Source organism: Dermacentor andersoni, chromosome 10 (assembly GCF_023375885.2).
Source record: "Dermacentor andersoni chromosome 10, qqDerAnde1_hic_scaffold, whole genome shotgun sequence".
In the NCBI taxonomy this organism is placed as follows: domain Eukaryota; kingdom Metazoa; phylum Arthropoda; class Arachnida; order Ixodida; family Ixodidae; genus Dermacentor; species Dermacentor andersoni.
In genome coordinates this window covers 62,699,031-62,771,119 of record NC_092823.1, presented here as the reverse complement: position 1 = coordinate 62,771,119, position 72,089 = coordinate 62,699,031, and the positions used below count along the sequence as shown (strand labels likewise).

The 72,089-nt window shown below is 44.6% G+C and overlaps 1 protein-coding gene across 2 annotated transcripts; it reads right to left on the bottom strand.

Annotated features, from left to right (window-relative positions):
* Window positions 1-40,006: 40,006 nt before the first annotated feature.
* On the bottom strand, window positions 40,007-61,296 carry LOC126543461 (uncharacterized). 2 transcript variants are annotated; one of them, XR_011890345.1, is made up of 5 exons: window positions 54,412-54,628; window positions 50,673-50,875; window positions 46,504-46,610; window positions 43,248-43,349; window positions 40,007-40,228 (listed from the first exon to the last, which is right to left on the bottom strand). XR_011890345.1 is itself a non-coding variant. In XM_072284762.1 (5 exons), exons 1-5 carry the CDS (start codon window positions 61,068-61,070, stop codon window positions 40,035-40,037), a joined length of 636 nt encoding a protein of 211 aa, XP_072140863.1. In that variant the 5' UTR covers window positions 61,071-61,296; the 3' UTR covers window positions 40,007-40,034. The 2 variants fall into 2 exon arrangements, 1 of the variants encoding a protein (XP_072140863.1); XM_072284762.1 differs by lacking the exon at window positions 54,412-54,628 and adding an exon at window positions 61,041-61,296.
* Between the last annotated feature and the right edge of the window lie 10,793 nt (window positions 61,297-72,089).

Below are 72,089 nucleotides of genomic sequence, written 5' to 3'. Positions count from 1 at the left end.
GAAATAAAAAGGGACAGCATTGATTTGAAGCAATGGCAATGTTAGACGCTGAAAGCATCTCAGAACTATGACGTTAGGCGAAACGCCGCCAGATATTTTGCTTGCTGACATCGACATATCAAAATTACTAGCCATTTTGGTAACGGTGTGAAATACCTAATGATTTAAACGTGAGGTATATGTATACGAGAACGTTATATAAAAGGCCTTACGAGATGTTGTTAATGCGGCATTTACTTCGCCCGACTTTTTCATGTGAGCACATCGGTTTCGGGACAGAGAAAATTTTTTTTATACGATATTTTATTATCGCTGCTGTTTCGCTGTAGATTAATTATGTTACACGCGTGTGGTACTTGATTGTTTGAACGAGGCGGGCGGGCGTCGAAGCCTTGGCGTTTGAATCAGCTGGCCTCGACAAAGCAACCATTTCGTTGACCTGCAGTGGTGTTTGGCAGAGTATCGGGTTGTTTCAGGTGTCTCACTAACCTTATTTTAGTTCCTGGTTGATTGGCATTGCTTGCATCAGCCGTCTTTGGCTGATGTCAACCAGTTTTCCTGGGCAGGCGCGATCCGCCTGGTCAACATCCCTGCCACCTAATGAATTTCCTCTAGATTTATTTTTTCGCAGTGGCGTCAGCACCATTCCTGTTGCGCTTGTGCTTACCACTGGAGGTTCCTTCAGGATCACGAATCGACAAGCTGCCCAGAAGGCTCTTAAGACCACGTCCAACCACTTCCAGACGATGACAGACGTGTGGGTATAGTGTGCCGTTCACCCGACTAGACCTGCGTTGAAGATCTCTTAAAATGCACTTTATTCGCTTCGACCCCGGTGAGTGGTTTTATTCAGCCTCACCTTGCGTGCACCAAGGGTCTTGTACTGGGCGTAGACTCCCGATTAGGCCAACGGCAACTCTGGACAAGCTCTCCGCAGCAGGCGTGATTACTACCTACTGTTTCAATGGACTGGCAAATAACGAGAGGGTTCCGACGGAATCTGTAATTGCAACGTCTGTGGGCACATCCTGTCCATCTGAAATAAAGGCGCGACCTCTTTTCTTCCGTGTGGAACCACTCGCGTCACGTCCAATCCAATGTCAAAATTCTTAGATATTCGAGCACAGCGCAGGAGGATGTAAGTCTAGCTTGCGTGGCCGCACCTGGGGAGATGGTCATTCTTCAAGTGAATGCTCTGCTCAACCTCAAAAGTGCTGCCTCTGTGGGGGAGCATACCCAACAGACTGGTCGAACTGCTAAGCATGCGCTCAAGCTACACACATTCTTGAAATAACCGACCATCGTTGCTGCTCCCGAAGAGATGCGATTGCAGTTATTAAAGATAGGGCCTTCGGATACTCTGATGTTACAGCGCGCAGCACTCCAAGCGTGGATCTTAATCCCTCAGAAGCAATTGACTCTGCTGTGGAAAAAACAATGGCTAAAGCTATCGATAAATTGATATCCAGTCTCTCTGATTGCTTAGCGCAAATCGTTTGCAGTCAGATGTTGCAAATACGCAGACCCCTAAGACACCAATGCAGTCCCCAGTATCTAAGGCAACACCTCGAATGCCTAGCAGCGAGGTAGAGACGCCTTCTACATTTGCGGAACATTTCACAGAAACTACTCCGCTAGTCCAACCAGGCGAGTATGAGCCCTTTTATTCAGACACTATTAGTGTCACAGATATGAAACTTGACACTCTAGCTCCCGAACGTATGGGATCCCCAATTTCCAAAATTATGAAACCACAATCAAAAAAGAGTAAACCACCTCCTATGATTGCAAAAAGTATTCTAAAGGCGGCAGTTGCCGGTACTGTGCGTTCAACACCATTGGACAGTTGAAAGTACTGCAGTGGAACTGTCGCACTATATTTCTGACTTTAAAAGATTTATCTTGCCTATCCATTCAATACAATCCAGATATCTTACTTCTTCAAGAAACTTGGCTTTCACCAGCAAAAAATTTTCATTTAAAAGGTTTTCGGTCTTTCCGATAAGTTAGACGCTCGCGAGGTGGAGGATTACTGATACTTGTTTCCAGTAAAATTTGTCACAAGGAAAAACTTTCTTTTCCAATCATGGATCCCGACTTTGAAATTTCGGCTATTGATTTATGTCTCCCAGGGTACCCATCCATTTTCAATTATGCATGCTTACTGCCCCCAACGGTGTGCGAAGTACATGCCAACTTTAGGGCTGTGGCTGCCTGTAGAAAGAAATTTTTGTTTGTAGGGGATTTTAATTCGCATCAATGTGTCGTGGGGACTAAAAACAAATTTTTGTGGTAAGCGATGTGGAAGTGGACTATTGATAGTCACCTTTCATGTCAGAACACAGGACAAGTAACGTTTGCTAGAGGTCCCCTTCAATCGGTGTTAGATTTAAGATTTTGTAGCGCTGGAATCAAAGTTTTGTCGTGGGTAGCGGTTGACTCAGCAACCAACAGTGGTCATCTTCCTGTGTCATTTGAAATCATGTGTCCAATAACATCTTTAGAATACCAGGCCTGCACATTTGTGAACCACACGAAAGACTTTCTACCGTTCAGCCGTTTTGAAACTTGCCATTGCCAATGATAAGGAAATAGCTTCAACCATTTGCTAAAATCTAGAGGATTCCGGAAACAAGCTGAATTGGTCATCCCTTCGATGAAAGGCACCGCCTGTCGTTGGTGGAATAATGAGTGTACGCGGTACTATAGAAAAAAAAGCCGCTAGGAAAATGCTCCTGCATAATTAGTGCCTGACAATTTGGAAAAATTGTCAGTTTCCCGCTGGTGTATTTAAGGGTACTGTTAATTGAGCCAAAGACGAATACGATATTAGGCGTTACGATTATCTATCAAATTCAAAATATAGGCGGGCTTTATTTGCATTTCTTCGTGCTACGAAGGTGCTAGCAACACTCTTAACATTGGATTCAATTGTTTGGACCCCGCAAGAAAAACGCCTCCCTAGAAGAGATTACCAAAGGCTTAGAAAATCAATTTACGGCCCGCCTTCCGGCTACTTATTCTACATTAGATCCTTTGGATGGGTTTACTCCAATTTCTATATCTGAACTAAATGAAACTGAACTACGCTTGCCGAATTCAGCCCCTTGCCCTGACGTTGTCACAAATGCAATGTTAAAAATATTGTTGCAGAAATCGTCTAACGTTCTTTTAGGCTTGGTGAATTATTCATTTAAATATGCTTGGATTCCGTTGCAATGGAAGCTCGCCAATGTAATATTGATGGTTAAGAAACAAGAAGGAAGGTATGTATATCGCAAAACATTACATCTAACGTAGTGAAATTCGTTAGGTGGCTTCTTCACCTTCGTATCATGAAATTTATTAATGATAATTTCATTCTTAGTCCCTGTCAAATTGGTTTCAGGGCTGGCTGCTCCATCTGGCATGCTCACGTCGACTTAGAAAGCCGAATACAACTACCTCGAAGTCATAAGCAATATACTGCCTTAGTGACGCAAGTTAAATCTCTTCAAAGAGATTTAACTTGCGTCCAGGACTGGTGTAACCAATGGCTCATGGAACTAAACCCAGAGAAATGCAAACTCATGTCATTTCATCGAAAACGTAATCCTTTCCTGTTCTCTTACACAATCTCGCACGTCGCGATAGCATTAACACAGTCTTACAAATACCTAGGCGTAACGTTGACTAACGATCTAACCTGGAACGCGCATGTCACTAGAGTGATATCATCTGCTAACAGAAGCCTTGGTTTCCTAAAACGTCGTCTACGTCTAGCGCCACCAAACCTAAGATTGCTTGCATACAAGTCACTCGTACGCTCTAAGCTGGAATATGCTTCTGCCATCTGGAGCCCTAAACAAAAATATCCAACAAACTGTCTAGAATCATTACAGAATCGTGCCACAAGATTCATCCATTCATGCTATTCATATAATGTCAGTATATCATCGTTAAAAGCAGAATCCGGCTTAACAACCCTGGCTTGTCGGCGTCGTATCGCTACTATGTACTTATTTCATAAGTTTTTCTACAGCTCACTTCATCATCCACCCTACATCAGTCCTCCTGCACGCATCTCACTCCGCATTGGTCATCACTTTCAAGTCGCCCGTCCACGTGCGCACACTACCACTTTTGCCTCATCATTCTTCCCACGTTCAACCTCGGACTGGAACGGCCTTCCACACGACATCGCCGCAATCACCTGCCCATCCACGTTTTTGAACTGTATAATTAACATATTTATCAGCGAGCAAACTTGTACCTAAACATGTTTCCCTTGTGTATATAATTTATTTTTAGCCCCCCACCCCTTATGTAATACCCCCAATCCTGGGGGCCTTTAAGGTAATAAAGTGAAGTGAAGTGAAGTGACGCTCGATACCCGCCGTGGTTGCTCAGTGGCTATGGTGTTGGGCTACTGAGCACGAGGTCGCGGGATCGAATCCCGGCCACGGCGGCGGCATTTCGATGGGGGCGAAATGCGAAAACACCCGTGTTCATAGATTTAGGTGCACGTTAAAGAACCCCAGGTGGTCGAAATTTCCGGAGTCCTCCACTACGGCGTGCCTCATAATCAGAAAGTGGTTTTGGCACGTAAAACCCCACAATTTATTTTTTTAAATTTTAGTGACGCTCGATATCGCTAAATTATACGACGCTGTTGAGCACACTGTATTGATCAATCGGTTAACATCCTGTGGTGTTCCTGGGTATATAGTAGCGTGTATTCAGTCATTCATAGGTGAAAGAGAAATATATTTCTTCGAAAGCGGCTTTTCTTCTAAGCACAAACAAACGAGAGGCGTACCGCAAAGCTCAGTCCTTTCTCCAGTGCTTTTTAATATTCTCATGAGCCAACTACCTTGTCATCAAGAAGTAACTACTTACGTTTATGCAGACGATATTGCGTTTTTTCGCATCTGCAAATGACATCCACAAGCTACACCACGACTGCAAACTTTCCTTTGTGCTTACACACGCTCATACCGAGTGCTTCGTACCGTGACTCCCGTCACCTACGAGATCGCCCCTGACGCCCCACTTGCTTCCCATTCCAGTGATATCATGCACGTTACACGACTGAAGCGCTATCTCCCTCCCAGTGATGACATTTAGACACTCCGGGACGTGTTGTATTTGATCGTTTGCACGATGCCAGTGGGTGCCATCACTCGAGAAAAGAGGACGAAGAACGAACTGGGCTCGGCGCTGTGAATCCAACCGGTCAGCGCTGCAACCGCTGTTGTGAATATAACCTGTAAATAGTTGCTCGTCTTGCTGGCTCGTCCTTCGCGTAACAATATATCCATTGTATATGTGGAATGAGCAATATACATTGCACATATGCAACGGTATTTTTGTAGCGCGTATGTAAACACATCGTTTTAGTCGAAGCCTCACCGGGCTCGGCGATGCTGACGCAACCACTGATCAGGCACATATTTCAAATCATGGCTCGGGCTGGGCTCAGACTTCAAACACGGGCTCATACGGAGCGCAGGCTCAGAAATTTGGACGCAGGTTGTGCTGCAAATAATAAATCTACGCTGAATATAATCTAGAACAGCTGCTCCAAAATATATTTCTATACTTTCAGGCATTTCATACTGGCCAAATTGTTAGCGTATAACGCCAATTTTCACTGCAACTATCACGAAAGTATGTTGTGAAAGCATTACTGCCGTATGACATTATTAGAAATTATCGAAAAATTTAGCTGAATTTCTCCTAGGGGTACGTGACAATACCGAAAAAAGTGTTGTGTCAGTCGCTTCACTTCTATGACTGACTAATAGCGTACTTACTCATGATCCTCGTTGAGTTAGCATAGTAGTACTTTTCTTTTCGTAATGAACTTTGCTGTGGGCTAGTATTTCCCTCATAAAATTGCATAAAAATTTGGCAACCGGCCTGGAAAAAATGGAATGAAAATATTTTTGTTCCCTTTTACTTACATGAATGTTTGAACGTGTTTCAAATTTTACCTTTTTCAGTTTAGAGCGCAAGAATAATAGGTACACAAACCTTATAAAATTCCTCACATTTCTTTACCAGGAAAATCGCAAATGTGAAGCGTATATGTCCTTGTTGTAGTATCAGCAGTGTAGCATGAATATTGCACTCCATTCTTATGGCTACATTTCGTTTCATCTTCGATCTGAATGATAACCTACGGCCATCGTAGTTTACGCTGTACGATATACAACATATCTTGTAGTTTATACTGAATAGAGCAATAGCTATGCCACCTCTTTGTGACGTACAAGCGTTTTCGCAACAATAAGCACAATTGTATATATAATGAGCTGATAACGGAATAACGAAAATTAACAAATACGTATTGCTACAGCCGCGATGACACAAATCTCCCGTTAAGATACAATTAACCTAAAGTCTCAAGAAAAATTCACAGGCGATGACCGGGTGAATTTCGCATTGCAGCATGTACCCACACGACAGTTATCTTGAACAGAAGCTGTAGCGTATTTCGAGCGGCAGACAAGATAACACACTGCAAATTCCCGTCTGTGTTCGGCATGACTGCACACTAGGATTCAGGCGCACATTATTAGCTTTCATTAGCAACGTGCGTGCAAGGACAACTCTATATTTTTAAAGTTAAAATAACGGGTTTTCTCCGTTTCCACATGCCTTGCATAAATTGCCTAAGCGGCCTCCGTACCGAAACCCAAATACGCAGCCTCACCGAAGTACTTTCTTTGCTTGTGGGCGCAATATGCAAAAATGGTATTTGTTTTACCGTATGGGACACGGGTGTGTTACAAGCGCACGAATGTGATGTCTTTTGCAGTTAAATAATAATTCTGCCAAACCTAACCTAGTGCCAGCTCCTTGAATACGCAATATCTATTATTGTATGTGTGTTTTTACGCCCTTTTAAATGTTCTTATGCCCTGTTTTATGCCTTGTTCTTTTCCCTTCTGAAAAGCGAGGAAAGAGATTTAAGCCAGCATTTATATATTATCATGCAGCGTCCCCTCGCTGGGTTCGTACAATTCAGGCATGTCCTCTAATAAATGGAATCAATGTGATTCGAACGAGTAAAATGCGCTGGTTTTTACTTATGTTGTTGACTTCTGTGTATGCAAGTACGGTAGAAGTAGCGTTAGTGTACAAATATTTTCATGGGAACTCTATTTAATTATATACAAGTGCAATAGATATTTTAATGAAAAACAAGTAAAAATGCACGCAACCAGTTGTCTGAGTAAGCAGAGGAGTACGTGGGACGTTCTGATATACCAACATAGCACAAGGTGTATGGACAGCGCAATTAGCTTGCAACGCTTTTATAACAATACGTATCAAATCCTCTCAAATGTGCATCAGTGTTCATTTTCTCCTACCAGTGTGATCATCATTAGCAGCCATTTTATGTCCACTGCATGGCGAACAATATGCCCATTGACCACAAATTTCCCCAGCCATGTCCCACCTGACACCGTCACATATCGGATAATTTCTAACTTTATCGAAGCACTGAGTGATGACCGTTTTTTTTACTGTGTTTTTCCTCTCTTGCCATTTGTTTGTTAACCCTAAATGACCACTGTTGCATGGCCTACGCTTTACACAGCCGGCCCAGTCGTTTTCTACCGGGTAATCGCTGGTAGAATAATATCACTTGTTGAAAGACATGATTTCATATGCAAGAATTTTCACGAATGTTGTCAGCAGCATTAGCGCAAACATTTTTATTCTTATGAGATTGTGCATACGAAGCGGATAGCGGCGTACCTCTTGGTAAGCACGCAAGGACCAGTGATTTACATGGAATGTACGAAGAGTCGTGCGTAAATACGCCTCGATATTTGATCCGTGGACCATATTTCTGCGGCGGACGAAATGTGATCACCGCTAACGTTCTACATTGAGTGGCCTTGAGTGGTAATGGTCTTCCGGGCAACAACTACGTACCATATAGAGCAAAATTCCGAACACACTTCTTCGGCAGTGTCCTTCACATCAGCGAAAGGAGCACGTAATGAAATGCTGTCACTGGATATGATGAATAAATAAATAAGGCCAACTGAGCAGATATGCGCTGAGCGCTTTTTGGGAAGCCAGCTGTTGTATCTGGAACTAGCAAACACCCCAAGTTTCTCTCGGCGCAGAAAGGTGCACAGCACGTGCAGCTCTGCGAAGCGTAAAAGGCGCGATGATCAAGCGTGCCATTAATGTTGAGCCACTTGCGCACGACCTCCACACGTATGCTTGGTTAGGCGGATAAGCATTGTAAATATTTTAGATGGGGCAAGCTGTTCGAAATCAACATTTAGAATTGCGTTCTAAAATGACTTGATAAATTAGTTTTTGGAATCCTTTTTGAGGAGATGTTGAACAAAGGATGTCAACCCAAAAGTACATTCTTGGTTTAGGGCTCACCGGTGTTCGTCTACGATTCCCTGTGCATTATTGTCTTGTCAGTTTTTGTGAACGTCATTAGGCAGAAGTAATTACGAACGTTTTAATGGCAGTACAAACCAATGAAAAAAATTCAGTGCCCTTCCAGTGTGTAAAGAAGGGTGACCAGCGAAGCTGTTTACGTGGGCCTCTTTATGGCGAAGTGACCTCCGCCGGGGGTCGGCCCGGCATTGAACTATCTTAGGGATCTGCCCACTTATGGAGAATGGTTACAGCCTGCTTCACCACCGCCGATGCTCGGCCCAGTGTTGCGTGATCTTCGTGATCGGTCCATGTATGCGGAGGGGTTAAAGGTGTTTCACCTCCGCCGCTGGTCGACTGTATAGTGGAATATCGTTTTGTGGTAGTAGCGGTTAACAAAACAGGAAAAATAGCCAAAGCGCGTTGGTGAACGCAGCAAGTCGGAATGTCCTTAACCAGACCGGGACGACAAATTGAAGTGCAGCCAGTCCGAACTACATTTGGAGTACATACGGGACGTGAATGTTTAAGATGGTGGCAGCGATATATTTCGACGTCAGCAAGCAGCTGTGTCGCTGAGGCAGCAGCGGCCGGCGCAATGTTGCGTAAGTAGCGGCGGCGGCCTCGTGCGCATTCTCGTGCTAGGTCCCGCTCGCGCTCGAGACGAGCGGATTCCATTGTTCCAAGCAGCGCGCCACACAGAAACACCTGCAGATCGCCTCTCCTTCCCGCGCCCCGCGCGGCATCTCATTTGTCGCCTCCTCCTCCTTTGTCATCGTTTTGCTTGTTCCGAAGAGAGAACATTCCTAGGTCTGGCCATCGTATCGGTTGACCGGACACTGATCACGCGGCCACATGCCGCGTCTCTCAACTAGGAGTGAACGTGCTCGTCAGAGCATAGGTCATCGTTAGGCGCAGCTATTCCCCCCCCCCCCCCCTCTGCGCGCCTCCTCACCCAAACACATGCGCCGCGACGCGCGCTCCTAGCTGTTGCCTTTCTATGTCTCGCCTAGCCTTTCCTCCTCTTCACTTTCCTTTGTATAGGTGCGCCGAGTTTTGATAAGTCGCCGGACACGGCTGGAACTCAAGCTTAAATGGCGCCGGTGTTAAAAACTTGGCGATTGTACTGAGAATATCCGGTTCAAGTTCATAACAAGGGAACACCAATAGCACCCGTTTTCCCCAATCCGGACACAAAATCCAAAGTAGAAGGAAACAACACTTGAGTTGAGTAATATACTCACCGTAACGGCTTATTCGAGTTCATGGCACTGTCAATATGGCCAATCGATCTGCAATGGCCCCGGAAGCAACTACATTGTTCGCGACGGCTTTTGTGGGAGAATATTAGGCTACACCACAATTCACTGGCTATTATAAAAAAACAAACTCTTCTGCGATTGTGATGCAGATACAATGTCGTCTAACTAGAGTTACACGAGCTAGAATGAACTAGTTGAATTACATGAGCTAACTCAACTAGAACTACATGCATGTGATCGACAAAACGTTTTCTTGAGCGATAACAATTTGGTGACAGGCTAGTCAGTGGTCAGGGACTACAGCAGCTTTGCTAACCAATGTAGTACTTTTTATTACGTGCACTTCTATTCTGCATCCATTGCCGATGGTTGTACAAAAATAAATGTGCTATCTGCCTGCTGAGTAGTAACCCGGAACTTTTGTGGGTACACTCCAAAACTGGTACAGCGCAACACAGAGAGGGTTAAATAAGCCGAGCCGGCCTATGGCGCATTACCAGTTTTAGGATGCAATACCAACTCGCCCACTCCTCAACCCGTGTGGGTACAGTATTCACATTTTATTAAGGTACAAGTAGCTAATTATAATCGTAAGCAATTTTTATGGTAACCATTAATAGAAAAGGCATGGCAGAACCAGAGTCACGGCTCGCCGGAAAAACATACAATAACCACGTGGGTCAACGGGATCAGAGCTTCTAGGCTCTACTACTAACACCTTGGTAATACTGTGCACCGGAGAGAAGTAAAGCACTTACTTAAAAGACATCTGAAATTGTGTTATTCATCTATGACTGGTTAAAATTAAACTCTCTCCTAAACATCTGAAGAAAACGCTTAACGCTCTCGAAAATTCCCGAGAGCATTTATAAGAAAGCTAAATTTCTTATAAGATAGCCACCGAAGTACCACAGGTAAAAATCTTTGCGTAACGGCATTACCAGATAGTAATGTTGCCGGGACGAGCATGATGCAGTTTGTGTGTGGAGCTTAGGTTCCGATAAGTGAAAGTCCTTTGTAACTCGTGCTTCTTGGTGTCCACCGTGACCCAAGGGGGCGACTTGACGCAAATAGAATCGTTGAGTGGTCCAGGTACCTTGTACGTCCTTATGACCATGTAGTAACTGATATGTCTTCGAAAAAACTGTAACGGTAACAAAACGTCTATGAGTTTGAAACAGGTTCTGCTAGGCTTACATAATAGGTTGAATTTCACTAAAATGGGATACCGTATCTCATTCTGCTTATGCACCTCTATTCCTTGTAGTCACTATCATTTCGAAAGTCGGTTGCTAAACTTATCATCTCATTGGTTTCCCAGAATTTCTTCTCCGTTCTGTGAGGTTTTTCGAAAGTATCATTACTATATGGAGTGTATTGCTTGTGTCTTTTGTTGGCAATAGCGTTAGAAAATTAATGTATAATTTTGACTACGGTAAACCTATGTGCCTTCGGTTGGCACTTTTTGCTGTCCTTTCTTAACCCATCATCATTTCTAAAAATTGAGCTTCTTTTTGCACACTTCTTGACTCCTCTCCAGCTCAAGCGTATTTCAGCTGCGTCAGCATATTGCCAAGGATGTGCTTACATATACAGGGAGTCTCAGCTAAATTTAACCAGGGTTTGAAAATGGGCTGATTCAGCCTGAGACAACGCGACCGAATGCTCATTGCTCAATTTTGTATGCAATGTATCACGCTGATTCTTTATGTTGCTTAATTTGGTGAGTAGTCAAGATTGTGAGTAGTCATATGATGTTAAGAAATAAAATTTGGAAGAATTTCCAATTAGAAAATTCCACAGCAGCTTGCAAAACGTTCGAATAGACAATTCCTAACTTTCAATCTATTATGTGTAGTGTTTTTCAGCTTACTACGGATTTCCGCGCAATAGAACAAAATACACGGCGTGACATGCCCACTTGCACGTCGTCATTGCACTGCTCGCAGGCGTTCCACGCAGAAACAAACATATCATTTAGCCGAGTGTGCTGCCGCTGCGTCTGCTTATAGCTGTCATGAACCGTCGCCTGGGAAGCGCATCGCTGGCGTAAATTGCACAGCCAATGCCTTTGTCACTGCCCTGTCACCTTTTAAGCGGCAGCACTTCCTGCTAGATGCTATGTTCGTTTGTACGCGGACAGTTTGGGACCGCTGCAATCAAAGCGCGAAAGCGGTTGTGTCACGCAGTATTTTTTTTTTTTTGCATTTTACCGGCATCGTCACTAAGCTGAAAACCACTAATACTTAATAGATTGAAAGTTAGAGACTGTCTAATCGGGCGTTTTGCAAAGGGCTCTACAACTTTGTAATTGGAAATGTTCGCCTAACTTCGCTCCTTCAGAAGTTGGTTAATTGACCTTGACTAATCGTGTAATTAAACAAAATACAAATAGTAATTTCACACACTTCATACAAAAGCGAGCAACATGTACTTAGTCGCGTCATCTTAGGGCATGGGTTCGCTGAAATACCATATATATATATATATATATATATATATATATATATATATACTCTCTTTGTGCTAGTCTAATTGAAGCTCGAGCAAGTATTTCTTTGTTACCGCTGTGTGTTCGAGAAATCGCAATCAATGATGGCCGGTCAGCACACCTGTATTTCGGGCAATTAAAATTAAACAAAATATACGATCTGCATCTACAACCTAGCTTATTAGGTACAGATAAAGAGGCCACACCTCTTAAAAAGATATCCCGTCCTAATCAGTTAATTCTCCAACCAACTTGATTTTATTTTACTTAACGGCTGGTTCGACTGTGTAGGTGTGCATTTTCGCCCTATCCCCACGAAGGAGAATGAGTATAAGCAAGTATCACACAAGAAGCGTGGAATTATTTCAGTGTATTTAAACATATATCGTACTTTTCTATGCAGACACCCGTCTTCATCATCATTTTTATCCCGCAAACGCCAAACGTCGCATTGGTCTTCGTCGCATCACTTCGCAGAAGTCTCACACGGCGCTTCGGCCCACTTTGTGCACGCCTGTCGGCATAGCGTGGGAATGGCATGGTTCATAATTATTAGGAACTGCCCGAATAATAATTTGTGGCTCAATGCGGCACGTAAACATGAGCAGTGTATATAGTGCATCGTAAATGAGACCAAAATAAGCACAGTTTAAGCATTATCGTTACTTGTACAGCATTTATGCAACCGGTTCGTCTCACATTTAGATTCAGACATACGCGTGGTGTCCCTAGCTTTATTTTTAGTTTCGTACTATTGGCACTGTTCCTTTCTTTCAAGCATCATCATAAGGCGGATCGGTTATTCGGGGCTATTCCGCAAAAGCAATGTAGTATTTTTAACAATATACATTGTTTACATATGAACTTTATATATAGACCAAAGGAAATGATATATGCGAAGACAATGTCTAGAAATACTTGATATTATTTATTGTAGCTATCTATAAGTTCTACCCTTTACTTGATGTATCAATGTAGCACTCATTTTGGGATAAGAAGGTATATAAACGAAGAAAACAGGGTTCCGTACATTCTTCGCACAAAATTGAATTTAGGCTCATCAAATGGATATAGCAACGCTACTGAGGATGTTTCACTTCTGCATTTGCTTGTGTGGCAGTACATTTTCCCATATATTAACCCCAAGCAGACTATAAATTGCCTCCTACCCCAAAGAAGTGTAACATAATCGAATCAGACAACGCAGAGACGTAAATGCGTGCATGTTACTGCGATCATTAGTTGGTGATGTTTGAAAGCAGGGATATGGAATTAGTAATACCGGAGTGCTCCAACTTACCTCCCATCCATCTATCATGCGTAAAGGACATTCTTTCTGTTTACAAGGTGAACCACTTTGAGCAAGAATTAAAGAAGGAAGCAGAATCAGGGGTAGCATCGTCAGCAGCGGCATACTTTACTTCGAGGAAGGGCACAGCACTTCGCACCGCCTATCTCTCTGTAATACTGAGTCACAGCGCTGAAGCATGAACTATGTTCTGTAAAAAAAAATCTCTTGACAGACTTTCCTGATTGTCCCCACGCAGGTGCTAGTTCCTTCAGCATTCCGCATAGTGAACAAAGAAGCAAATATCTACAGTTGTTTCGCATGTGGCTTGAGAAAGACGTTCGTGTATATATATATATATATATGGTTTGAACGACAGATTAGACTGATCACCGCATTGTGTTATTCGGTTGAATATTTCGGAAGAAGAAGATACTCGCTTTTCTCATTCCGGTCCGGCCCATGGGTAGTAGAAGAAACGAAGGAGAACACTTACAAAAATTGCATTTTTAATGCTTTAACGATTTACACGTGGCACAGATGCTAGTGCGCACCCCCTTTAATGTGCATGCGCACGTGTGCATAATCAGCAGTGCGTACGTGTGTACCCTTGCAAATAATAACTGAAAAAGTGCAGCAGTAAGTATAAGCTAAGCACGATAAATGATATGTATGAAATATCATTATGGTATCACGACGATTGTACATGAGGTTACAGAATGATATCGATTGCGACTTGAACATACGAGGTCATACACATCAAGATATGGCAGAAAGGCATGACATTTTTCCTACGCTCTCGTTGATACTGATTGACCCAGTGTTAAATTTATAAATGACAAAAGATTCTCGTACTACTCGATCATGGTGCAATTCGAAACCTGATTGTGTTACAGTTACTTTGACGTTGTCAAACGTATGACCTGGTAGTCGATCATGTTTAGATAATGCAAGGTGCGGCATGCTGTTAACATGTGCTTTTTTATTTATTTATTTGTACATACTGCAGCCCCATAGGAGGGCTATTGCAGGAGTGGGTAAAAACAGTGTTGAACAAAAATAAAGTGAAATCAACAATGACTCTTACAACATCGTTACAATCGTTTACAAAATCGTACAAATTGTTTTCATCGATTCATAAAAAGCAAAGACACAGCAATACGCACACATAAAGTATAAACTAAACCTGATTTAGGTAGTTACATATAGTGGTTTTCATAGACAGCACTTTCGGATTCGCTTATCGGGAGTGAACGAAGGCAGCCAGGCTAGGAATTCCATACTTCTATTGTGCGGGGAAAGAAGCTGTACTTGAAGGTATTTGTACGGGCATAGAGAGGGTTAAGATTAAGCTCGTGGAAATTACGCGTGCAAGGAGGCTTGGTGAAATATAAGTGTGGTATGACTTGTTAATTATGTTGTGCAAAAATTTTAATGATTCCACATCACGACGTACTGAAAGTAATGTTAGATTCAGCGTAGGGAGGGCAGACGAGGGTGAAAAATAGCGGTCATAACGATGTAAAAGGAAACGGACGGCGTTTTTCTGAACTGCTTCTAGTTTGATTATGTTGTTTTGGTTATGTGGTGACCAGACTGTTGCGGCATAATCGATAATGGGGCGAACAAGAGTTTTATACATTAAAAGTTTAGTTGCCTTCGGAGCCTTTTGCATAGTACGACGTAGGTATCCAAGCTGTTTTAAGGCCTTTGAACATGTTTGGTCAACGTGTGTATTCCATGAGAGATTGCGAGTAAATGTTACGCCAAGGTATTTGTATTGTCGAACTCTGGTTAAAGGTGACCCATTCAAGGAATATGTCGCAATTACAGGTGCTGCTCTTTTCGTGAAGGACAAAACAACCGCTTTTTTTTAAATTAAGGTTCATTTTCCATTTTTCACACCAAGCACTGAAAGAGACAAAGGAATCATTTAATCGCTGAAAACTATTCGGGGAATCGATCACGTCGTAGAAGACGCAATCGTCAGCATAAAGACGAATATTAGAGGAAACATGTTTTGGGAGGTCATTGACATAAATTAAAAACAATAAAGGACCCAGGACGGATCCTTGAGGAACCCCGGAGCCTACTTCAAGTATGGATGACCTCGCAGAACTAAAGTCGACGTATTGGGACCGGTTAGAAAGGAAACTAGTGATCCAATTGTCCAGATGGGAATTTTTTAGTATTGCATTTACCTTTTGCAAGGGGTGAGAATGAAGTAATGAATCGAAAGCTTTAGAAAAATCAATGAAGATAGCATCAATCTGTTTACCGAGATCCAACTGATAAGCGATGTCATGGGTGAAGTTGGTTAACTGCGTGATAGTACTCAAACCACGTCCAAAGCCGTGCTGAACATTACTTAGAATGGTGTTGGACTCCAGAAAATCTATTATGTGTTTGTAAATAATATGTTCCAGTATTCTGCACGATTGGGAAGTTAAAGAAATTGGTCTGTAATTCGTTATGTCTGTCTTCCTGCCTGTTTTATACAAGGGTATTACTCTTGCAAGCTTCCATGATGAAGGAACGATTCCTGTATCTAGAAACTTATTGAATATAATTTCAAGATAGCGTGATGTCCATTGTGAATAGCAAAGTAAAAACGAATTAGGAATACCGTCGGAGCCACTAGACTTTTTTGTGTCTAAATTTAAAATCAAATTATGAACGCCATTAACATCAACGGAAATGTCGGAAATAGAAAAATCTGAATCATTATCAAAGGCAGGGCAGACATGAGAATCGTTTGCGTACACCGAATGGAAATATTCATTGAATGCATTGGAGATGCGTTCAGGATCATTTATAGTTTCATCATTGATAGTCAATGAAGATGAAGATTCAGTAGTAGGCATGACAGAACGCCAGAACTTCCGAGGATTATTTCTTAGTAATCCTGGCAGCTCGATATGAAAGAAAGAATCTTTGGCCGTATTCATTTTCAAAGTTAGTTCCTCTTTGGCAGAGGTGAATCTAGCAATTGCATCAGGGTCATTACAGCGTTTTGAGCGTCTCAGTCTTCTAACGCGGCGTGATAACTGCAAGATTTCTCTAGTCATCCAAGGAAGGGCACGATTTTTTTTCTTACTTTTTAACGGAACAAAGCGTCGAATACACAGCTTTATAATGTTTTCAAGTTGGCGAACTAATGTATTCACGTCAGAATCTTTACTAAGTGTGCAAAACGATTCAAAACGTTCTGATAAGACATCAAGAATAGACGTGTCGTCAGAGCGATTAAAGTCGAAAAAAATTTGAATTTCGGCACGAGGTTTACAATTTGTGCAGTTTAGCGAAATAAACACTGCCCTGTGATCTGAAATTCCGTCAGTAATTTCACACTCAGACAGCTTATCAACAAGGTCTAAACTAATGCACACTAGGTCAAGAAGTGTGTTTTGTCTTGTTGCGCCATTGACTACTTGTGTTAGCCCAAAAGATAAAGAAAAGTTAATTAGTTCGCTACCTAAACAACTGTGATGCGATAGTGAGGGCCAGTGAATATCTGGCATGTTAAAGTCTCCCATTAGAATTAAGCTAGATGCATGAAAACTGTGCGTGTTGATGTAATCAGCTAGAAGAAAAGTGTTATCAGGTGAGGAGGCAGGTGGATGGTAGAAAACAGAGACTATGATTGTTTTTTTTTTGCCTAGGTACAATTTACACCAAACGGACTCAAGATCTGCTGGAGGACAGATAACTGAAAACTTTAAGCCCGATTTAAAAAAAAGGGCGACACCGCCTCCCCTGCCAGTTTTGCGGTCTGATCGGACAGCTACATAGCCGGGTGGAGTGATTGTTGTTGAATCTGATACGAAAATATGTTTCGCTCTTACCGATGTACTGCATATGACACACTGAACATTCAAGCAGATAGATAATGTTAGTACGGTCGCAAGTTAAGTCGCCGTTGACTTTAGCAGAAAAATTGGATGCTGTGCTTCTAGCAGTCTTTGATGTGGTCATAAGTCTAAAAACTTTACAACGGGACTTATTGCAGAGATGACAACCAGCAAGAGTAATCCCTTTAGTCTTGGAAGAGGTTACTAGGTCAAGCAGTTTCCTAGAGCGATGACTGACCACTCTTGGCGATTCCGTGAAAATGTTTTTAAAACGGTCGCGCTGTGTCAGTAAGTTATAGAGATTCCTGAGAATGTGCGACACGTTAGGAATAGATACAGTGTTTGTTAGGATAAGGTTAGTTCGTGAAATTGGCGCCGATCGCTTGTCCGTGCAGATCAGTTCTTTCCGGTCGAGACAGTCGGCCCGTTTAAGGCCATCGTCATTTATTTGTCAAGGGTATTTCGGCATGGTTAGTGCGCTACGATGCTTGTTAGAGTTGTGAGTGAATTCACTGTCGTCCGAACGAATTCTTTTGAACCGGATAGTTTGGCTGTAAGGAATGCTCGTTTTGTAATATTTGACATGGTTGTTTTTCAAATGCACATATCGCTGTCGGTCCGTGGACTTTCTGTAAGGATTTGACGTTGAGTTACCATTGCACAGCGATACCAAGACGTCAAGGAAGTTTATGCTGAGGGATGAATAGGAATGGGAAAAGGAAAGTGACGGTGCGGCGTTGTTGAAGTCAGTAATGAAGGAAAATAATGCAGCTTTACCATAGTGCCAAATTAAGAAAATGTCATCGATGAAGCGTTTGTAATATAATGGTTTGAGGTCACGAGTAGCGAGGAAATTGTTTTCTAGAATGCCCATAACAATGTTAGCATAATTGGGACCTATTTTTGTGCCCATGGAGGTATCACAAGTTGTAAGATAATGTTCGCCGTCGAATTCAAATTTGTTAAGTTCAAGAATTACTGTTAGAATTATGCCAAGGGTAGAATCGTCGGAGTGTTTGTCATCTACAGAGTCATTATATGCCCGGAATACAGACTGAGTCCCATCTGTATGGGAAATGTTCCTGTACTGCACGCTTCACAGCTCTGATGTATAGATCGAGGCATTTATCTCTTTGAGAAGGAGGAGTCCAGTGTTTAGTCGAAAATCAAGATGTCTTGTTAGAAGTGCACCGATCATGGAGGTATAGGGGTAACCGCAAGTTTCTTTCAATTTGGGGGAGACGACGACGAAGTGCCTTCTTTTTAGAACGCTTCTATCTGTGTTCTCTGTTTTCCGACGAATTCTTCGGAATTTCCTGGTGCCTTGGCTCCCGGTTTTGTGGCCATGGACGCGGAGCCTTCCAGAGGCCCTCCTGGCCAGAGGTCATCAAGGCCGTCCCTCACGAGGAAGAGAGGAAGCGTGCTCAGTGATACCGAGGACACTGAGCTATACTCAATGTCGGATGAAGACTCATCGGATGATAGCTTCATCGCTGTCCGCAGAAAGAGGGCCAAAAGGAGGACTGTCAACGCGAACCCATCAACGCAAGCGAGCACGGCGACTCTGAAGTCAAGGCCTGAACGCTGGCCTCACGCCATCGTGTTCGTACCCGAAGAGCCCTCAAGCAACCTCCGACTGCTAAACAGGCAAGAACTATCTGTTTTCTTGGAAGGGGTCGTGCCGAATGAAATTAAGGACATTCGTATAAATGCACGCAAAAATGTCCTCGCAATTGATGTTAACAACGGGAGTGCGCTCGAAAAACTGAAGCAAATCTCGGTGCTAGGGCGCATCAAAGTGCGTTCATATATCCCGATGGATGACGCATCCACAGCAGGTGTCATCTATGACATCGATGTCGCCATTCCCAACGCAGACTTGCCTATCCTCGTCAAACCAGCAAGTGAGGGTGTTGTCATCACGCGTGTGAGCCGCCTTGGAACATCGCGCTGCGTCAAACTGATCTTCAAAGGACATTGCTTACCAACACACGTCAAAGTCGGTCACTTCCGACACCCTGTTCGGCCCTTCGTACAAAAGCCTCTTCAATGCCATCAGTGCTTTAGGCTGGGACATGTCAAGGGTGTCTGCCCAAACTCGATACTGTGTCCCCATTGTGCTGAACCTCACGCGGAGGAGACGTGCCGGGCTACTGTCCTAAAGTGCGGCAACTGTAATGGTTCCCATGCTGCCTCGTCTAGGGACTGCCCTCGCATCAAGAAAGAGGTCGCTGTTCTCAAGCAAATGGTTCGGGACAATTCGACACACAGGGAGGCTGCGGCAACGATCCGGCATCGGCGTCGGCGTCACCGAACCTCCTCAAAAAAGGCAGAACCGCGAAAGGAGGGGGCCGCTTCCATTGTAGCACCCACGTCCTCCGATCAGGCCAAAAAGGGGCTGAACAGCACAAGGGAGTCGCCTGAAAGGAATTTGTCTCAAGAAGAATGGCCTGCGCTTCCGAGCCAGCAATCTCCCACAAAACTACAGATTGTCAAGCCCGCTCGGGAGCCTACTCCTGCCGCTGATGCCACGCCCAAAGCAGATCGTCAAGTCCTTTCAATGCTGCGTCCCCTCATAGATGCCATTCGAGCGATTCTGTCGAACCTTGGAACTACGTCTGCTCAAAATGCACTAAAAGTACCGGACGCCTTAAGCCCAGTGCTTGAGTCCCTCGAATAGAGACATGGCCAGCCATCCCCCATCGTTTCGAGAGGAAGTCAAGGCAGCGTCAATCATACAGTGGAACGCAAGAGGACTAAAATCACGCCTTTCGGACTTTCGTCAGTATATATATACTAATTTGTTCCCAGTCATTGTCATATGTGAGCCTAATGTATCAAAACCAGTCAGATTATCGGGATACGAAGCTGTTATATCCGCAACAACTAATGCATGCAGCAAAGTCATCGTTTTTATTCGTCGAGAACTGACCTATGTTCGCCAGCCGATTCCGCCTCATGATAAAAATCAATACGTTTGCCTAACAATTAAAAAGGGCAAACTCATGTTTACACTTGTAGGCGTTTATATATCGCCTTCAAGTATTTTTGATCCCAAACGATAAACGAACATCTTGTCTGTGTGCCCTGCCCCATATGTCATCATCGGAGATTTTAATGCGCACCATATAGCATGGGGAAGCGCAAGAACAAATGCAAGAGGGCAAAGACTTGCAAACTTCGCCTGTAACCATGGCCTTTCACTCCTGAATGACGGCAGCCCAACGTTTATACGAGGCGTGAATTATGGCAGCTGTCTTGACCTAGCTTTCGTCTCCAGCACTTTCACAAGATATGTTAAATGGTTTTCGGATATCGAGACACACGGGAGTGATCATATTCCCACATACCTTGTCATCAAAGGAATGTCCAGTCCCACCCCGCGGAACACCATTCGATTAATTGATTGGACCACTTTTACTTCCACCATGGAGGATGCTTGTCGAGAGGGCTTGTCCTCTGGATTAGAGGAAGCAATCAAGTCTGCAATGCTACACGCCGCGCGCACGGTCACGGTTTCGTCGAAGCGCACGGAATTGGATATAGAGTTGGAGCGACTTCGTGCACTCCGTCGTCGTGCGGAGCGGCGTTACCGGCGTACAAAATCCATCGAAGACCTTAGGACAGCCAGACGACTACAAAAGAAAATTCAACGTCGCATGGATAGATTGGCATCTCGACGTTGGACAAGATTTTGCCAGTCACTAGACCCCCGAAAGCCACTTTCCCACATCTGGAGAACCATACGTGGTCTACGTTCCCTCCCTGAACAACGCTTCCCATTCAAAGCGCTGGCGCTCTTCCAGGGGCGGGTAGAGGCTGATGTTGCAGAGGACTTTTGTGCAAGGATCGCTGGCCAAGCAACCGGTCCAGGCTTTCCAGCCCCCAGTCGCATCCCTGTCTCACGTGACGGCCGCATGGATCTTCCTTTCATTATGGAGGAACTAGAAGCGGCTCTTGCTCTATGCAGGCGTTCTTCATCCGCGGGACCGGATGGAATATGCTACCGCGCCTTGAACAACCTGAGTGATAGCGCACGGAGAGAACTGTTACATCTCTACAACTTATCTTGGCACGATGGCATGGTTCCCGAAGAGTGGAAGATAAGCCGCTTGGTCCCTCTCCTGAAGCAAGGCAAGTCCCCACTTGAATCCACCTCATACCGCCCAATAGCGCTGGCCAGCTGTGTGGGAAAGATAATGGAAAAGATGATCCTTGCCCGCTTGGAATGGTACCTGGAGCACTACAACATGTTACCGAATTGCATGGCTGGTTTTCGACGAGATCGCTCATCAGTAGCCAGTGTTGTTGATCTCGCTACGTACGTCCAGCTTCAGAAGTCACGCAAAAGACTATCTGAAGCTTTGTTCTTGGATGTCAAGGGGGCATACGATAACGTATCTCACGAGGCTATCCTCGATGCTCTTGAGATGGTTGGCCTAGGTGGTCGAGTTTTCCAATGGATCTCTCATTACCTTTTTATGAGATCGTTCTTTGTCTGTACCGGTGATGGCAAAACGGCACTACACTACACGTACCTAGGTGTTCCTCAAGGCGGTGTACTAAGCCCTACCCTATTCAACCTCACACTCATTGGTCTCGTTGATCATCTGCCAGCAGCGATCAAGATATCAATGTACGCCGACGACATATGTATATGGACCTCAGGTGTGACACGTCCTCAGATACATGCAAGACTTCAAAAAGCTGCTACTCTAACAGCTATATACCTCCGCAACCAAGGTCTTGAAATCTCGTCAGACAAATGTGCACTGCTGGCGTTCACTCGCAAACCAATGACACCCTACGCCATATCAATAAATGCTCAGATAATTTCTTATGAGAAGACTCACAAATTTCTTGGCATAATCATTGATAGAGATCTGTCATGGAGCCCGCACGTGACCTACTTGAAAAAGCGCCTGACAGCAATCTCCCAACTTTTCAAGTTTCTGGGAGGAAAGACTTGGGGAATGTCAGTGTATGCAATGTTGGAATTGTACAGGGCTCTTTTTCTGGGCTTCTTGAGATACAGTTTGCCCTTACTGACCAACACCTGCCAGACAAATCTTCGTGCTCTACAGGCTATTCAAGCTCGGGCTCTCAGGGTTTGTCTTGGTTTGCCAAAATGCACATCGACAGCAGCGACTATTACGATTGCTCGGGACCAACCTATACAAACACACATTGCGGTAGAGGTGTTGAGAGTGCACATTAGGCACGTTGCCCGTGCCTGTTCCCACCATCTGGCAACACTACCGTCAGAAAGGCCGCAGGCAGCATTTTGTACTACGATTTCGAAGTATTATACTTGCCTCCCATCAGGCTTCACCCCCGCAACTAGGCCATCGATTCCTCCATGGTGTTTGGCTCGACCCGCAGTACACCTCACCGTACCAGGAATCAGGAAAAAATCTGAGCTGTCATCACCTGCTCTTAAACAACTAACTCTGCTCCTTTTGCACGAGAGGTACGCCGAACACGTACATATTTATACTGATGGATCGGCAACTCTCCAGTGTTCCTCTGGAGCCGTGTTCTTCCCAGCGAAAGCCACCACCATCAGTTTCAAGACATGTCACCCAACGACACCGATGGCCGCGGAACTTGCAGCCCTTCGCGCTGCACTTCGTCTCGTCAGCCAAGAACAACCTCGAAGATGGTCAATATTCAGTGACTCGAAGGCTGCACTGCAATCTCTGCTATCGGCCCTGCGGCGCGGACCACACGAACAACTGGTATTTGAGATTAGAGAACTCATTCATACCTTAACTGATAAAGGACACCACGTGACATTTCAGTGGCTTCCAAGTCACTGCGGAGTCATAGGGAACGAACACGCTGATAACGCTGCTCGGTCGGCTCTTCAAGGGGACGAAGAGGAGCCGATACCGTTATCAAGGACAGATGCCGCTCGAAAACTTCGATTGATCAGCCGTGACATCACGTTCTCCTTGTGGAACGCTGGAAGTTTTCACGACTACCGACTCCACAATCTTGACTCCTCTATACGCCTTTGTATTCCACCTGGACTCTGCCGTCGCGAAGCTACCCTGCTTTGTCGACTATGGCTAGGGGTGGCTTTCACCAAGTCTTTCGCTTACCGAATTGGATGGGCCGACGACGCCTCGTGTGAGGACTGTGGTGACGAGGAGACTTTTCAACACCTTCTTTGTGACTGTCCTCGATATAATTTACACAGACAATCACTCGCAACCGCGATAGCGCGCTTTGACCAAAGACCTCTTACAGAGGAACTTATTTTAAAATACCGCCATCATAAGCCTTCGCAGCAGAGGGCGACGAGTGCACTGTTGCGGTTCTTGAGGGCGACAGAATTGGACAGGCGGCTGTAGCCTGAACAGGTGTTGACAGTGCTTCAAGTGTCACTGTGCTGTGCGATGACAGTATTCAGTGACAGTGACCGACTGTGATTGTGTGTCTATTCTCCTTCCTTTCCTTATCTCTACTTTTTTACCACTTTACCTCCCCCTCCCCTCTCTCCCCAGCGTAGGGTAGCCAACCGGATCTTTTTCTCTGGTTAACCTCCCTGCATTTCCCCTTTCCTCTCTCTCTCTCTCTCTTTCAAAATTATGCAAATCAATAATAAGATGAAATTCATTAGATCCGCCAGTTGGGGGACAAAAATTCAACCCCCATGATAGGACACTATATTCTTCCCTGGATAACGTGCTACAAATAATATTGATTATATTTCGCGTTTCTGCGGAGCTCGAATGTGTCGAAGTCGTGGCATCTGCAGGGGTGTTCACATTAGTGCAGACGTTGTCACGTATCAACTTCTTATATTTCTTCTGGTTAAGTTCGCTCGTTTTATGTTAACCTACAATTATCCAGCAAAGCCCTCTGTTCGGTAGTGAAGTTATGAGTCGCAAAATTTGCTTCTCTTTCTTTGTTAACTGTTTCGCGGATAACTCATAGTGCTTAATAACAATACACGTTACATCAGAAGTCAACAAAGAAAAAGACAACCATAGAATCACTGGCCCGAAAGCTCAAAGTGGAAGCATGAAGGTTACACTGAATGCGTTTCTTAATTACCTTTCGAATCTACAAAATATGCACAGAGGCGTCCCAAAGCATGTCTTACCCCGGCAAGATGTTGTTAGTCAATCGGTCTCATTGAGTGGATCAGACCGCGTGCTTCTGAGCCCGTACCTTGGCTGAGGCGACGTGGCACAGCGCGTCGGTGGAGTTGCCGATGGGCTGGCTGTGGCCATGCGAGTCACTGAATTGTGCAAAATCCCACATTCAAAATCAAAATCCACATTCTCTCTCGGCGTACAAGTGTAGCCATGAGTACTTAGCAGTAAAGATGCACTGGTTGTCGGCTCTTTTTTACTGCAGAATACCGCCACATAACATCACTAGACTAATATTCTGAATATATCATATATACACCTTCAAACGCATGTTTTCATTCAACACACATAATTCAGTTCTTTGACTCTTTTGTGCCGTTATAAGCTGAATATCTTTCTTTTGCTTGTTTCGCGAGATTGTATGCTGAAATTGACACTTTCGTTGCCGAACGCCAACCACCTCTTTGAGAAGCAGGCGTTATGATGCGTGAAAGCTTTGAATCATCGTAAGGTGAGAAATGAAAGGTCCCCTAAAACGACATTCACGTTCAAAAGTCTGCTATTGCAAAAGTAGGTTACAAACTCTTCGTGCAGAGACACGAGAGAAAAAAAAATCATCCATGCAACCCTTTTTCAACGTTAAGGTCCACAGATTCCTACAGACGCGCGTCATTTTTAGGTACGCATTACACGAAGTAAAGTCATTAAAAGCAAGACACAGGTCAACGACGCCCCTATCGCTGATAGCTCCGTGATTGCTAAAACTTTCAATAGATACATTTCCTTTGCATTGCCCCCGGGTAGTACAGAGCTCCTCAATTTCAATAGTCCACATATTGTCGTTCCCGATGTTCCTGTGAGTGAAGAGGGTGTATTTGATGATTTACTTCATCTATATACAAAAAAAAAATTGGTGGGCCCGGATAATATACCAAACACTTTTCTTTACAAATACGCTGATTATGTTCAAAGTACCATTGCATCATTTATAACGAAAGTTTACTGAAAAGGGAGGTTCCCGTTGACTGCAAACAGGCTAAAGTAATCCCCATCCGCAAATGCGGCCACAAATATTCTGTAGCTATCTACGCACGGGATTCACTGGTATGTACCTTGCGCAATGTACTCGAGAACTTCATTCACCTTCATCTAAGCACCCACCTAGAAGAGAGAAACTTCATCTCCCAGAGGCAACATGGGTGTCGGCGCAACCCATCATCTGTTACACAATTGCTCCACACTACTAATGACCCAAGGACAGCACTAGACAAAGGAGGGCAAGTTGATATAATTTTTTAGACTTCTGAAAAGCGTTCGATATCTTATATCATGCAAATTTATTTATAAGACTTAGATGTGTACTTCGAAATCGACAGATTCCTCAATAGCTTCGCTCGTATTTATCTAACAAGAAGCAAAGTGCTAACATTGGCGCCTAAGACTCGACACATGCACCCATCCTCTCAGGCGTCCTGCAAGGTTGAGTCTTTGGGGCCACTCCTCTTAATTTTATTAAACCTTCAAGCACTTGATTCACCAGTAGGTTGCCGTTTATTTGCCGGCAATTGTGTTGTTTGCTTGAATATTTAGTCAGCTAAAGATAAACTAATATTGAATAAAAACCTGAAATCCGGTGACAATCGGGGCCAGAAAATGAAGATGAGCCTTAATATTTCAAAGTGTGCACACATGTCATTAACAAGTAAGCCGCATCCCTTAGAACACACGTACAGCCCAAGCATTATAACATTTACGAGGGTTGACAAATAAAAATATATTGGTGGGATCATAAAGAAAACTCTGAACTGGATTGCTCTCATTAAATACATAGCATCAGCAGTGTTATACAAATTATGGTTACTGAGACACCGCTTGAAACACGATACAAGCAAAACAGAGCTTGTTGCTTCCACATCAATCCATCATATTCGTTAGATTTTTCGGGCGTGGCAAACGATAGATTTTCTTTACGCTTTTCACATACTGAAAGCAGTCTGTAACAAGGTGAATGCTGTACGGACGAAAAGTATTTGGCACCATGTGAACTATTACGTCTCATCTGTGAGTAGTCAAAAAACATTTTAGAAAGTTTCGTCAGGCGACCAAAAAAACCACGTGACATATTTTTTAAAGGCACGACGTGATATTCTGTGAAGGTTTGAAACTGCCTTGTGGAAGTAATCACCTTCCACACAGTAATTGCCTTTGCTGTGTGGAGCGCCACATGACACTATTGTAGGTTCACTATTATTTAACATCTACCTGAATGACATTCAAATACTAATTTCAAGGCGAAATTCATAATATATGCTGATGATACCAGCATACCTTTTTCAGGGCATATAAGAATAAGAACTTGTAATCACAGAATGAAAATACTAGAGAGATGGTTAGCAGCAAATGCTATGCGTATTAATGAAAATAAAACAAACGCTCTTATATTCTGACCAAAAAATAAAATTATTCCACCTCATGAAGACATAGTACTTAGTACTCGCACTGTTGAAATAGTTGACCATTTTAAATGTCTGGGCATGTTTTTTCCCGCGAGTATGAGCTGGGATTATCACGTAAGACATGCCCTGCAAAATTTTGCTCAGGTGACGGGTGTAATTGGTCGGCTTTGACACTTACTTCCAAAAGGAATCAAGCTTCTGCTCTATCACTCGCTCTTTAGCTCTCGTTTAAGTTATTGCCAACTAGTATGGGGTACAACGATGGTCACTAATCTGAATCAAATATACTTGGTTCGGAAAAAAATGTATTAGGCATACATTCAACGCGCATTTCGCGGCATCTAATAATGTTTTATTCTGCAGTTCACGAATAGTTAAAGTACACCAGACATACAATTATACGTTAAGCAGAAAAATCTAACTAGAAAATCGTAATAACATAACAAATGAGCGCCTGTTTGCCAATTTAAGAATTAGGCATTTAATTTATACCACGCGTAGTGGATTAAATTGCGTAGTAGACACAGTACGAATAAACTCTGGAAAAGAGCGCTTGGCTTACACTGTTCCCTCCTTTCTGAATCCCTATGACCTTAAAAATTTTGACTTGTTTGATTGTTCATGTCAGGATATCCACAAGATATAGACAGTGATGTATAACTCTGAGATTTCTATTACATACCACTTGTTTTATTACAATCCTTGTCTCTATTATCAAATCCATGATTGTATCGAATCGTTTCATCTGGTTGTACGTAACTCTTTGTAACCAGTTGATTAATATATTGTTCTTTTCTTGTATTTGCAGTGCACTTGTTCTAGCTATTAGTAATGTGATAGAGTTTCAAATATACATTTTAAGAAATAGTTTTGTATTTATTTTTATGACGATTGTAAAAACTGCTTTAACTTTTCTGTATTAACTTTACATGTTCATACCTTAGTGTGTGCTCTATCGTACTACGCTGTCTGTTAAGTTTCAATTTTTTTATTTGTCTTACGGTATTTTTATTTGTTTTATTTGTTTTTATGCGCTGTTCGCACTCCAAAATTTTTCTATGGGGCTGTAACCTAGTCAAGCTGTTCGTCCAAACAGCGTTTTGTCACAGACCTTCTTTCTGTATCTTTCACAGAATGAAAATAAGCGTGATTGATTGATTGATATTGATAAGCGTTATTATTGATTATTATTGATTACAAGTATTAAGTATGCAGGAGGAGGTCCCACAGTCAAAACTGTATCGGGACCTCCTGTACAAGAACAGTTATGATAACTGACATCTCAAATCAACCGTAGCATACAATAAGGCATTATACAAACAGCAAATGAACGTTAACAGAGCAAAATACAGAATTGATTACAAATAATAACAAGCTTTAGCTAATCTCATGGTAGCAAGAAGAATTATATGGGAGTAAAATGCCAGTAGCTCATTTACAAGAACAAAAACAAACAGAAAAGAAAAATAGAGGACGGACAGAGAATGATTACAATAAATTTTCGCATTAGTGTATCAATAATAAATGCGTTCTTAGTTCGCTTTTGAATTGGTGTAAAGATACTGTGTTTTTCATAATGAGAGGAAGAGTGTTCCATGCTGATATGGAAGTGATTTTCCACAGCTTGTTTACCGTAAGTAGTGCGGATTTGTGGTAAAAGAAAATTGCTATTCCACTCGAATCTGGTGGCACTGTGAATTGTCAGGTTAGATGGCAAAAAGCTCAATATGTAGAAATCTGCAGAAAAAATGCCTAGATCGTATTTAATGAGCCAAGGAATAGTGAGGATGTTATTATCGTGTGGTAAGGAAGTGGCACTAGAAAAGCGTGAACTATAAGTAATTATACTGATGGCTCGGTTTGGAACTGTCTGTAGATACGCAATAGGAGTATTATAAGAGTTTTCTCAACATATTATGTCATAAGTAATATGAGAGTGGACGAAAGAGTGGTAAAGTGAGAGCAGTGTGGTACATGTGAAGTAAGGGCGCGTTTTAATTAAGATGCGTATAGCGTAAGCTATTTTCTTTGTTACATGAGCAATATAATTCTGATATTTCAGATCACAATCATGTAGAATGCCAAGGAAAGATGAACATGAACTTGGATGAAGGCAGTAGGGACCAATACTGAGAGGTGGAATGGAAGCTATGTTTCGCTGATGTGAAGAGAATACAACAAATTTAGTCTTAGTTGCATTTATAGATAACATGTTAACATTACACCACCTTAGAATGATTTCTAAGTCAGCATTTAGGTTATTAACGAGAGATGAAATATCTTTATGAAGAGTGAATATTGTGGCATCATCAGTGTACTTAATGCATTTTATTGAATAAAGACAATTAGGGAAATTATTATTCAAAACTTAATACAGGAGTGGCTCCAGGATGGAGCCCTGAGGTACACCGATGTTTGTAGTTCGCTGTCGAGAATAAGCACTGGAAACAGAAACAACTCTAACCTGGTTATATAAGTAGCTTTAGTAGCGAAAGGGCCGGACCACAAATGCCAATTGCTTCGAGCTTAGACAATAGGATATTATTATTAATGCTATCAAATGCTTTCGTAAGATCTGTAGATTTGTGGCAGCTTGTTGCACACTGTTTAAATGTTCTGGTGCTCTTCTAGTGCAGATGCTCAGTAAGTTTAGCACGGTGAACAGAAGCAAAATTACCAGTATTTATGCTACGGTTAGCAAATGAACTTTGCCCCAAAAGATGATTGTAAACAACAATCATATCGTTCTAGAATGCGAAGACGTAGCATAAAGAAACTAGTTGCTCAGGTAAGAGGACTGTGGCGATCATCAGCGTAAATGTGGTGCCGAGGTAAGATGAGACGCTGTGAATGTTCGCAGGGGCTGGCACAGGCGTATACTGCAAGAGCTGTTACGTGGGCTTCCTCTGTGGCACGTAGCGGGACCAGTAACACTCCTTTGAGTAATAATTTATTCATGAATTCAATATTTACTACTGGTGGGCAAGCCTAGTCAGCAATAGTCTGGAAGCAATGGGGCACATGACACTGCGCGTCAACACGACGTTAGCAATTGGTGCAATGACGTATTGACGATCAGGTAGCTGAGGAGAAGAGAGCAGCTCGACGGACTTACGCATTCAACCAGTAGGCGCATCAAGTTTTTCCAAAAATAAAAATGAGAAGAATGTTCGAGAGATACGGAACCAACGGAACATTCTATGAGGAAACGAAGGCTCATCTGAAAGTCATGTTGAGGTATTAGGTCATGGGGACAATGGTCGGGAATGGTAAAAAAGACTTCGGTGTGACGGCCGGCCAGGCTCATATGAGCACTATGCAATGCAGAAACCGCTCCCTTGCCGCAATAGGCGATGCGGATCCTTTGGATTGCGACTGGCTTTAACCTTTTCGTGGTTAAATGACGGAAGCTTCCCCTTCATTTCAGACATCTGTGCTGAGGCGTCAGCCAACGCGGTAATAGGTGCACCCTTGACGTGAGTGTCATTAGGCTCTGGTTTGCTGGGAGCAACAGTAGAAGATTTTCTAATATAAATGTAGTGCGCCTTTTCTTCCGAATGTTGCAAGAGCTTCATTTCCATCCGGGGCAATCTGCGGGCTGTCGGCAATGAATACAGTAGCTACGAGGCTGGAGCGAAGACTAAGGGCGTTCAGGCGAAGGCGAGCATGCTTAGGGCTTACCATCCACAGCAACGTCAAAGACAGGAAGCGCCAGTCGAGCCAATAGGGGCGGGGCTCTGTGATGGGTGAGCAAGGCAAGAGAGTTGTTCCAAGGAGGAGGGCATCCAGCCGCTGTGGCATTGGAATGATGCATGCCGAGTCGGGGGCAACAGAAGCCGATTGTATTATGCTTTACAGTTCATCGCTCGGCCGGGTTGCGGAAACGGCACAGAAAGCAGGGTTATTGTGGGTCGCGCCAATCGATAGGCGTCTAGCGTCATGTAGGCAGAAAGAACAGGACGACGGGAAACCCAGGATTGTAAATGCATGGCACACAACTATCTGTATATGGGGCATGGCTGAAGCTAAAACATGAGGAAGGTCGGGAGTAAAGCGTGGCAGAAGATGCTGCATGAAGGTCGCGGCGAATAACACATGTGATATTCTTGGAGGAAGGAAGCGCAGAAACAGGACAAGCAAGCCCTATTAGAGAACAGGTGGCTTCTGCTCCAATTGGCAGCATTTCTTGATGGAGGCGTTGAAGGACGAGGTGATTTCTGCAAACCAACACCTTTAACGCGTTGTCCGTTATGTATTAGTGCGAGGACAAATCTGCCGGCCTGAAAATTCTCTTCTCCACTTTTTGCCGAAAGCCGCGCTCCTATTGCAAGTAAAATATGTCGGACTCAATGGAAAATGGGGCATGAGTGGCGAGGTCTTTTTGCGTAGCGAAATGGCGACAAGAGCAGGCGAAATATTGTTTGATAGCTTCCACATTAGGAAACTCTTCATTGTGTGTCTAACCACATTCACGTTGTTCTATCCAAAAACTCAGCGCCCTTCAACTCTGCGAAGGATGATGACCAGTGGAGTTGCGTATGTGGGCCACTTAATGGTGGACTGCACCTCCGCCGGGGGTCGGCCCGGCATTTCACTATCGTTGTGATCGGCCCACTTATGGGGAGTGCTTAACGCCTGTGTCAACTTCGCCGCGGGTCGGCCCGGCATCTGTATATTTTTTCTACCCACTGACACGATCGTACTGAAAGTGGGCTAAAACGTCAGCAAGGTCGGGAGTAAAGCGTCGCAGAACACGCTGCTTCAAGCTGGCAGCGAATGACACATGTCATATTCTTGGAGGAAGGAGGTGCTAAAACAAGATACGCAAACCCTATTAGAGAACAGGCAGCTTCTGCTCCAACTGGCAGCATTTCTTGATGGATGTGTCGAAGACTGAGACGATTTCTGCAAGCCAACAGGTTTAACGCGTTGTCCGTTATGTATTAGTGCGAGGAAAAATTTGTGTGCCTGATGAATCTTTTCGTCCACCTTTTTTTTCAGAAGCCGAGATCATATTGCATGTAAAATACATCAGACTCTATGGAAAAGTGGGAATGAGTGGCCAGGTCTCTTTGTGTAGTGAGTTGAGGACAAGAGCTGGCCAAATATTGTTTGATAGCTTCCACATTAGGAAGGTTTTCATTATGTGTCTAACCACATTCACGATGTTCTACCCAAAAATTCAGTGCTCTTCCACTCTGTGAAGAATGATGACCAGCGGATCTGCGTATGTGGGCCCCTTCATGTCGGACTGCACCTCAGCCGCTGGCCGGCCCAGCATTGCACTATCTTCGGGACTGGCCCACGTATGGGGAGTGTTTAACGCCTGCTTCACTTACGGCGCGGGTCTACCAGGTATTGTACGGTGTTCGTGATCGGCCCAAATATCGGGAATGCTTAACGCACGCGTCACCTCTGCCGCGGGTCGGCCTGGCATTGCATTACTTTCGCGATTTTTTTGTACACGCGGACACGATTGTACCGAATGTGGGCCTTATCAGCTTCGCCGTAAAAAGAAAGTTGTGCTACCGGCATGAATAGGGGTTCCTTTGCATTTGTGCTCGCTAATCCTGCGGGGGTTTGCGCCTACGCTTGTGCGGGTACATGGTGGGAGAAGGAGCGAGGATTCCAGCGGTACGTAAAACATGATCTACGCGGCAGCTTGTGCTCAAATAGCAGGCGGCGACAAGGCGTCGTCGTTGACACCTCGTCGAATATATTTAGGAGGTATTTTTACAAGAACGTATTCGACGCAGACCATCTAGCTCGCACTTTCAATGTGTCAATGATCAAGAATGAGTCAATGATAATTGGCCTGCAGTATCGAGGCGTACTGTTTCTCTTCTATATTTCTTCTGCTACTTCCAATGTGGTGTGCGTACCCTCAGTTGAACGCTCCTCTGCGCTAAGAACGAAACCGCCAGTATTCCACGGCTTCGATTAAATTGCTGTGGCCGGCTCTTGGTCCGTGTGAAACTAGTGCAGTGGGCATATAATGGGTTTGTACTGTGCCGTTTAACTAGGGTATCAATTGCTGTATTATACAGCAGTCAAAATTCTGAAATCGATGTATCCCCGATTTACAAGGCTGGCATGGTGTATCATTGCGAAAGCGTGAAATGGCTTGTGAGGCGGAAAATCCGGCTTTGTCGGAGTGAACAAATGAAGGTCTAATAGGGCTACGAACCCTTGAAATTTGGTGTTAATTAAAGCTCCCGTGTTTAAGGCACAGTAAGCTAACGTAGCGTAAACTAAGGCCCTCGAACCTACGAGCTTTGGTGAGAGACGGACTCGGGGCGTTCCATCTTCGCAAAATTTATAAGCTTCGCGGGGTGATCGCAGCTCTTTCGCATTCATTCACGTGAGGATAAATGCCCCATGAATTTTTCGTGTAATCTATAGTATGCGAATGGCGTTCCTTACGCTGTAATGGGTATGTTGCCCTTGGCCCTACACATACTTCTGGCATATTTAGGTGATACTGAACTTTCTGTTATTATTTGTGTGATGCTTCAATTTAGTGAAATCTGAAAACAATACATTTTACAGAGGGGAAACGGTAAGAACATCAAAGTACTTCTGTAACAATACGGAATAAATGTCCTGCGCGTTCTTGGTTAATCGTATCAGTTATGGTGTTTGAAAACTGGATCAATGACTATCTTTGTATAAACTTACCATAAAGCGTGCTGGTTCAGTTGTCTTCGACTGCTTTTACCATCGGGCAGTATAAACTGTAGTTTACAATATGCGAGTCCGAACAACGTGTGTGCTATATGTGTGCACATCGCATGTCTCACGACGTGCTTCATTGTAGCTTCATGGTTGTTCTGCCAGTTGCGTATGAATGTTCATTGGCGTTTGGTCTGGGCCACCATTTTGAATGCGCTGCCTATATTGTCATTTTATATAGGCCTCTCCATGAAGACGGGAAAGCGCCCACCTTTGCACTGCGTGCCTGTTCTACGTGGAGGCGCTGCCCCCATTTCTATTTTCACCAAAGAATCTTAAGAATTGGGCAAGTTGTTAGGGCATAACTGCAACGCATGAGTGCTTTTGTTGGAGGGTTATCGGACTGCATCCGCAGCATTCTACTTAATTGCGTCCCATCGGGCACCTTAAATCGACACGCTAACCATGTAGCACTAATTTTAAATGTCATCTCTAGCGTCCTCTTTACTTATCAAAGTAGAGAGAAGCAGTGCATGTTAATAAAGCATGTTCGTTGAGATTCTTTTTCTGCATTAACAGCCCCGGCTACACATTACAGCTACTTTCAATGCACGTAAGCTTCAAGCAGTCTTGCTTGAATACTTTAATTGACGCTAAAGCCAACCACTATATTCTTTTGCTAAAACTCTAGGTACTCGTGCAACCTGGAAAAGCAAGCTTTACGCAAAACACACTATACGTCGGTGTTTTATGAGTTATATTTAGGGTGACCTTGGCGTAAGGAAAAACGTGGGCTTGTGAGTTATCGTATGATAATTTTCGTGCAGTATAATAATCTAATAGAAGCCACGTCAAAATGTTTTGCATAAGATGGTCGCTAAAAATCCCACTTGAGGTTATTGAAACTCCATGCCTATCATTGAAGTAACCGGAAGAGCGGTTCTTCTTGTTCATATTATACGAACAAGAACACCAGCATGTTCACAGGTGATCTGCAAAAGCTCATGGGTCTCGCTAGTTGCCTAGCTCACATACATACATACATACATACATACATACATACATACATACATACATACATACATACATACATACATACATACATACATACATACGAGGTCTTATGAATGTATCCGACCTTATTTTTTGCGAACACCTGATGGATACGAAACAAGCGCGATTGCACCAGCCGACCTTGAACCTTCGTGCGCATGCGCGAATTTCTTTCCCGCCTGCCGATAGCGTCAGTCACTGGGACGCAGTGTTTGAGTGAGGTAGTGCGCAGTGCTCTCGTTGGTTGTTTATTGCAAGCAAAACAGTGGAACGACTGCAGCAGCGCTACTGCATCAAATGGTCAACAGGAAATTGGCGCATTCATCAAGACAATGCTCCTGCACAATCCTCGCACTTGATTCAGACTTTTCTGGCGAAAAAAATGGACTCCTGTAGTTCCACAGGCTCCCTAATCTCCTGGTATGGCCCCCTGTGACTTCTGGCTGTTTCCCAAATTCAGGAGGCCATTGAAAGGAGTGGGATTTCAGACAAGAGAGGACATTATGGCTGCAACGACAGCTGAGCTAAACTCCAGTCCGAAAGAAGCCTTCTCGGAATGTTTCCAACAATGGCAGCACCGCTGGGAGAAGTGTGACAAATCCCAAGAAGACTACTATGAGGGTGATTAGGCTTCCAACGCTCCAGTTATGCCAGTTTTTTTTTCTTCTGCCAAAGGCCGGAGACTTTTCTAACAGACCTCGTGCGTACGTACGTGCGTACATACATACATACATTTTTCTGCATGAAAATACAAAGAAGTTGTGCCCGCGGAAATAGTATTCGCTTCTGGGCTGAACACGGAAGTCACTGCAGTGTCTTTTGAGCACATACACAAGGTGAAAAAGACACACAGAGAAATGGAAAAGACAAGTATGAAATAAAGAGGAATAAATGTGAAACCGATTTAAGATGTGCAGCGATAAGAATTGCACATAAGTGGCTCACACATAAAAAGAGTCAATCTCAGACGTTATCAAAATCAATATAATAGAAATGATATGGCAAAATGAAAATAATACGCAACAAACAATGACATTAATAAAGCGCCGTTACATAACCGAGAAGTAATAGAGCACGAGAATTATACAGTAATAGCTAACAAACATTTTAGAGCGGATTTCAATTCTTTTACGGACTCAAAATACATCATTTCATTCAACCGATGAACGCAAAGGGGACATAAAAGTACATAAAAAGATAAGCATGCTTACCTATGCCTCCCAGTGCAAGCCTGAAGCGTTAGGTATTCTATAGATTCTGCGTCACCCTTTTGTATCGGGCTGCCTCCGGAGCGGCACCGGGCCGCTCCGGAGGCAGCCAGCGACTTCTAACGTTAGACATTAGACGTTAACCGTTAATCGCTAGACGTTAACCAGTTAGACGTCGCTGGATGGCTGCAACGCGCCAGTTCATCATCCAGTTGTGGTGAAGCCGTGGTCATCACGCCATTTTCGACACACAGTCGCGTTCATCTCATTGGCTTCATGTCGTAGTCGTCATGCTGTTGCCGTTAAGCCGAATCATAATTAAATATCGATATCTCATTGTCGTCATCCCGTCGTCGTTATAACACGTTTGCCGTTCCATCATTATTGTTACGGCGCATTTGGAGAGAACCGTGGGTACAAGGTTGAGACGAAGAGGAAGCGGTACACTGTCTCGTGGAACTGTTAACTTTGTACCAGCCTGCGCGATTGCCACTAACTTTTTTCCCTGTATATATTTGTACGGCGGGGTGTCCCGCGACTCTCCCCAACCTCGTTGAAGAATGGACACAGTGGGAGAAAAGGATTCAGAGCCCATTGTTTCAGGACCAACTAAGCAGAAGGCCCATTATGTCGCTGAAAGAGTGCCAACGTGGGAGCGACCCACCTTGGCTTGAGAAGTTGAGCCGTCGGACGTCATGACAATAAATGTTTTCACACACACACACACACACACACACACACACACACACACACACACACACACACACACACACACACACACACACACACACACACACACACACACACACACACACACACACACACACACACACACACACACACACACACACACACACACACACACACACACACACACACACACACACACACACACACACACACACACACACACACACACACACACACACACACACACACACACACACACACACACACACACACACACACACACACACACACACACACACACACACACACACACACACACACACACACACACACACACACACACACACACACACACACACACACACACACACACACACACACACACACACACACACACACACACACACACACACACACACACACACACACACACACACACACACACACACACACACACACACACACACACACACACACACACACACACACACACACACACACACACACACACACACACACACACACACACACACACACACACACACACACACACACACACACACACACACACACACACACACACACACACACACACACACACACACACACACACACACACACACACACACACACACACACACACACACACACACACACACACACACACACACACACACACACACACACACACACACACACACACACACACACACACACACACACACACACACACACACACACACACACACACACACACACACACACACACACACACACACACACACACACACACACACACACACACACACACACACACACACACACACACACACACACACACACACACACACACACACACACACACACACACACACACACACACACACACACACACACACACACACACACACACACACACACACACACACACACACACACACACACACACACACACACACACACACACACACACACACACACACACACACACACACACACACAGATTTGTTCATCGGGCTTCCTCTCTGTTGTTTTTGTGGAGGTGCAGGGTAACGACTGAGAACAGTGTTTCTCAGTCGCCGGCGCTTCGATTCTTCACCAATGTCGCAGGAGACCTTAAGCAGCGCCTTCGTCGACTGTGTCAACAATCGTACTCAAGCATCCTCGTGATCCAGTCACATTCTGCGGCACTGATGGCGCAGACGTCGACGACAGGCTGGAGATGTAGGAGCGTGTGAGCCGCCACAACGATGCCGCAGTGTTGCAAACGAACAAAATTTTTGTTCTTGGCTGGAACGGTGCGCGTGTGGTTTCAAAACCACGAAGAACTCCGTTACTGGGATACCTGTAAGCTGAAGGTGCGAGATCTCTTCGGAAAACCTCTGAGTCAGAAGGGCGTTGCTAAAGAAGAGTTATCATCACGTGTTCAGACGTCCGCCGAAGGCTACGTTGCCTATATACAAGACGTGCTGGCACTCTGTCCCAAGGGCGACGCTGAAATGCCAGTGTCTGAAAACGTCGGGCATGTCTTAAAAGGTATCGCCGATGACACCTTCAGTTTGCTCACTTGTAAGAACTTTACTTCGGTTAATGATATTGTCACGGAGTCCAAGTGTTTTGAACAAGTGAAAAGTCGTCTAATCTATCAGCCATGTGCACGGTTCGATGCCTTTGCCATTCTTCCCGTCTTTTCATGAGGGATAATATGCTGACTCCTAATGTTCTCCTTCTGCACACAGTTGCCATTGTTGATGCCATTCTGACTATACCGACGACCGCGTATTTCTTCACATTTTAAATCTTGGTTTAGTACGCAAGTTATTCAGATGGGCATGTCGCTCCGCAACACGTCTAGCATGAAAGATACTGCCATCTCTGTAGTCGATATTCCATGCTTGTCTGCAGCCACGTGCTATCGGAATGAGTTCGGCAACGTCCGACCCCGGCATATTTTCGAAGATCGCTGAGACCTGTTTCCCTCACAGACGGTGGATCTTTGTCGCTCCCTGGTGCCTTATCGCGAAGTCTTTGACTTTGAGGATCGCCCGATGGGGCCGACTTTTGTTGTGACCCATAAAGAAGCAACTGGCGTTTTAATGTTACGCACAGAAAACACAATTTTTCGACATCTCTCTGTACTTCTTACTTCAGTATAACAGCAACAGAAGTCGCTCGAAGACGGTTGGTTTCTGGTCGGGTAGTGTTCTTAAAGAAAAGACGGAAGTATGCATAAATAACAAGCACGACTGTGCACAATGAACTTTGTCCGAATGCGATGTCTATATTATTATTCACAAACACGTCAGAATACACAGGCACTCGGTTTTGTAGCCTGGCACTGACGCCGTGCTCTGGTAAAACATTGAGAGCCATATAATTGCTCGAAGTGCAATATAGTTGTTGTTTCGCGTCCCTAGAATGTTCGATTTGGGAAGTAGTCGGGCAGAATAAAAATATAATGTGGGATCAAGTCTCATGCTTTCCCTAATGCTCAAGTTGGAGCTTGGGAAACTAAGCATGACATATTTGGAATTTAAAACTATGCAACATGGTGGAAGTCCAGACGGCACTGCGTCTTATTTGCTATTGTCTGCCGCTGCTTGGCGCTGTTTTAAGTTATCAAGTATTATTTAGCGCAATTGAGTCAGTCGCAGAGGTTGTGAGATATGGTATTAAAAATGTCGCATGCGCGTCAGCAGGACTCATCTATGTGATTTCTCGCATAGAGATATAGTGGTTAAACACCCCTTCCTCTCCCCTCCAGTCACAGTCTGCGAAGTAGAGCGGAATGACCGCTCTGGGTAGAATCCATAATCTTCTCATAAGGTCTAGCATGAAAACACAATGTTCGAGAAAAATTTCTGTGCGCGGCTAACATCCTGCAGGCTTTCTGATCGCGATGCAGGACTGAGAAAGGCGTTTTAGGTGCATCATAGAAATTGGTAATGTGGTTTTGTCAGAACAGCTCGGGATTTTGGTGTAAGCAGCTAGATGCGATGCGACGCCATGTACATAAAAGGTTGCCATGCAGCATGCAGAAACCAGGTGTGAAGAACATTGGCATAAATTGACTGAAAACAATCAGTGAAAGCTTAAAGTAGATATTTCGGAATGCGAAGGCCCCGCCTTCGCCGTTGGCATGATAGGCCAGGATAGGGGTTAGCATGCCATATTCTAGTTGCTACTGTAGGAACTGACGCCAAGGGAAAAAAAACCAAGAAAGAAATATAGCAAAAATGTTGATGATTTTCTTTAAATTTCTTTTGGGCACACTCACTCGGAACAGAATCATTATCTAGTTTTTACTGTTCGTACTATTGTCCAATAATTTTCCTTTTCTACTATACATTATTTTCGTACATATAAGAACTTACTGTATAGGCCATCTCGCCAATCGCCTTCGATGGCACCTGACTTGTACAAAAGAATAGGCATCAACAACGTCCTCGTTCATCGCGTTGGAGCGATATTCTTCGCCACCAGCGGCGGGGTGTCAAAAGCGCTAATGCATGTCGAAGCAACAGCAAAATCATCCTTATTAATATTTTTCACCATTGCTCACTTTATTGCGTTCGAGCACACAACTCCGGAATATAAACACTTTGAACATTTGATATGTCGCACAACCGTTTGAAGTAACTATGGCATAAGGTCAATTTAGTTCTGTGCTTTATGTCCCATTCGGTGTTATTCAAGTTTGCGGTAATCCATAGTTCACAATGTGGCTTCCTTCGGATGCCGCTTAGAGGTGGTCCAGCTTAAATGAAGAAAACATCACGACAGCCAATTAGCCAAAACGTTCATATGTTATGTTAGTGCATAATATCAATCCAATCATATCAATGATGTATTGGAGAAATTCCTTGGATATAAATACGGTCGATTTTTGTTTAAGCTCGTGGCCGTGAATAACCTATCCTATCCTTCTAAACGAAATCCCACAAATGCTCTTGGCATCTCGTATACCTAATAAGCAACCGGATGGTGATGCGGCAAGAACTGTCGTTCAATGCTCGCGCTCAACATGGTTTAGGTTCATGAAACGCTGCGTCGCTAACTCCCAATATTGCGGCGTTTTTCGCCTACGAAGAAGCAAAATCGATGAGAAGTACCTGCTTGTCGTTTCGTTATGGTGGTGGTTCCTATGAGTTGCACGTTATTTGGCATTAGTGTGGCCTGATTTTCATCGACTCTCAGTAGAGGACACTAAATTAATTTATCAAATTTTCTTTCAGTTTCAGTTTCAATTTATTGTCCTTGGAATAGAATTATTGGGTAAGAGAATACATACAGAAAATAAGCAATTATAATATATTTACAAAAGACGCAGTGAGAGGGCGTGCTGACTGCATTTAACTTTATATTTACGTGGGTAAAGAGTCGCGGTCATTCTTTGTAATTTCTGACATTGCTTATAGTCACAGATATTAAAAGTATGTGCGAAGCAGGCGTCGCGTGTGCTCTTAACGTCGTTTTATGTACTTCCCTATACACTACTTTTTCTTAAAATGCCCTACCAACATACTGAGAGAGACACTATCACGTGCATCTCCCTCTGCGCAGATACCCCAGATTTCGCCGCCTCAATATATAATGACTTTATAAACCATTAACCTGAAATACTCCTGAAACCGATACAATAACGTACGCTAGCCTGATACACTTTAAGCTGATAACAGATTAGAATTTGCTAGCCGCGCCAGCTAGCAAGCACTGGCGTGGCACAATGGTAGAGCAGCTGACTCCCGTGCGGCTTTTCCGGGTTCGATCCCGGAGGGAACCGTATATATTTTCCACATATCTTGGGATAGCTGCGACAGGCGGTGGCGCCGATCCACCTCGTCAGCCAAAATGGTTATTAGAATAAGCACATATTAGCTTACGCAGTAAAAAAACTCTAGCATTGCGACAAAAGATGCCACTCAGTGTTTGCCTTCGTTTTTTTCCTGGCCTTATCCCTGTGGGCGCTGCCATTCTAACCCGCCATTTGTTTCATGTCATGGAATTCATCCTCGTCATTCCACCTGCGTCATCTGCTTTTCCTTCTACCGTCGTTGTAACGCCGGATCTCTCGTCGTCATTCTACTGTCCTCATGCGGTAGTCGTAATGCTGTTGTCGCTATACCATGGACATCATTACGCAACTGCCAACTCATTGTCTTCATGTCTTTGTACTGCCGTCGTCGTTCTACTGACATTCCTTAATTCTACTGAATTCCTTAATTAACCATCTCGTGGTCCTCATTGCATCGTTGGCATAGAGTCGTAATATGAAGATAGTCGTTTTCATATAACCGTGCTCATCGGTGAACTTCGCAGGCGAGGGCCGCAGGGAAGTGGGACGATACGTATTTTAAATGAACGTGCTCTTATCAATACGCTGCGTTGCTACAGTGTTTCAATGATAATCACATTATGTTCGCCCATGATCGTGAGATGAATTGTCCCCTAATATTTCACAATTGCTCCTTACGTAGAGGGTTCAGAATTTAAAAAAAAATACCTTCGTATCAGTCGCGTGATACTGGACTACCGCAGCCGCCGGTCGTGTGCCATAACTGATGTGAAAAATTTTCACACGCATTTCCGGCAGTATCACATGTAAAACTTGCAAATGTAGCGTTCATCAAATACATCATCGCAAAGTTCTGGCTTGCAGTGCATTTTATTTATGAATGGGCGACATGTGCACAAGGACAATGCATGAAGTCCTTTGTAACTGCCCTTATAGAATGTGCAGAAAGTGATAACTTGACTCCACCTGCGTCTCATAACCACTCCCCATAAAGAGAACAAAGTTCTAAAGAGACCATTAATCAGGGCAGAAGACGAAACTGAACCTAAAATAGAAATAAAAACGCTATTTTACATTAAACCGTGACTATACGGGAACGGTACAATTTGTGTTTTCCCTCCTCAGTGAAACCAAATGAATAAAACTACGGGTGGCGGTTCGGGTTCGCCACCTTTTATGAAGCTTTGGATCAATGCGTTGCCAGCACTTGTGGCTCAACTGTGCTTCTGCATTTGTAAATACACTCTATCTTCTCGTAAATTTACGGAAAGGAGTACCGTTAGTGAGGTTCTCAACGTACCACCTGAGGCGCCAGATTAGCGGCTCTGTTAATGCGACAATAATTGCATCACTTTGGACACGCGAATTCACGCGACTGTGATCTGTGCCAGGTAGCTTACAGAATGGTGTTCCTATACTTTTCTTTGTCGCCAATATGACCGTGCTTGGCAGGCATTGTTCTCTTCGTTGGCGCTAGTTAACCGGCCGTTCAGAAAAAAAAAAGTGCTACTGTGTCTTCGACCGGACATGCGAACGAAGCCAGCACGGTGGAGGACTCTGCAACCCTCAGTATATTGTCGACTCCTTCTATCTCGTTGCCTCAACAAAGCGTCATTTCGCGTGGATACCAGCATTGCTGTTGGATATACATAATGATTTGGTAACTGCGTGCGGCCTCGAATATTCACTGAAGCTCAGGAGCAACGACGGGCTCTTGAGCAACATACATTTGCCTTGTAGCAATCCAGTAGCAACTACTGGATTGTGCACATGAACCGTTTCGAAGGCAATTGAACGGTAATTCTCTCGCTCCATACTTGAACCGGAACTGTAACGTCTTCAGTTAACCGAAGCCAGTACCGGAACTAAAGAAATGTCTGGGGTCAACAATCTGCCCTAATAAATCGTTAATTGTAATATCGAAGCTCTCCAAGTCTGTTGGCAAACTAATGACACCTTAAGAATAGAATGAGAAACTTACCAGTGTGAATAAATGTTATTGGGAGCACATTGACGACTGCGCAAGTATCGCGGGAGTACAGGAACTGCCAGAATGGTGGGTCAAGAGCGTATCCGTAGGCACCTGTATGGTCAAGCACAATTCAGTAAGGTCTGAATTATAATCGGGCCTCACAATCAACGTAACACCAGGTTCGTGATAGAAGCTTCCTCGATGACTTCGGACTATATTCGCCTTCCTGGGGTGTTTTAGCCTCCACTTAAATATAGGTAAACGAGCCGTTTTGCTCTGCTTGACAATCGACAAGCAGCTGCTAAAACCGGCACTCAAACGCACTAGCTTATTCTCAGACAGGTCGATGCATCCACGAGTCGCTCGGCATCACTTACTACACTCAGCAAGGAGAAATAACAGCGGTTTCGGACTTCCTTCACGACCGCTTCATAATGCCGCCACTTCCCAGGAACATGCACCCGATGCACCTCGCCATGAGGCGCAACAAACGAGCAAGTGACCAAGTTTGGCAACAGCAACGAGGCGGTGTACGTAGACGCCGCGCAGGATGGAGAAGGCCGAAGCGCACAAGCGATCGCCGTTGTAGACTGCACGGGTAGGGGCCTCGCAAGCGCCACGGTGACAACAGTACACACCGAAGCGGCCGAAGGAGCCGCGAGAGCCATAGTAGTCGCCGCGGTGCCGAACGCTGCGATCGTGATCAACGGCTAGCAAGCGCCGATCCGCGGCTTGGCGCGCGGCCGCGTCTTTCGGGAAGCGGCCCGCATACTCCAAATTTGTGACGACGGCGACTCGACATCGCCCTCGCAACCCCAAATTCCATGGTCTTCCTCCTCTGGACCCCGGCACACGCCGATGTCCCGCTCGCGGGCAAATAGGCGGCTCACGCCACGTCTCGAGGTCTCACGCGCCGAGCGGCCGCAGATTATGTGGCTGCTGCCTCCGCCTCCGAGAGCGGGTCACCTGATCTGCCGGATCGGGACACTACAACGGAAATGCAGCAACATGAATCACAATGGGTGTGGAGCGATCGGCTGACTACCTTCAGATACCTCACCCGTCACTTCAGAATCGAAAGACGCACATTCGAGCTACCGCACGACAAATTAAACAGGAACGAGACCGTAACCTTACGCTTGCTCCAAAAACACACCTACCCTAGCGCCGCCGTCTTACATCACTGCTACCCGGTTTTATACCCAGCGGATTTCTGCAAAGCGTTCGGACAGGGAGCAACGCAGCGATTCATGCTCTGGGAATTTGCCGGCAACAACGGTACTAAAACCACCTACGTTGGCGACGCGTCCATAACCGGCTGTTACCAGCGTACGGGAAACCTCTAGCTCGCTTCTTCGCGATGTCGCCCCTACTGCGGGGGCCACCGGGGACCATCTCCATCGGCGTCACCACCGCTGAGAGGCGGCTCTCAAAACTTTGGAGTTGAAACACCAGCTCTGCGCGTCCGCCAAGCCGAAGGTGCCGTCCGAGTCCAAGGACTTCGAGCCGCCACCTGAGGCCACCAAAAGAACTGCCGGACAATTATTTTTAATAAAGCTTCTTCTTCTATTAAAAGACATTGCTGTAAGCATCTACTGGTCTGGTTTCTAATCGCTCAATCATTTTGTTGCAGCCATTTCTATTTTGAGAATCCGCGGAATGAAGTAGGCAAACTACACTAATTGAAAAAAAAAAGTGATGTTTTGCGACTTCTTGCCAGATATGCTGCGTTAGCGCAGTATCCCTAGTAATATACCGTAGTTAGATTTCGGCGCATGTAAAAGAACACCAGATGCTCAAATATAATCCCGCGAGCTTTACTACAGCGTCTCTTTTAGCAGCAGTGTTGTTATGGGACGCTAACGCACAGCCAGCAGATCAATCTTTGCATGCATAAACGTATACAATACCGCTGCACAATTTCTGATACTGGTAGTAAACAAGATTGACCTGTCGAAACCACACCCTCCTGTATCTCAAATATGCAAGCGAAACGAATATGGATTTCTAATAAAGGGAGCTTCGCAGGTGAATAAAAAATTGTCCTGGTCCAGGATTCTGACGAGGGGCCAACGCCTTATTATAGCTGCCGTTCTACCATCTGAAGTAACCAGGAGGCTTTCGATTGCATTAAGATGGCGAATAACTTGGCAACTCGAAGATAATACGCAGGATATATCAGATCACTGCTGCGAAAGGCCTCAACGTGGAGGAAAGTTTATGCAGTGAAAGAAAATGCATTCCATTAGAACATAGCACGAAGCTACAAGGAAAGCCGGTACAGCTGCCTCAAGAAGAAACAGAAAAAAACATTTAACGTTGCTTCAAGGTTTCGGTGCATCATTCTCATTCGCTTCCTGTTCATGACACTCCGGTTTTTCTTTGTTTGCTTGCTTTCGTATAGTCACTATCAGAATCTTAATGAAAAAAGTGTCGCATTCGTCATTGGTTATATTTATAAAGAACGCTTCAGCCTGCAAAAAAAAAAAAAATGGGGAGCAGTGCATTGAAGCGATAGCAATGTTACGCTTAAGATTGAATGCCTCTCAGAACACTTGTGTCACGCAGAGCACTGACAGATAGTTTTTCTTACTGATAGCGATGTAATAATCCCTATCCACTTTTGCAAAAGTGTGCGATCCCTAATTTTTAAACTTCAGGTGTGTCTACAGGAGAGCTTTATGAAAAACGCATTTCGACGTGTTGTGGATGCGGCATTTGCTTCTCCCGACTTATTTCATGTTAGCACTTAGTTGGGGGCTGAGAACCATTCGTTTAACGAAGTGTTTTAGTGTCGCTGTGGTTTCACTGTATTGACTTTGGACATTTCACATATGCAACGGCATTTTTAGAGCGTGTATTTTAAAACGTCGTTCTAGTAGAAGCGAAACCGGGCTCAGCGCTGCTAACGCGAGCACTGGTCATGCGCAGACTTCAAGACACGTCTCGGGCTGGGCTCGGACTTCAAGCGCGGGCTCCTACGGTTTTCCGAATATTAAATGTAGGCCAAATAACAGCGGGGACAGCTGCTCCAAAATTTGTTTCTATGTTTCAATGCACTGCATACTAGGCAAATTGTTAGCGTATAAAGGCAATTTCTATTCCAACTATGACGAAACTATGTTGGAAAAAGCTTCACTGCCGTCTGACAATATGAGAAATTATAAAAAAGGTAAACTAAATTTCTCCAAGTAACACATGGTAATACCGAGAAAAGTGTAGTGTCACTCGCTTCACTTTTATGAATGACGACTAGCGTACTTACTCATAATCGTCGTTGAGTTAGCAAAGTTGTACTTTTTCTTGCGTACTATCATTTGCTTCGGGGGAATATGTGTCTCGTAGAATTGCATGCGAAATTTCGCAATCGGCCTAGAAACAATAGAAAGAAAATATTTTGGTTCTCTTTTACTTATTCCTATGTTTGAACACAGAGGCTAGAAGAAAAAGTTAAAGCAACGGTATCCGAATCCTTACACCTTATTTCCAGGAAAGTCGCAAATGTGACTGGGATATGTCCTTGTTGTAGTATCAACAGTGTAGCTTGAATATTGCACTTCCATTCTTATGGCTTCATTTCGTTTAATCTTCAATCTAAATGATAACCGACGGCCATCGTAGTTTACGCTGCACAATATACTACATACTTTGTTGTTTATACTGAATGGAGCCACATTCGATGCAGCTTCTTTATCACGTAGAAGCGCTTTAGGGAATATAAGCATAGCTGTTTATGTAATAAGCTTATGGACCAATAATGAAAATAAAAAGATATTCTTACAGCCGTGAATAAAGAAATTCACCTGCAATACGTCAATAACTTAACATCTTCACGAAAAATTCACATCGGATGACCCAGCGGATTTTGCATTGCAACACGTACGCACACGACAGTTATTTTGAATAGAAGCTGTGGCACATTTAGAGCGGAAGACGAGGTAACACACTGCAAATTTCTGTTTGTCTTTGGCATGCCTGCACACTGGGATTCTGGCGGGCATTATTAGCTCTCATTGGCGACGTGAGTGCGCGGACAACTCCAGCTTAAATAACAGCTTTCGGCATTTCCCAACGCCTTGCCTAAATTGTTTAAGCGGTTCCCGCACCAGTCCTGAGATGCAATCATGCAGCCACACCCGGTTACTTTTATTTCCTTACTGGCGCCATACGGGAAAATGTTTTTTTTTATACCGTATGGGGATACGGGTGGGTTACAAGTGCGTGGATGTGGCATTTCCTCCATTTGAATAATATTTTTGCCTAACCTAACCTAGGTCCACCTCCTCGAATAGGCAATGACTCTTGTAATAATTATGTTCTTTTGCAGAGGGCTGTATTGCCCTTTTTAAAAGTGAGGACAGTCATTTAAACAAGCATTTATGTATTCTTATTCAGCGTCCTCTCATCATCATCATTATCAGCCTGGTTATGCCCACTGCAGGGCAAAGGCCTCTCCCATACTTCTCCAACTGCCCCGGCTAGCGTCCTCTAGCCGGGTTTGTAGAATTAAGGTATTTCTTTTAATAAAAGCCTTCCATGCGCTTCGTACAAGTGTAATGAGCTGGTTTTCACCCATGTTGAATTCTGTGTAATAAAAGTGCGGTACAAGTAGTATTAGGGTACAAGTATTCTCATGGAAACCCTGAGGAATTGTATACAAGTGCAATGGATATTTTAACGAAAAACAAATAAAAATTGGCACAGCCAGTTATCCGAGTAAGCACAGAGGATCACATGGGACGTTCTCATATACAAATGTAGCACGAAGTATATAGCCAGTGCAGTTAGCGGTAGCGGTGTTATAAAAATAGGCATCAAATCCTCTCGAATGTGGATCGGTGTTCATTTTCTCCTACCGGCGTGATAATCATTACCAGCCACTTTTATGTCTACTGCAGGGCGAATAATGCGCCCATTGATGGTAAATTTCCCCAGCCATGTGCCAGCGGACACCGTCCCAAATCTGAGAATTTCTCATTTTATCAAAGCACGGAGTTCATCGCCGTTTTTCAATGTGCTTTTCCTCCCTCGGCAATCATTTGTTAACCCTAAATGTCCACTGATTACATGCCCTACGCTTTAGATGGCCGGCCGAGTCGTGTTCTACCGGGTAACCACTTTTACAATAATACAACTTGGAGGAAGACACGCATTTATATGCGAGAAGTTCCACGAATGTTGTCATCATTAGTGCAAGATATCTCATTCTAGTGAGATTGCGCGTACAAAGCGAATAGCGGCGTACGTTCTGGTAAGCACGCGAGCACCAGCGATTTGGATGGAATGTAGGAGTAGTCGTGCGTAAATATCCCCCGACAGTTCAGCCGTGGATCAGATGTTGGCGGCCGACGAAATGTGATCACGGCTAACGTTCTGCAGAGAGTGGCATTTGTTTGCCGGGGCACAACTACGTACCACAAAGAGGTAAATACCTGACAAATTTATTGGGCAGTGCCCTTCACTTCACCAAAATGGCAACGTAATGAAATGTCACCAGATATGGCAGGTAAGTAAATTAGGCCAACTCAGCATCCATGCGCATAGCTATCTTTCTGCGACCAGCTTCCGTACCTTTAAGCAGCAAGCATCAGAAATATCCCTTTGCAGAAAAGTTTCATTGGACGTAGGGCTCTGGAAGCATACATGGCGCGATGATCAAACGTGCCACTAACGTCAAGCCACTTGCGCATGCCGTCAACATATATACTTGGTTAGACGAACAAAGATGATGAATTTCGTAGGTAGGGCAATGTGTTTGAAATGAACATTTAGAATCACTTATTTAAATACTTTGACAGATTTGTCATCGGAAACCATTTTTGAAAAAAAGAAATATTGAACAAAGCATGCCAAACCAAATGTACCTTCTTGCTTTAGGGGTGTCCGCTCTTTGTCTACACTTCCCTGTGTACCATTGGTTTGTGTGCCTTTTCGAACGCCGTTATGCAGAACTGACTCCCAACAAATAATTGGCAGTAGAACCCGAACGAAAGGATGGGTTGATTTTACTGGGAATATATTAAACTATATGCCCGTTGAATCTTATTTCGTTCGAGTTCATGGCACAAGAACACCGTTAATACTAATACTTTCCCCAATCTAGAGTCAATACAGTGCGCAACGAATTGTGCATAAGTTGAAGGAAACAATACTTGTGTATACTAACATCATCACCCTAACGGCTGATTCGAGTTCATAGCTCTGTCAATGTGGCCATTCGACGTGCAGTGGCGCCGGAAGCAATACCTTATTCGCGATTGTTTTTGCACAGGAACATTAGGGTACACTATACTTCGATGGCTATTATGAAAAGCAAACAGTTTTTCGTTTTTCATTCAGATACGAAGTTGTCTAACAACAAACTTAACAGGGATAAGCGGGCTAGTTGGTGGTCGTTAATGGAATGCATCATGCAACCGCACTGAAAAACAAGGGACAAGGAAGGAACACACAAGACAGGCGCGCCTGTCCGCGCCTGTCTTGTGTGTTCCTTCCTTGTCCCTTGTTTTTCAGTGCGGTTGCATGATGCATTCCATTAACAACAAACACCAGAACTAGAATGAACTGGTTGTAGTACATGAAATAGATAAATTAGAACTGCATGCGTGTGATCTAAAAAAACCTTTGTTTCAGCGATAACGATGTGGTGGTAGGCTCGTCAGTGATGAGGGACTAAGACAACTTTGATAACCATTGTTGTACTTTTCTTTATGACATGCACTTCTATTGATAATCCATGGACGATGCTTGTGTGAAAATGAAAGTGCTGTCTGTCATGTGTAAGTCTGCTGAGCACTGACCCGCATGGTTTGTGGCTATGGTGTTGGGCTGCTGAGCACAAGGTCGCGGGATCGAATCCCGGCCGCGGCGGCCGCATTTCGATGGGGGCGAAATGCGAAAACACCCGTGTACTTAGATTTAGGTGCACGTTAAAGAACCCCAGGCGGTCGAAATTTCCGGAGTCCTCCACTACGGCGTGCCTCATAATCAGAAAGTGGTTTTGGCACGTAAAACCCCATAATTTAATTTTTTTTAAGGTTTGTGAGTGCAGTATTGAGATTTTTTAAATTACTGGTAGCTAAAGCAAATAGTGTGCATATTATTCATAGTAACAATTTATTGAAAAGGTATAGCAGCACAGGAGTCATGACATGCCAAAAAAACACAATAAATACGAGGGCTAAAGAGATCCGGGTTTCTAAAACCTATTAGTAACAGTTTCGTTATACTTTGCACCGCAGAGAAATAAAACGTTAATCTAAAAAAAGAGCCTATAAAAGCGTGTTATTCATCCATGATCAGTCCAAATAAAATTGTCTCCTAAACATCTGAAAAAAAAAAAAACCTGGAAGCTCACGGAAATTCTTTTCACGGAAATTTCTTTTCAAATAGGCACCATTGACAAAGGTAAACATTTTTGTGCGAAGACATTACCAGTAACTGGCGTTGCTCGCAAGATCCTCATGCAGTTTTTGTGTGGAGCTTAGGTTTCGATAAGTGAAAGTCTTTTGCAACTCGCGCTTCTCGGTGTCCATCACGGCTGAAAAGGGCGACATGACACATATACAATCGTTGGGTCCTCCGGGCACTTTGTAGGTCCTTTGCACCATCACGTATTGCAGACGTCTCCGAAAAAACTGTAACGTCAACAAAACGTCTTTCAGTATGAAACCGGTAATACTAGCATCAGTTTCACTAAAATGGGGTAGCATAAGGCATTCTTCTTAAGTAAATTTATTCATTGCAGCCACTATAATTTTGGAAGTCGGTTGCAACGTGAATCACCTTATTGGTTTTCCTAAATTTTTTTTTTCCGTTATGTGTGAGGTTTTTCAAAAGCGTCGTTAGCATCAGAAATACATTGCTTGTGTTCTTTGTTGGCGATAGCGTTACAAAATTAAGGTACACTTCTTGGCTACGGTAAGCCTTCTTAACCTTTCTTAACCTTTCTTAACCCGCCATCATTTTTAAAAATTCAGCTTCCTTTTGCAGACGTTTCAACTCCTCCCTGGCGCACGCACATTGCAGCTGTGTCAGTATATCGCCACAGATATGCTGGCAATCACACCCACACACACACACACACACGCATACACACGTCTGTGTGTGTGCGTGTCAGCATATCTGTACTGTTATGCTGGCATAATTGAAATGCGTGTTTGCCGGAGAGGAGTTCAGGAGTCTGCAAAACGATTATATATATATATATATATATATATATATATATATATATATATATATATATATATATAGTTGAATAAACGAAGGAGCACACTTACGCAAATTCCATTTTTAATGTTGTAACGTTTCGGCCGTGGCACGGCTTTCGTCAGAATACACCGGCCGTGCCACGGCCGAAACGTTACAACATTAAAAATGGAATTTTCGTAAGTGTGCTCCTTCGTTTATTCAACTACCTATGCACCGGACCTACAGAACTTTTCCTTGAAATATACATATATATATATATATATATATATATATATATGTATATATATATACATATATATATATATATATATATATATATATATATATATATATACATATATATATATATATATATATATATATATATATATATATATATATATACATATGTTAATATATATACATATATATATATTTATATATATATATATATATATATATATATATATATATATATATATATATATATTAAGAAGAGACAAGAGAACATATAAAAAATATATATGTATACCCTTTGTGTGTTCGTCTATTAGCCCTGGCACACGAGCATGCAAATACTCTTTTGCATAAGCGGTCGTTTACCAAGTTCAAATACTTTCTAATGAAGAGGCATTGCATAGCTGACACGCGGCACGGACCATTTCTTTCTAGTGTTTCCTTCTGGACACGCTACCGGAAGCGTGGCGCTAGCGTTCGAAACGAAATTGGACAAAATAAACTGGTGCACTACGAAATGTAAGGTCAAAACTTATTGTATTACACGTTTTACAGCGAAGATGTCTGCCTCTACCATCCAATGAAATTTTCGTGTCGTCATACTCCCCATACGTGAGGATCCCAGGGATAGTGCAATGCCGGGCCGACCCTCAGCGGAGGTGAAGCAGACGTTGAGCATTCTCCATACGTGCGTCGGTCCCGAACTTAGTGCAATACTGGCCTGACCCGCGGCGGAGGTGAAGCAGGCGTTTAGCACTCCCCATACGTGGGCCGTTGCTAGTGCAATGCCAGGCGGACCCCCGGCAAAGTTGAGCAGGTATTAGGCCCTCCCCGTACGCGGTCCGATCCCGAAGACACTGCAATGCCAGGCTGACCCGCGGCGGCCGTAAAGCAGGCGTTGAGCACTCCGCATACGTGGGCCGATCACGAAGACAGTTCAATGCCGGGCTAACCCACGGCCGAGGTGCCGTTCGCCGTTAAGGGTCCACATACACAGCTTCGTTGGTCGTCCTTTGTCAAACAGTGGCGGGGCATGTGATTTTTTTCAAATAAATTTAGCAACGCCAGATTAAGACACATTGATGTAAAGATTTATTGTATTAGTTTAAGGAGCGTTTGCGGAAATTGCGAAGTGCACATTGTTTTTCTGGCAACATTTAGCTTTTCTAGCAGAAGAAAACGAGCATTAGTGGGTTTGCGACACCTTCTGCGAGACGTAAACCTATTTTTTATGATGAGCACAGGCGACAGAACAAGACGCATTTGCGTGTTTGTCATAATGTATGATAAGTGCTAGCAGCCGCTGTTTTCGAGGCTACTCCTTGTTGGCCGTTAAAGATATCGACGAACTCCGCTTGCAGAAAAGACCGCTTCTGATAAAGGCATCGCTCCCTGTCTTGTGTCTGCAGGCAAATCTCTTTTTCGGAATAAGTATGTTTGCTCAAAAGGCTTTCGAGTGCCCGTGTGACAGGGGGTATATTTGAAGCTCGGCAAGTATTTCTGTTCGACCAATGTATGCTGACCGTGAAATAACTGTAGATGATAGCCAGCCAGCGCAAGTGTATTCCGGGCAATTAAACGCAATGTTAAATCTGCATGTACAACCTAACTTTAGAGGTACCTATAAAGAGGCCACACCTCCTAATAAGATTGCTCATGCTAATCAGCAAATTCTTCGACTAACTAGGTTTTTTTTTTTACTTAGGGGCTGGTTATACCACTGTGTAAGTGTCCATTTTCGTCCCATCCCCAAGAATGCGTACGAGCATAAGCAAGTATCACACAAGAAGCATGGAACTACTTCAGTGTATTTAAACATCTGTCCTAATTTTCTCTGCTCACACCTGTCTTCATTCTTCTGCACACAAACATCATACTTCGCGTTGGTGTCCGAGGCACCGCTTCGTAGAAGTCTCACACCGCGCTTCCGCCGAATTTGGGGACGCTTTTCGGCATAGCGTGTGAATGGTATGGTTCATAATTATTAGGACCTCTGAGCAATTATTTGTGAATCATTGCGTCGCATAAAGTTGAGAATAAACGCGTATTTTGTAGATGGTAAATATGATCATTACACGTAACGTTACATTTATTATTATGTACAAACGTTACACGTACAGCATTTATTTAGCCCGCTCGTCACACATGTAGATTCGGATATATACGTGGTCTTCATAGCTTTTTCTACTTTCATTTTTTTGGCTTCGTTCTTTTCTTGCCAGCATCATAACAAGGCGGATCGATTAAGTAAGTGGGACTTTTCAGCCATATCAAAGTGGTATTTTAACAGTATAAAATGTTTACATAGAAAATTTCTATATAAACCAAAGTCATGATATATTATATGAGAAGAACATGTCTACAAATGTTGCATAATATCTCGTGGCTATATAAAAATTCTGCAATTTTAACATTCCATCGATGTAGCTCTCATTTGGGATAAGAAAGTATATCAACTAAGGAAAGAACGCTACAAACTTCTTTCCCACAATATTGGATTTAATATGATGACATGGATACAGCAACGCTGCGGAGGAAGTTTGACATCTGCACTTGCCTGTGTATTAGTACATTTTCCCATATAATAACTTAAGTATATCACAAATTGTCCCTCCTCCAAGGAAGCTTAACATACTGGAATAAGATATCGCAGAGACGTGAAAGCGTGCATGTTACTGCGGTCATTACATGCTGTTGTTTGAAACCAGGGACATGGAATTGGTAATACTGGAGTGGTTTCACTTACCTCCCATCCGTCCATTATACTTAAAGGACGTTCTACCTGCCAATTAGATGAACCGCTTCCAATTATTTGAGCAAAAACGAAAGAAGGAAGCGGAATTAGCAGTAGCATCATTAAAAGCACCATATTTTTTCCCGCAAGTTCGCAGCACATAGATTTGCCTATGTCTTTGCAATACTGTGTCACAGGGCTGAAGAAGGAACTGAGTTCTCTAAGCAATTGTCTTGACAGGCTTTTCTGATTGTCCGCGCGCAGATGCTAGTTCCCTTTAGCCTTCCGCATACTGAAACATAAATATCCGCATTCAGTGTCTATGCATGTTGCTTGAGAAAAGCGTGCATATATATGTGTGTGTGCTTGAAGGATAGATTCTACAGGTCGCGGCATTGTGTTACTGTAAGAATATATCGGAAGATACTTGTTTTTCCCAGTTCCGCATACTGTTTTTCACCTCTGTACCACTCAATCTTGTTGCATTAGACAATACGCTGATTCATGGCCTTTTCTTCAAGCATATATATATATATATATATATATATATATATATATATATATATATATATATATATTGAAGGAGATGTACCCAAAGTCATGCCTACAAGGCCTAAGCTGCAGCACATTTCTTTAAAAACATTTGTATACCTGACAGAAACATTGCATTGCCACGCTTTTTCTACTTAAACAGCTGTATTTCTCTCCTCCTTTCCGCAGGCTTCCTTTTAAATACATACGTTATCCCGCGACATGTCTGCAACGCAGCGAAAACCCACAAACTTTCTCGGCGTAAAGTGTACCCATGAGTACCTTGCCGTAAAGATCCACTGGTTGTCGGCTCTGTTCTCTGCAGAATTCCGCAATACTGACCGAATAGTTTAATGCAACACATATACTTCCTTCAAACGCAAGATTCCTTTAAGTGGACAGAATTCGGCTCTTTGACCCTTCTGTGCAATTATAAGCTGAATATCTTTCTTTTGTTTCTTTCGTGAGTTTTTGTACTGGAATAGACACCTTTGTTGCCGAGTGCCAACCACCGCTCCGATATGCACCTGTGCTGTTGCGCGAAAATTTTGAATCGTCGCAAGGCGATAAATTAAACAACACCTAAAACGACTTTAACGTTCAAGCTTCAGCCACTGCAAAAGCAGTTTGCGAACTCTTGGTGCAGTGATGCGAGAGAAAATAAACTTATTCCAACAGCGCTGCTTCAACGTCAACGTCCGCAAATTCCTTACAACAGACCCCGTAAGTTTTGTTTGTACATTCCATGAAGTAAGGCCATTATAATCAAGATAAAGATCAGCGACACCACTGTCACTGATAGCTGACTCATTGCTAACACTTTCAATGCATACATTTCCTCTGTTTTTCTCGCGGGTGATACACAGCTTATCAACTTCAATAGAGGAGGTACTGACGTTCCAAAGCTTGCTGTCAGTGAGGAGTGTGTATTTGCTGCCTTACTTAACTTTTATACAAAAAAATGCGAAGGCGCGGGTAATATACCACACACCTTTTACAGATACGCTGAAGGGTGTTGGTTTTCATCATACCTTTGCATTATATATAATCAAAGTTTACTGTAAGGGTAGCTTCTATTGGACTGGAAAGTGGCTAAAGTAAACCCCACTCAATAATACAGCCATAAATGTTCTGTAACTAACTACAGACCGATTTCACTCGTCGAGGAAAGTACTCCAGCACTTTACTTACGTACATCTAAGCACCCATCTAAAAGAGAGAAACTTCATATCCTTGAGGCAACATGTCTTTCGGCGTAGCATGGTCACTGTTACGCAATTGCTCCACACAACTAATGACCGAATGGCAGCACTATATAAGGAGGGCAAGTTCATATATTTTTTAGATTTCTAAAAATTTTGGATGGTGTGTTTTATGCCAACTCAATCATAAACCTTGCATGTGTTCTACGGCGTCAACAGATCCTTCAACGGCTTCACTCATATTTATCCAACAAAAAGCAGTACATTCACATAGGCGGAAAAACTCACCACGTGCACCCGTCCGCTCAGGCGTTCCGCAAGGTTGTGCCTTTGGTTTTCTTCTTAACTTATTTATACAATCAAGCGCTTGATTCACCAGTGTGTTGCCGCTTATGTGCCGATGATTGTGCTGTCTACTTCAGCATTCAGTCAGCTGAAATTTACTAATATTGCCGATGCTGGGTGTTTGAACCTTTGAGGCCCCCCGGCGGAGGCAACACACCTCTTCGGCCTCTGCTTCACATAAACGGCACCTCCAGACTGACCCACCTGGAGGAAATCGGCAGTCACCTTTTCTAAGCTTGTCTTTTCTAACCGCCAAGGTGTTAGAGCTCCGTTGAACCTTCGTTTGAAAAAACAGGTGTCATAGTCCCAGAGAATGTCCTAATGACATCCACTCGCCTGCTCCCACCATGGGAATGGCAGACCATTGAATGCGATGTCTCTTTCGTAGAAATATCTAAGAGGGCGCCAGAAGCACTTATACAATTTCATTTCGGTGAACTTCCAGAGAAGTACTCCTGTACAGAATACTATACCGACGCTTCCAAGTCCTTTAAGGAGTTTCCTGCGCAGCTCTGGGACATTTATTTTCTGTATCCGGGGCACTAAATCCACACACAAGTATATCTACAGCGGAAGCCTACGCTATACTATCGGCTATTCAAAACCTAAGGCTTCCAAACTTGCTCGGGCTATTGTGTTTACAAATTCATTAAGTGTAGTCAGAGCTCCACTTAGTCCAAGAAAATATAAGAACTCAGTTTTTAGTGAGCTGTACAGTTTGTTGTGCTCCCTATACATGTGCAATCAAGTGATTGTCATATGCTGGGTACCTGGCCACAAAGGTATAAAAGACAACGAAGCTGCTCACGAAAGGGCTAGGTCAGTAACATTTATCGACGCAGATTTAGATATTCCCATCAATGCCACAGACCTGAAGCCTTTTCTACACCGTAAATTGAGGAATCATTGGCAAGGAGAGTGGGATACACAAGCAATGAAGAAGCTTCACATAATAAAACCAAAACTGGGGACCTGGATAAATGGGAAGATAGCAAGGTACGAGGAAGTACTTCTTTGCCGATTAAGGATAGGCCACACATACTGTACCCACTCTAATCTCTTGACTGGGGCGACCCTCCAACTTGTGTTAAGTGCGGCAATAGTCTCACATTCCTGCATGTTCTTATTCAGTGCCCTACAAAAGATACAGAGAGGAAAAAAGTATTTCCCCTCTGCATATCGCGAAGATATACCTCTTCACTCTGCATTCTTCCTTAGCAATGAACCGTTTTTTAGTCTGCAAATAGTTTTAGATTTCTTAGCCGAAACCGACACCCTGAAAATCATTTGGCCAGGCAACCTTTAGCACATGAATAACAGGCTTGCATTCAAGGGCTCTTTTGGAATTCTGGTTTCATTGTTATGCTTTGTTGCATCATGTTTTCAACGAAAGCCCATTGTCATAGCCCACATCACTAGCCAGTCAGTGTCATTATTTTAGCACGTATATATTCTACGCCATTTATAGCGGAATTTTTTAGGCCCTTTTACAGCCATAACACATCTACCATGATAAGCTCATTGTGCACGTCATCCATAATACATCGTTAACATTACCACTTGTCATGGCGCTCTTTGGCCAAACCTGGCCCTTGCGCCATAAAACACCACGCGTCATCAGCTCCGCTACTCTTTCGTGTTGTTGGTGATCATCATCTTTATCCATCTCGTGGCACTGTGACATAACACCTGCAGGCGGAAGCGCCGACCCGGCACCTTCCACATGGCGGCCGTATGATAGGGCTTCAGACGAACCACGTGGACTATATCAGTTGACGTGGACGACGGGGAACCATCGGCTGAGAGAGAGACAGAAGGGAAGATGGAAAGGTAGGGAGGTTAACCCGACTGAGTCCAGTTTGCTACCCTACACGTGGGGAGGGGAATGGGGAGTGAAAGAGGGAGAGAGAGAACTTAGGTGTAGGATGTCTATAGTCGGGCACTCAAGTCTGTTGCCCTCAGGTAGCGAAAAAGCGCTCGGCTGAGGCTACTTCATAAGTCACATCACTGAGCTCTGGGACAACGCGGTAAGGGCCAGGGTACCGGGTGAGCAGTTTTTCCGAGAGTACCACACGCCATCAAGGAGTCAAAAGGAGGATGAGGTCGCCGACGGAGAACTGGACATCAAGATATCCAGTTCATAAAGAAAATTCTGTCTTGCCTGCAACTCAGAAAGGCAACGGTGGGCAATCTGGCAGGCCTGCGAGGCTGGGGCTACAGCGTCGCGAGCGTACTAGGACGGGCACTCGTGAGCAGTTGGCAGGAGCATGTCGAAAGGTGATGTCGGGTCACGACCAAAGAGGAGATAGAAGGGGGAGTAGAGAGTGGTGTCGTGACCTGACGAGTTGTACACAAAGTCACAAATGGAGCGCGGTGTCCTAGTCACGATGATCTGAGGAAACATACACCGAGGGCATATCTCTAACTGCATCGTTCAGGCGTTCAGTGAGGCCGTTCGTTTGCACGTGGTATGCTATCCTGAACTTGTGTTTTGTGGCACAAGAGTGAAGTAGGTCGTCAATAGCCCGAGATAAAAAGTAGCGGCTCCCGCCTGTGAGACGCGGGCGAGGAGCTCTGGGGTGTAAGACGACGTCTTGGAGCAGGAAGTCTGCGACGTCAATAACACCACTGTTAGGGATGCCTCGTGTGACGGCATAGCGGGTTGAATAATCGGTTGCAACGGCGATGTACTTATTGACAGCTTTGCAGGTAGGGAAAGTACCCAACAGGTCGAGGCCAACACGATAAAACGCTTCGGTGGGTATATCAAGCGACTGGAGGGTCCCAGCCAGAAACAAAGCAGGCTTCTTAAGACGTTGGCATGGTTCGCAAGTAGATACAGGACATCGCATGGCACGGCAGAGTCCAGGCCAGAAAAATTGTAGCCCGACACGGTTCTAGATTCTGGAAACACCCAGGTGGCCAGCGCTGGGAACGTCGTGGAGTTGCGCGAGTACAGTTGCTTGGAGATGAGAAGGAATGGCTATCGGCAGTTAATGTCCTTCTGTGCGCATATTTCGGCGGTAATGACATGCGTACAAAACGAGGAACAAGAGAACAAGTGAGCAACAAGTCAGAACGGAGGCGGCTCATGAGAACGTCGCGCAAGGATGTATCATACGCTTTGCTGCTCGCTGATGTGGTGGAAGGAGGAGAGCGTGAATATTCCAGCAGTTGCTGCACTGACGTCAGGAGCATCAACGGGGTGCCGAGACAAACAATCGACATCGTGGTGTAGCCTAACGATCTTGTACACCACCGTGTAGGGGATTTCTTGAAGACGAAGTGCACAGCGACCTAGACGACCCATTAGATCCAGAATTGTCGAGAGCCAACAGAGAGCGTGATGGCCGTCGTCGACCGTGTAAATACGGCCGCAATTTGCTCACTGCCCATATGAGAGCTAGACACTCGCGTTCTTTTATGAAGTAATTCAGTACAGCGTGTGGGAAAGCAGATGACTTGCGTACACAATAACTTTGTCATGCCCACGCTGACACGGAGCTAAAACCGCGCCAATTCCAGAGCCACTAGCGTCTGTATGGACCTCTGTTGGCCCCGCAGGGGCGTCTGCGTCAGCAGGCGTTTGGTGTGTTGCGACACCACGTACCCGAGCACACGAGGGTTGGACCCTCCCGCGTGTAGCCGTGCGCGGCTCAGCCGTGTCTGGGGAAAAGGGGATCCTGGGGGTTGAGCCGATGCTGGGTGTTTGGACCTTTAAGGCCCCCCGGCGGAAGCAACACACCTCTTTGGCCTCGGCTTCACATAGACGGCACCCCCGGACTGACCCACCCGGGGGAAATCGGCAGTCGTCTTTTCCTGTCCTCCTCTCCAATCTTCGTCTTTCTCTCTTGCCTTTTTCATCTTTCCTGTCTTCTCTTCACTTCTGCTAACTTCCTAGTCTTCTGGCGGCAAGGGTTAACCTTGTGTAGCTAGCCAGCCTTGGTTATGCTGTATTTGGTTATAGCAGCGATGTACGGCTGGCGTTGGCAGGGTTTCTCTAGCAGGAACTCCTGTCACGTCCCCCTGTTGGGCTCCATGGTGGGTGGTCGGCATCGCGGCCGAAAACCCTACTGTACTCATGGAAAACGCTTTTCCTAAACTCCCTGATCGCCCTCACAAACGAGGGCGCACCGAAGATCTCTTTCAGTTTTTAGGACGACAAGTCCAGAACTTTCCTAGATATCATGTGATCCACTCAGAAAACCCAGACAAACTAGTGCATAACATTTCACCGTTCCTTGTTTCGAAGTCTTTAACTGAAGTTTTTGGAACAGGATATAAGGCGTCGAGAATGACAAGTGGTGATCTTCTCTTGGAGCTCCACGATAAGAAGCAGTACGAGAAACTGCCGAAACTTGTCTCATTTGGCGAGACCCAAATAACAGTAACTCCGCACCGTACCATGAACACCACCCGCGGCGTTGTCTCGGACGATGACATGCTAGAGCTCACTGAAGCTGAACTCTTGGAGAGCTTCAGTGAACAGAATGTCATAAATGTTAAGCGAATTAAGATCAGGCGAGACGGTAAAGAGATCAATACGAAACACCTGATACTCACTTTCGGTTCAAGTGTCCTCCCCGAGTCCATCGAGGCCGGTTATATCAAACTTCGTGTTAGGCCATACGTGCCCAATCCTCTCAGATGCTTTAAGTGCCAAAGGTTCGGCCACAGTTCACAGAACTGTCGAGGCCGGCTGACATGTGCCAAGTGTAGTGACACTGAACATTCCTCCGAAACATGCCAGAAGACTCCACATTGTGTCAACTGTGATGGCGAGCACGCCGCATACTCGCGCGCCTGCCCGTCCTGGAAAAGAGAAAAAGAGATTGTGACAATCAAAGTCAAAGAAAATATATCTTTCAAGGAGGCACGTAGGCGGGTGTCATACCTGTCTAAGAGCAGCTTTGCCGATGTGGCGCGTAAGGGGGCAGCGTCACAACGGCCTCCGGCGGCTGTCCGACCCACAGGCAGTGAGCCGGCAGTTACGCCATCTGCCCCCGCGGCGGTTGCAGCTAGCGCTGCTCCGTCAACCGAGGAGGAGGGACCATCCACCCCGAAGGTGGGTGCAGCCGAGGCTGCCCCAACCTCCGAGGCCCCTTCCAGCACTGGCAACGGCCAGCGCAGCCAAATCCCTCAGGGAGCCCCATTGACCTCCGGGCTGGTGGGCGCAGGGGTCTTGCCCTCCAAGGCGGGACTCTCTCTGAAAACCTCTCGCTCGCAAGAGCGCTTGTCCGGCGCCTCACACGAGGCAATGGACACTACACCTGTCCCCAAGGCGCACCAAACGCCTAAGGAGCGTCGAGAATCGCTCGAACGCTTCAGAAAGAACAAAGGACCTATTACAGGGCCTCGAAAGGGCTCTGTAATATAAGGCATCCACTCCGTTTCCGTAAACACAGCACCAATTTACCTTAAACATGGATACACAAATCATTCAATGGAACATCAGAGGTCTCCTTAGAAACCTTGATGATTTGCAAGAACTCATCCACAAACATAATCCAAAAGTGCTGTGTTTACAGGAAACACACTTAAAATCCAAACACACAAACTTTCTCCGAACGTATGTTACGTTTCGCAAAGATCGCGATGATGCCGTCGCATCATCGGGTGGTGTTGCGATTCTTACTCATAGAAGTATTGCGTGTCAACCTTTACAGCTACAAACGCCCCTTGAAGCAGTGGCGGTTCGAGTTGTCCTACTAAACAAACTCATCACCATTTGCTCCCTTTACATACCCCCGCATTACCAACTGAACAAACATGAATTTCACTCCTTGATCGATCAATTGCCAGAACCTTATGCTGTTCTTGGCGATTTCAATGCGCACAGCTACCTGTGGGGCGACTCTCGTATAGATGCGCGAGGTCGCCTTGTTGAACAGTTCCTTTTTTCTTCTGGAGCGTGCCTTCTCAATAAGAAAGAACCCACATATTACTCTCTTGCAAACCGATCCTTTTCGTCAATAGATCTTAGTATAGTCTCCCCGTCTGTACTGCCTGAACTTGAATGGGAAGTTACCGACAACCCTTACGGTAGCGACCACTTCCCTATAGTGCTAAGATCATATAAAGAAAACGAATATCCACCATACGCTCCTAGGTGGAAGATTGAGACAGCTGATTGGGAGAAATTTCGATCTCTAACTAGTATCTCATGGGCTGACCTGTCTTCATTAGGAATTGACGCTGCAGTCGAGTTGTTTACAGCATTCATAATAGATGTCGCATTTTAAATGCATATCAGAAGTAAAAGGCTTGGTCTGCAAACGACGTATCCCATGGTGGATCGGCGATTGTAGGATCGCTCGTAAAAAACAGAACAGGGCGTGGGGGTTGCTACGCGCTTCTCCCACTGCAGAGAATCTAGTCAACTTTAAAAAAGTAAAATCCGAAGGCAGGCGAACCCGCCGACAGGCCAGACGAGAAAGTTGGCAGAAGTTTCTATCGAGTATTAACTCGTTCAGAGATGAGGCGAAAGCCTGGAACAGGGTCAATAGGATAAGAGGGCGACAAGCACATGCACTCCCTTTGGTAAACACAGAAGGCGATACCCTACAAGATCAGGCGGACTCACTTGGGGAGCACTTTGAGAGCGTGTCAAGTGCCAACCATTACTCGCAATCCTTTCTCAAATATAAACAAATAGAAGAATGTAAGCCACTCATGAGAAAATGTCAACAGAATGAACCATACAACTGTCCATTTAGCATTGCCGAGTTGAGAGCTGCCTTGAGCGCATGCAAGAGCTCTGCACCGGGATCTGACAGAATCATGTATGAAATGATCAAAAACTTACATAAAGACACCCAAGTTACACTAGTCACAATTTTCAACACGATTTGGGCTGCGGGATACTTCCCGACTACATGGAAAGAAGCCATTGTGATCCCGGTTTTGAAACAAGGCAAAGATCCTTCCTCAGTGGCAAGTTACCGCCCGATAGCCCTGACAAGTTGCCTTTGTAAGGTATTTGAAAAAATGATCAATCGCCGTCTCGTGCATCTCCTAGAGTCCAGTAAAATGCTTGACCCATTTCAATGTGGTTTTCGGGAAGGGCGATCTACAACCGACCATCTTGTCCGCATCGAAGCGAGCATTCGCGATGCCTTCGTGCACAAGCAATCTTTCTTATCTGTATTTCTGGATATGGAAAAAGCGTACGACACAACCTGGCGGTACGGAATCCTGCGCAATCTTTCCGCGCTAGGTATCCGCGGCAATATGCTAAATACTATAGAGAGCTACCTAGAGAACCGTACATTTCGAGTGAAAATAGGTCCTGCACTGTCGCGTACATTTAAACAGGAAACTGGGGTACCCCAGGGTGGCGTACTCAGCTGCATGCTCTTTGTCGTAAAGATGAACACGCTTCGTGCATCTTTACCACCAGCTATTTTCTATTCCGTCTACGTAGACGATATACAAATAGGTTTTAAATCCTGCAACCTCACAGTCTGCGAGAGACAGGTACAGCATGGTTTGAACAAGGTGTCACAGTGGGCAAAGAAAAATGGATTTAAAATCAATCCTCACAAGAGTTCTTGTGTTCTGTATACAAGAAAGAAAGGCCTGGTTCCGGATCCTTGCTTAGAACTGTGTGGACAACAGATACCTGTAAACGAAGAACACAAATTTCTAGGTGTTATACTTGACAATAGACTCACTTTCATCCCACACATAAAACATCTTAAAGAAAAATGTCTGAAAACAATGAACCTATTGAAACTTCTATCGCAGACTACGTGGGGTAGTGACAGGACGTGCCTAATGAATCTCTATAAGAGCCTGATTCGGTCACGATTAGATTATGGTGCCGTGATCTATCATTCTGCCGCCCCGAGCGCGCTAAAGATGCAAGATCCGGTCCACCATCTAGGAATCCGCTTAGCCACGGGCGCTTTCAGAACGAGTCCCATACAAAGTTTATATGCAGAATCGAATGAGTGGTCACTTCATATCTAGAGAACATACATCAGCCAAACATATTTTTTGAAAGTCCACTCTAATCCTCAACATCCGTGTTATAATACCGTTAACGAGATGACATACGCTACACTCTTTCGCAATCGTCCCTCCGTAAGACAGCCTTTCTCGCTGCGTGTGAGGGAGCTTAGTGAAGAAATGCAAGTTCCACTCCTCGAGCTTCGCCTAATGCATCCAGCGAAGCTGCTACCTCCTTGGGAGTGGCAGCTGATACAATGCGACACATCTTTCGTTCAAGTCACAAAGCACGCTTCAGACATTGAAATCCAAATGCATTTCCGGGAACTCCAACACAAACACTCCTGCACGGAGTTCTACACAGACGCATCGAAGTCGCACGACGGGGTGTCCTATGCAGCCTTCGATCCATCCTTCTCGGAATCCGGCGTACTGCATCCGGAAACTAGTATCTTTACGGCTGAAGCCTACGCAATATTATCGACCGTGAAGCATATAAGGAAGTCAAAACTCAAAAGATCAGTTATATATACAGACTCCCTAAGTGTCGTGAAGTCTTTGATATCGTTCTGTAAGCACAAAAATCCTGTTATAATTGAACTCTATTCCGTGTTATGTAAAGCATATGTATCTAACCAGCATGTGATTATATGCTGGCTGCCTGGCCATAGGGGCATCCAGGGTAACGTTCTAGTGGACCAGATGGCCACATCAATTTCATTGCATGCAGTTAATCCTACTGCTTCAGTCCCTGTCACAGACCTGAAGCCTCTGTTAAGAAGGAAACTACGAAACCACTGGCAACGCATGTGGGACGAAGAAATAAATAATAAACTGCATGTAATAAAGTCACAATTAGGTTTCTGGCCTCCTGTAACAAAATCCCGCCGGACAGATGTCCTCTTCTGCCGTCTAAGAATAGGACACACCTTTGGCACACATAACTTTTTACTCACGGGAAACGAGCCTCCAACCTGTGGTAGATGCGGGGAGAGGCTGACCGTCCTCCACGTTCTACTGGAGTGTCGGGAAGCCGAATCTGAAAGAAGGAAACATTTTCTCTTAGCATACCGGCAGCACATCCCCCTTCATCCTGTTATGTTACTTGGTCCAGAACCACTCTTTGACACCAACGCCGTCCTAGGTTTTTTGAAAGGTGTTGTATTGCATGTTATTAGCCCCACACATTCGTAGCGCTTCCTCTCTTCAGAGGATGCCGCTGTGATCATTGTTTTGAATAGCACATGCCTCTAGGCCCTTGTGGTTCAAGGGCTCTGGCGAGGCAGCAGTGCTCCAAGTAATTTTACCATCTTATATATTTTATATTTTGCATCATTCCTCTACGATGGATTTTAATGTTCGTAGTATTCGTCATTAGTCATCGCCATAATTTTATACCACGTAGATTTTACGCACTTTACTGCGACTATTTTTAGGCCACTTCACAGCCAACTCACATCTTCCATAATACATTAACATTACCACTTGTCATGGCGCTCTTTGGCCAAACCTGGCCCTTGCGCCACAAAACACTACACATCATCATCATCATCACCTCTGTTGGGGCAGATGGGTCGAAGTGAGCGAGAATTGGCGTACTAGTGAGCAGAAGATAAGACATTAGAAGGCATCAGCTTGGTCAGGACTCCATGAAAAAGGGGCTCCTAGCTTCAGAAGTTAAATCAGAGGCCCAGGAATGTACGTGCAATTTCTGACAAATTGACAGCAATGAGAGCGTAAGCCTACAAAGCTGCGGATGTCTTTGGTACAGGTCGGCACAAGAAAATGGAGAACAGCACGAACTATTCTGGGAATCGGGGCGGATGAAATGGCTGGCGCTAGTTGTCACTGTGGCGGTAGGAGAAGGTGGGTTGTGAAAACGAGGGCTGACGATAACGGCAATAGCGAGAAATGTGCCTCACGCCGCTACAATGGAAGCATATGGGCTTGTCGTCTGGTGTTCGCCAGGTGATCTCGATAGCGTCGAAACGTCGGTGGACGGCGATGAAGAGGGGCGGGGCTAACCGGAGGGCGTGTGATGGAGCGCACGGGTTGAATTTCTGCGTTGGTCAGTTCGCGGACAACTGCGTGGATGAGGGAGGTCGTCAATTGCGAATGCTCAGGAGGGAGCGCGAAAGAAGATGGCGACATAGCCTCGATTTCGCACCGCCCCATACGGACAACGCTATCTGTAGTGGACGATTGAAGAGGTGAATGAGCGTCTTCGCACGACGACGTAGCGGCAGTGCTGGAAAGCCGCACGAACTGTCCAGCGATGCGACAGCTCTTTGCGTCTTCGAAACGTGTGCATTGCGGATAATTTCCTCTACCGTCGAGCAGTCTTTAAAAAAGGGAAAGTTCAACGCATCATGGTCGATGCCATTCAGAATGTGCCTCACTTTGCCACCCTCATGCATATTGGCATCCACGCGGCGGCAAAGAGCTAGGACATCAAGGATCTACGCAACGTACGACTCGGTAGCTGTCTAAGCCCGAGAGGATAGTTCTTTCGCAACGGCGCACTTGCGACCAGCGAGCTTTTTTCTTGCATATGTCGCAGCTGCTCATCTCTTCTTCGTGTGTCATACCAGGTGAGTGCTCGTTCCTGGAGGTAGAAGAGAATATTTGCGAGCATCACTGTCCGGTCCCAGCGGTTGTGTGCAGCGACGCGTTCGTTTGTGCCAAGCCATTCTTCGATGTCCACTTTGTCAGTGCCGTTACCAGGGAAGGTGCCAGTCTTGCGCGGGCGGGTCAAGACGACTGGCGGTGGCGGCGTCGTGGATGATGACGGCCCGGGTGCACCGGGTGCGGACGTCATGTTTAACCCAGCGGCCCGGTTGTTTGTCAGCTTGGTAGGACGCCGAGGACAAGCCCGCTGCGGAGTTCCGCCTTGTGAAATGCCCAGCACCTCCACCTCATCATCATGTGTGTACCTTTCTTCGCCTGTGGAGGCGCATGATCATAGTGGAATTTGCCGTGGACCCCTTCGTAGGCGCAAAGTTACTTTGTTACAGATGCATGAAAGTTCACTTGACGCCTATTCTTCGCCATTGGGAGAGACTGCCGTTACAGCGCGCTTGATTCAGGCAGACGGCAAATTCATCATACGTCTCCTGTCATAGCGTTTGTCTCTTGCCGAGCGCGTAATTATTGAGGAAAACGTCGCCGACATTCTACAACGTTCGATAATCCGCCCCTCTGCTAGCCCTTGGTCGTCTCCCATCGTTTTGGTCTGAAAGAAAGATGGCTCCGTGCGATCTTGTGTCGATTACCGAGCGCTCATTAAGATCAGGCACAAGAAGGTACAGCGTATGCCGCGCATTTACAATGCCTTAGATTCTGCATTCTTGATCTACTGCATTCTTGATCTCCGTTCAGGCTACTGGCGAATTTCGATGCCCGAAGATGACAAAGAGAAAAACAGCGTTTTCAACTCCAGATGGCCTTTAAGAGTTCAAAGTCATGCTCTTAGGCCTCTATGATGCTCCCGCAAGTTTAGAGCGCATGATTGACACTGTTCTGCGTGGCCTAAAGTGGGAGACATGCTTGTTCTATCTGGACGATATCGTTACTTCCTCATTGACATTTTCCCAGCACCTGTAACGTCTGGACGAAGTTTTCAGGTTTCTCGCGAACGCTGCTCTTCAGCTCAACAACAAAAATTACCATATTGCAAGCAAGAGGATAAAGTTGTTGGGTCATATTGTGAGCAACGATGGTATTCCACCTGAACCTGGGAAGCTTTAGGCTATGGTTTGCTTTCCTCGACAAGAAAAGATCGAAGAACTACGACGTTTCTTTGGCATCGCGTCCCATTTTCGTCGATTCATTCGCGACTTCGCCTCTATCGTTACTCCATTACACAACTTCGTATTGGTATTCCCTTCGTGTTGTCAGCGCAATGTGAATCTGTTTCTGACCAGCTGATGGTCACCCTCACATCTGAACATATCATGTGTCATTTTAATGAGACTGCACCTACACTCCTGCACACGGGCGCTAGCGGCCATAAAATTTGTGCTGTCCTCCTCCTGTCCGCCTTCGTGGAGCTACGCGCCCGCTCCGTCGACAGCTAACAAAGTTCAAGCTTGAAAAATCCGTTCTGTACCGCCATACATATCATTTTGATGGACAACGCTGGGTGCCCGTACCCTCTCAGTGCCTTTGTGCTCGTGTCGGGTCCTTGAGGCCTCTGATCACGATTTGACTGCTCGCCATCTTGCAGTCAGAAGTATTACGACCGTATATATATATATATATATATATATATCTATATATATATATATATATATATATATATATATATATATATATTGACATGTGAACTCGTTTATCTTTTACGGTTAAGCGCTTTTACCGTCCACACTATGTTATCGCGCAGCGCAGGACGCGTCCACATGTATCGGAAGTTTCTACAATGTTATCGATGCTTCTATCCGCTGCATGTTGTCGCCGAACCTTGTATAATCTGATTGCATGTATGCGCGACACGAACAGCGTAGAACTTTGTGGAAGGCATGCGGGTCCCAGCGATTACTCTGGAACATGCTAGAAACTTTTGATACATGTCGACGCGTCCTGCGCTGAGTGATAACATTACGTGGGCGGTAAAAGCGCTCACCCGTAAAAGATAAACGAGTGCACGTGTCAATATATATATATATATATATATATATATATATATATATATATATATATATATATATATGAGTGTGTGTGTGTGTGTGTGTGTGTGTGTTGTGACGCTCTTACGTGCATAGTGGCATAACAGTATGGGGGGCACCAAAGAGTGGTGAACGCAGAAGACCACGGGTGGCTGGCTAGCTGAATCTCGACAGGCGCTCAGCTGATCAAGGCCATTGCATCTAACAATATTGCAATAGAAGGCTTGTCAATATGTGGCCCAGCAATGCTTGATGATATGTTTTTATGACGACCCGCTTATGCAATATTTATCTATATACATTTCGGCTTTGAAGTTCGTGATCTTCAGAAGACCGCAGAGCAGTTGCCCCGCGTCCAGCACAATGAGGCTGACGCATCACAGCTGTTCTGTTCTGGCTTTGTTCATTGTATGTGCGTCAGCACATCCGCGGAGCAGCAATAGACTACACCTTCCGACACGTTGGGCGAAGTACACGACTGCGTAGAACAGAACTGAACGTCAGAATAATAAAATCATAAAGACTTTACACCGCAAGTTTGTTATCTGCTTGATTTATCACAGCTCACTAATCACCCAACATATTTTTAGCAGCATGAACGAAAAAAGGACTTGTTACGTTACTTTCGATAAGTCAACTGGGGCATATTATTTGAAAAGAATAAACGTTTCATAAACAAGCCTTTGTTTATCAACTCAATATATTTCTTAGCGACGGCATGTCCTCCTACGCTTCTCTTACAATTTTAATTTCTGCACGGAAATATTGCCATAAAATATTTAACTGAACTGCAAGGCTATCTACAGGTCTTGGTGCCTTTAATTCTCTGACGGTAAACAACAGTAATATGAAGGCACAGGCTCCTTATTTTTTCCGGAGTTCTACCGTCCTGTTACTACGAGCCGGCGGGAAGCTTCTTCTTTCACGCATAGCAGTCATTGCAAAGGGGCATAGAGCATTTAAGACAGGGGCACGAGAGTTCGACACAGACGCAATGGCGACTAGCAACAGTTTATCCTTGAAGCCATGAATAAATAAATGCATAGGATGCTACCCTGCGCAATATAGTAATGATCGGCAAAAAACCTTGAACATCATTTGCAATGCTGATAATGATAGCCACATGGCGACAGCGCACAATGAATGTTTGCCATTCAAACCTTGTCAAGATTTCCCGAGATAAGAGTGAGAAAGATGAGAAGGATCCCGAGACCACTCTCACAAAAGCGCACGCTTTTTCCCCCTGAAATTAAAAAGAATTGTGTTGTGCTGCATGTTATTAGCCACAGAGTTGCATAGCGCTCCTTCTATGTAGAGGGTTTTGTGGGAGCTTACCATTTATATATATTTTGCACGTGCCTCCAGACCCTTGTGCTCGAGGCTCCTAGTAAGGCTATATTGCTAGCGGAATCGACACATTAGAGTGAAGTTCCTGTTTTATTTTGAATATATTTTCGGATCATAGCTCACATTACTTGTTCTTCACATTATTTTAACACTTCTATATTTTACTTATCATACAGGGACTATTTAGGCCTCTATGCAGCCTCGATACATCTGAAAGTCGTCACTCACAACATCATCGTCTATCCCGCAGCACTGCTTGGCGTTTTTAGGCCATCCATGGCCCTTGCACCAAAAAAAAATCCTATGCATCATGATCATCATCATTGTCAGTGTAATTTTTTTTCCAAGATACCAGGATTAGATTGAGATCTACAGAGCATTCGCGAGAGGCTGGGGACAAAAGTTTTTTCGTGTCGACGGGGCGCGTAGACCGACAGAGACAGGAGGTAGCTATATACAGCAATATAACACTCAAGACTTCTGCTAGTTTAGGGACCGCTTGCTCTGTGCACTGACCTGGAGAGGCAAAGCAGAAGAGTGGGTCTAAAAATTAATCTGCAGAAAACTAAAGTAATGTTTAACAGTCTCGGAAGGGAACAGCAGTTTACGATAGGTAGCGAGGCACTGGAAGTGGTAAGAGAATACATCTACTTAGGACAGGTAGTGACTGCTGATCCAGATCATGAGAGTGAAATAATCAGAAGAATAAGAATGGGCTGGGGTGCGTTTGGCAGGCATTCGCAGATCATGAACAGCAGGTTGCCATTATCCCTCAAGAGAAAAGTGTATAATAGCTGTGTCTTACCAGTACTCACGTACGGGGCAGAAACCTGGAGGCTTACGAAAAGGGTTCTACTCAAATTGAGGACGACACAACGAGCTATGGAAAGAAGAATGATAGGTGTAACGTTAAGGGATAAGAAAAGAGCAGATTGGGTGAGGGAACAAACGCGAGTTAATGACATCTTAGTTGAAATCAAGAAAAAGAAATGGGCATGGGCAGGACATGTAATGAGGAGGGAAGATAACCGATGGTCATTAAGGGTTACGGACTGGATCCCAAGGGAAGGGAAGCGTAGCAGGGGGCGGCAGAAAGTTAGGTGGGCGGATGAGATTAAGAAGTTTGCAGGGACGGCATGGCCGCAATTAGTACATGACCGGGGTTGTTGGAGAAGTATGGGAGAGGCCTTTGCCCTGCAGTGGGCGTAACCAGGCTGATGATGATGATGATGATGATGCTCTGTGCATGTTATAGAATAGGGAAAATTTTAGATTGTGATGCATTCGAAGATTATGACAGCGTTATCTAAGGAGAACTTTGTTAACTACCGAGCCTGATACGCATTTGGTTTCCATTTGGTTGTTCTCGTACTCTCTGCTTGTGTTTGGACGTCGAAATGAAGTCTGTCTTGTTGTAAGCTTCCTTGCACCCGAGTGCATTCCGTCGAGTGGTATAGCGTCCCATGGCTTGCTTGACACCAGCACTTGATTTGAAGGAATTCACTTTAGATTTGCTGGCTGCTCAACCGCGCATTACTCAAAATATTCTCAAAACATCTGAGAAGAGTTTCGCAAAGATAAAATGCACTGGTGCTGCGCATCAATTGCATGACGCGGAGCCCCGGGCACCAACATCAACAACCGTTGGAGA

What these genes read in the sequence shown, in the direction of transcription:
- LOC126543461 (XM_072284762.1), bottom strand. Translation starts at nt 61,070, where the DNA reads ATGGACTCGGGGAGGACACTTGAACCGAAA. An exon ending in GGAGGACACTTGAACCGAAA is followed by an intron (nt 50,876 to 61,040) that starts GTGAGTATCAGG and finishes TTGACGTTACAG; the next exon opens with TTTTTTCGGAGACGTCTGCA. An exon ending in TAACTCAACGACGATTATGA is followed by an intron (nt 43,350 to 46,503) that starts GTAAGTACGCTA and finishes TTGACCATACAG; the next exon opens with GTGCCTACGGATACGCTCTT.